Genomic DNA, 72,089 nt, shown 5'->3' on the forward strand with positions numbered 1-72,089 from the left:
TGTCCCATGAGCTATATATTGCAAAGGTAGAGGATAGAAATTTTAAAGGTAGCACTCAAGCAATTTACTTTGGAATGGCGGAGAAATACCATGTAGTAGGTTGGTATGGTCGACACAAATGGCATAGTGGTTGGCTCAAGGATTTTGGATGCATGAGAAGTATTCCCTCTCGATACAAGGCTTAGGCTAGCAAGGTTATTTGAAACAAACACAAGGATGAACCGGTGCAGCAAAACTCACATAAAAGACATATTGTAAACATTATAAGACTCTACACCGTCTTCCTTGTCGTTCAACCCCTTACTAGAAATTATCTAGACCTTAGAGAGACCAATTATGCAAACCAAATTTTAGCAAGCTCTATGTATTTCTTCATTAATTAGTGCAAAGTGTATGATGAAAGAGCTTAAACATGAGCACAACAATTGCCAAGAATCACATTGTCCAAGACATATTACCAATTACTACATGTATCATTTTCCGTTTCCAACCAGATCAATTTAACGAAGCAGTTTCAACCTTCGCCATGAACATTAAAAGTAAAGCTAAGAACACATGTGTTCATATGAACCAGCGGAGCGTGTCTCTCTCCCACACAAGCATTTATTCAAACAAAAAAAAAACAAAAGCAAACCGACGCTCCAAGTAAAGTACATAAGATGTGACCGAATAAAAATATAGTTTCAAGAGAAGGAACCTGATAATTTGTCGATGAAGAAGGGGATGCCTTGGGCATCCCCAAGCTTAGATGCTTGAGTCTTCTTGAAATATGCAGGGATGAACCACCGGGGCATCCCCAAGCTTAGACTTTTCACTCTTCTTGATCGTAGTATATCATCCTCCTCTCTTGACCCTTGAAAACTTCCTTCACACCAAACTCGAAACAAACTCATTAGAGGGTTAGTGCATAATTAAAATTTACATGTTCAGAGGTGACACAATCATTCTTAACACTTCTGGACATTGCCCAAAGCTACTGGAGGTTAATGGAACAAAGAAATCCACCCCACATAGCAAAAGAAGCAATGCGAAATAAAAGGCAGAATCTGTCAAAACAGAACAGTCCGTAAAGACGAATTTTATTGAGGCACCAGACTTGCTCAAATGAAAATTCTCAAATTGAATTAAAGTTGCGTACATATCTGAGAATCACTCACGTAAATTGGCATAATTTTCTGAGTTACCTACAGAGAATTTGGCCCAGATTCGTGACAGAAAATAAATCTGTTTCTGCGCAGTAATCCAAATCTAGTATGAACCTTACTATCAACGACTTTACTTGGCACAACAATGCAATAAAATAAGATAAGGAGAGGTTGCTACAGTAGTAACAACTTCCAAGACTCAAATATAAAATAAAAGTGCTGTAGTAAAATAAACACATGGGTTATCTCCCAAGAAGTTCTTTCTTTATAGCCATTAAGATGGGCTCAGCAGTTTTAATGATGCACTCGCAAGAAATAGTATTTGAAGCAAAAAGAGAGCATCAAGAGCAAATTAAAAACAAATTTAAGCCTAACATGCTTCCTATGCATAGGAATCTTGTAAATAAACAAGTTCATGAAGAGCAAAGTGACAAGCATAGGAAGATAAAACAAGTGTAGCTTCAAAAATTTCAGCACATAGAGAGGCATTTTAGTAACATGAAAATTTCTACAACCATATTTTCCTCTCTCATAATAACTTTCAGTAGAAACATGAGCAAACTCAACAATATAACTATCACATAAAATATTCTTATCATGAGTCTCATGCATAAAATTATTACTCTCCACATAAGCATAATCAATTTTATTAGTTGTAGTGGGAGCAAATTCAACAAAGTGGCTATCATCAAATATAGGAGGCATATTGTAATCATAATCAAATTCACTCTCCATAGTAGGCGGCACCAAAAGACCACTATCATTATAATCATCATAAATAGGAGGCAAAGTATCATCAAAGTAAATTTTCTCCTCCATGCTTGGTGGACTAAAAAGATCATGCTCATCAAAACCAGCTTCCCCAAGCTTAGAATTTTCCATAGCATTAGCAACAATAGTGTTCAAAGCATTCATATTAATAACATTCCCATTAGCATGCATATAAAGTTCCATGGGTTTTTTAATTCTCTCTTCAAACACATCATGTCCTAATTCAAGATAAAGTTTATAAAGATCTCTCATGTTTTTGTTGTTTTCCATTATGCCTAACTAGTGTAAACAAGAAACAAAAAGATGCAATTGCAGGATCTAAAGGAAATAGCTTCGAGCACAAACACAATGGCGCCAGAAAAGTACTGTTACCTGGAACCGGAGTATGAGTGCCTTTTACCTTTCCTCCCCGGCAACGGCGCCAGAAAATTACTTGATGTCTACGGGTGCTTCTATTCTTGTAGACAGTGTTGGGCCTCCAAGAGCAGAGGTTTGTAGAACGGCAGCAAGTTTCCCTTAAGTGGATCACCCAAGGTTTATCGATCTCAGGGAGGAAGAGGTCAAAGATATCCCTCTCAAGCAACCCTGCAACCACAAAGCAAGAAGTCTCTTGTGTCCCCAACACACCTAATAGGTGCACTAGTTCGGCGAAGAGATAGTGAAATACAGGTGGTATGAATATATATGAGCAGTAGTAACGGTGCCAGAAAAGTGCTTGCTGGCGTGTGGATGATGGTGGTAATATTGCGGACAGTACAGATGCAGTAGAACAGTAAACAAGAAGCGATAGCAGTATTTAGGAAACAAGGCCTAGGGATCATACTTTCACTAGTGGACACTCTCAACATTGATCACATAACAGAATAAATAGATAGATGCTAGACTCTACACCCTCTTGTTGGATGATGAACACCACTAAATGTGTAGGATTACACGAACCCTCAATGCCGGAGTTAACAAGCTCCACAATATTTGATGGCCATATTTAAATAACCTTAGAGTGCACGATAGATCAACACAACCAAACCAAGTACTAACATAGCATGCACACTGTCACCTTCACGCTACGAAAGGAGGCATAGATCACATCAATACTATCATAGCAATAGTTAACTTCATAATCTACAAGAGATCACAATCATAGCCTACGCCAAGTACTACACGATGCACACACTGTCACCATTACACCGTGCAGGAGGAATAGACTACTTTAATAACATCACTAGAGTAGCACATAGATGACATTCAACTAGATCACAAAGAGATAGAGATGAACCACATAGCTACAGTGGAGCCCTCAGCCCCGGGGGTGAATTACTCCCTCCTCATCATGGAGACAGCGATGGCGGTGAAGATGGCGGTGGAGACGGCGGTGGAGATGACTCCGGGGGCAATTCCCCGTCCCGGCAGGGTGCCGGAACAAAGACTTCTGTCCCCCGAATTGGAGTTTCGCGATGTGGCGGCGCCCCTGGAGTCTTTCTAGAGTTTCGTCAATCGGTGTCGAAGTTTTAGGTCACGACGGCTTAAATAGGCGAAGAGTCGGAATCGGAAGTGTCCCGAGGGGCCCACCCCATAGGGTGGGGTGACCACCCTCCAGGCCGCGCCGGCCTATTGGGAGGAGGCCCTGGGCCTCCCACTGGCTTGCCCTTCTGGCTCCGTGAGTCTTCCGGCGAAATAGAATTTCTGTAATTTTTCTGGATTTTTCCGAGCACTTTGGTTTTTGGGCCTTTTCTGCAATAAACAGACATAATAAACAGAAACTGGCACTGTGGCATCTTGTTAATAGGTTAGTCCAATAAATGCCATAATATGATATAAAGTGCAAGCAAAACATGTAGGTATTGTCATAAAACAAGCATGGAACATCAGAAATTATAGATACGTTGGAGACGTATCAGCCGACAGTTGCATTCAAGATTTATGGTAATCCTATTACTATGGAATTGGAAGAATTTTGTGTTGCATTGGATATTGCCCCTGTAGGTACATCAAGAAGGATTGATGACAACCCCCGGGACCTGTTGGAGCTCTATCGAGGGATCACCGATGATGATTGTCGCACCATTCAGCGTGGCAAGATAAGAAACATCCAACTCCCCGCCATTAAGTATTTTGCCTATTACATTGCTACTAGCATTCTTGGTAGGGAGAACACTAGCAATATTTCTAGCTACCATCTTGCTTTCTTGAATGCTGCACTTACTGGACAGACACCTTATCATCTTGGTTCTCTTATTGCTCGCCGCCTGTCTAACAGGGGGCCTATTTTTGGAGGAACTATTGCATTGCGCATTTTAACACATTTAAGACTTCCTCTTGATTCTAATGATGTGCCATTAACCCCTAGGAGGCTTGATATTGCTGCTATGAAAAGCCATCATTTTGTTACCGCTGATTCCACTTTAGATAACATGGTCTATAGAATGTTGTTTGCTGACGGGGATGAGAAGGAAATCCCTCTTCCCCAGCCAGATTTGTTCAGCATTGACAGGGAACCATGGTCGCGCACTAAGGAGGAGGTGGAGGAAAAGATGAAGATACAAGACTTCCACCAGCAGCATGACTCCGAGGACGCCGAGCCCTCCTACGACTACACCATCACGTATCCGGGTGCTTCTTCTAGCACATACCCGGAATATGATCCATCTTCGTCGTACTACGGAGATGCAACTTCATGGCCTCGCTGGGATTGAACTCCACTTAGGCCAAAAGCCTAAGCTTGGGGGGAGGTATACCGGCATCACTCATTCTTTTCATATTATGGTTGCTGGATACTTGTATATACTTGTTTAGTTTCTTTTAGTGGTTTTCTAATGAGAGGAAGATGATATTTAGGGAAGTGCTGCCTGAAAACAGATTCTGGACTGTTACCGAAAAAATTCCCAAAAATAGCCAAAACAGTATTTTGCGAAGCCAATTTTTGTGCATGTTCCCCAGGTTGTTACCTAACTTTCATTAGTTGAACACTTTTCGATTTGAGCAGTGGAAGAATTTCTTAAAAATCGAGTACTGTACTGCTGTCAAGTTTGACGAATTTCTGCTGCTTTGTGTTTATGTGACTTTTCTAGTTTGCCATTTCTTGTTTTTGCTTTGTTTCTTTCCCAAAACACAAAAAGACCAAAAATATTTCTGTTGTTTCTCTTCATCATTTGTTTTTTTTGGTTTCTAGCATTTATTTTGTTTTATTTGCTATCGTTGGTTTGCTATAAGAAAATCCAAAAAGATTTTGCTTGGTTTGCTTGTTTCCTTTTGTTCTTGTTCTCAAATTCGAAAACACCAAAAATATTTGCTGTTCTTCTTTGGTTTGTAAAGTTCATCTTGAGTTCAATGGTCTTCGGTGGCTGGAGCGTGGTTTTCATTTCATATTATCCAAGCTACACAAGTGAAAGGCAATAATGACGATCTACGACAATTGGATTGTGGTGAGAGGCTGGTATGAACTCTATTTGTTTTCATTTTTGTACATATACTCATCCATGTGAGCATGCTTAGTTGGTTCATGTGAGGTATATGTCATTTGAGAAAGTCTAGTAGTTCATGATCTCTCATGTTTAGCTCCAATTTATTAATATGAGTAGCATGTCATGGATGTTTGCTTGCATTGTTTTATTCATAAGTAGGTATGGTATTGTGGTATCCTCCTCTGAATAATTCATTTATATCGACTTGGCACATGCTCACGCATGCATATGACTGAACAAAAGTCAATTAAGCCTCGATGATTTACATTGCTTCAGAGTTCTTGTATCACTTTTATGCCTCCGTTAATTTATTTTGCCGCAAGCATGATTATGACAGTGACTGCTCTCTTGATTTGTCGCTCCCCAGTCTATTGCTAGCCTTCACTTGTACTGAGCGGGAACGCTGCTCGTGCTTCCAAACACCTGAAAACCAAGTTGTTCCAAAGTGTCCACCATAAATACCTATGCATGGCATTTCAAACCATTCCAAGTAAATTCTCATGCCCTACCTTTAAAACCTTCAAATGCTTCTCAATTTGTGTTAATGTTTCATAGCTCATGAGGAAGTATGTGGTGCTTAACTTTCAACCTTGTCATTTACTCTTGACGGACTTTCATTATGGACTAGTGGCACATCCGCTTATCTAATAATTTTGCAAAAAGAGCTGGCAATGGGATTCCCAGTCTCAAATTAATTAACCTAAATAGACACTCCTCCATGGTATGTGATTGTTGGACGGCACCCGAAGGATTCGGTTAGCCATGGCTTGTGTAAGCAAAGGTTGGGGGGAGTGTCATCATGATAAAACTAAAATAAAAAGGCACTCCTTCATGGTATGAGATTGTTGGCAGGCACCCGAGGATTCGGTTAGCCATGGTTTGTGAAAGAAAGGTTGGAAGGAGTGCTGCATAAACATAAAAATAATTCATGGGAGCCGCTCTTGGAAGTCCGGTTGGCGAGGTAGTTGGTGTACCCATTACCATTCGTTGACAACAACAAACACCTCTCAAAATAATTTTACCCCTGTTTTAGAAATGAAAAGCTCTAGCGCATGTTAATCCCTGCTTCCCTCTGCGAAGGGTCAATCTTTTACTTTTATGTTGTGTCTCCATTCTTTCTTTGAGCACTATCTTGAGAGCACAACTGTCATTCTTAGTATAATATGCTTGTCTCAAAATATGATTGATTGTGGTATAACTTTGATGCTTTTATCTTTGACAATCACTACTTCTAGTCTTTCTATGAACTTCAGAGGTGCCTTGGCATTTATGTTTTGCCGATCAAATATGGGCAAGCGAGATACCACTTTATCATACTCTCTTATGAACATTGCAATCCTGCTTATATACATGATTCTTGATGCTTATTATTAATTGTTGGTACCTCTCCATGATTGACATAGCTGTTAGATGATCTTATTTGTATGCATCTCATTATGAACTGCCTAAGTGTTAGCCATATTATGAGAATATATACATCATATGAACAAATGTGTTCGTGAAAGTTCTTTTATCGCTCAGTTGTTAACTGAATTGCTTGAGGACAAGCAATAAGCTAAGCTTGGGGGGAGTTGATACGTCCAAAACGTATCTACTTTCTCGAACACTTTTGCTATTGTTTTGCCTCTAATTTGTGTATTTTGGATGCAACTAACACGGACTAACGCTGTTTTCAGCAGAACTGCTCTGGTGTCTCGTTTTTGTGCAGAAATCCAACTTTCAGGAAAATCCTCGGAATTTATGCAGAAGGTCCTATTTTCCCAGAATATTGGCGGAGCCAGAAGGGCAAGCCAGGTGGGGGCCCGAGGGCCCCACACACTAAGCCGGCGCGGCCCAGGAGGGGCCCGCGCGGCCCTAGTGTGTGGCGGCCTCGGTCAGCCCCCGACGCCCTCCTTCGGACTACTTATTGCCTTCGACCTAAAAACGCACGGGGAGAAGTCGAAGTCGCCAGAAAGCCTCCAGAACGCCGCCACATCGCGAAACTCCGTCTCGGGAGCCAGAAGTCTCCGTTCTGGCACTCCGCCGGGACGGGGAATTGGAGGAGATCATCGCCATCATCACCACCGACGCCTCTCCATCAACCAGCAATGTTTCCCCCATCCATGTGTGAGTAATTCCCCCGCTGTAGGCCGAAGGGGATGGTAGAGATTGGATGAGATTGGTCATGTAATAGCATAAGATTGTTAGGGCATAGTGCCTAGTGTCCGTAATTAATACTTTGATGATATTGTTGCAACTTGCTATGCTTAATGCTTGTCACTAGGGCCCGAGTGCCATGATCTCAGATCTGAACATGTTATTGTTTCATCATGATATTCATTGTTTTATGATCTTACCTGCAAGTTGTATACACATGTCGCTGTCCGGAACCAATGGCCCCGAAGTGACAAGAATCGGGACAACCTGAGGGGATGGTAGTGATGTGAGGATCACATGTGTTCACGGAGTGTTAATGCTTTGCTCCGGTACTCTATTAAAAGGAGTACCTTAATATCCAGTAGATTCCTTTGAGGCCCGGCTGCCACTGGCTGGTAGGACAAAAGATGTTGTGCAAGTTTCTCATTGCGAGCACGTACGACTATAATTGGAACACATGCCTATTGATTGCTTTGTACTTGGACACCGTTTTATTATTATCTGCAAATGCCCTGCTATGATTGTTACATGAGTTTCTCTCATCCATGCAACGCCCGTCATCCGTCCCCGTGCCTACAGTATTTTAATCCTGTTGTTTACTATAATTACTATTGCTGTCCGTGTTACTCTGCTGCTGTTATTTCACTACTGCTACTGCTATAAAACTGTTACTACTGATAAACTCTTGCGAGCAAGTCTGTTTCCAGGTGCAGCTGAATTGACAACTCCGTTGTTAAGGCTTTCAAGTATTCTTTGTCTCCCCTTGTGTCGAATCAATAAATTGGGATTTACTTCCCGCGAAGACTGCTGCGATCCCCTATACTTGTGGGTTATTAGCCTCCATCCACGAAAATTTCCATCGTGGCCGCCAGCGCAGAACCCATCTCGGGGGGTTTTGAAGCTCTTCTCGGCACCCTGTCGGAGGGGGAAATCATCACCGGAGGCATCTACATCGCCATGCCCGCATCCCAAGTGATGTGTGAGTCGTTCATCCCTAGACTATGGGTCTATAGCAGTAGCTAGATGGTTGTCTTCTCCACTTTGTGCTTCATGTATCGATCTTGTGAGCTGCCCTACATGATCAAGATCATCTTTATGTAATCATATATGTTTGGTTTGCTGGGATCCGATGAATATTGTATACTATGTTGAGATTGATTATATATGCATGTCATATGTTATTTGTGATCTTTCATGCTCTCCGTTGGTAGTAGAAACTCTGGCCAAGTGGACACTTGTGACTCCAAGAGGGGCCCGTATTTATGCTCGATAGTAGGTTCATGCCTCTAGTTTTCTTGGAGAGTGACGTTTAGCTTCTAAGATTGTAGATATGACGTTTCTACTAGGGAGAAAACAACAATGTTTTATCCGAGGTTAATTCTATTGTTTACTTTACACACATTGGTTAATGCGATAATTTGTTGCTTGCAACTTAATACTGAAAGGGGTGCGGATGCTAACCTGAAGGTGGATTATTAGTCATATACGCAGTTGGATTACTGTATATGTATTATGTTGTAATGCCCATATCAAATCTCATAGTGATCATCTTGTCATGTACTGATCGATATTCTATCAATTGCCCAACTGTAATTTGTTCAGCCAACATGCTATTTATCTTTATGGAGAGACACCTCTAGTGAACTGTGGATCCCGGTCCTATTTCCTTTACTAATAAATTCAATTGCAATCATGTTATGTTTACTTTCTGTAAACATCTCCTTTCACTTGATACGTCTATTCCTTTGTGTTCAGCAAACCGGTGAGATTGACAACCTCACTGAAAGTTGGGGCAAAGTACTTTGGTTGTGTTGTGTGCAGGTTCCACGTTGTTGTTGACGCCGGTATTGCGCCCTGCCACTAGTCAGCCAACAACACCTTCAGAAGTCACGTCTTTCTCCTACTGGTCGATTAAACCTTGGTTTCATACCGAGAGAAAACTTGTTGCTATGCTCATCACGCCTTCCTCTTTGGGTTTCCCAACCGCTTCCACAACAACTGCCAACAAGGTTGTCTAGCGCCATCACTGGAGCACCATAATTGCGTAGCATATAATCGTTTATATATCAATAATTCACAGATGCATAACATAATAACATATCCAAATAAGAGATACACCTAATCAAGACATAGTTCACCTATAGTTAAATACATAGTTTTGTCAAAATATTATAACATCATGAAACAATTCAGGACATAGATCTATCCATAAATTATATACCAACAACAAATTCTTCACAGATACAAACTCACACCAAGCAACAGCAATTTCAGATAACTAGCAAGACACCTCGCCACCTCCGCATTCAGTAGCGCGTTGAAGAGCTTAAGCACCTCGGTAGCGAGGGCGTGTGTGATAATGGTCAGGTTCCACAGCAAGGCCGCACCGCCATGGGTGCCTCTCCTATCCTGCCTAGTTTGGGAGATAAGGGACATGGGATATTTTGTGGCTAGGGTTAGCCTCATGGGATATTTCCAAAGAAATGGACCGCAATGCTGAAAAATTTTGTCCAGAAATTTTGGGCCTGTTGAGCGGGAAGTTAGCCGCTATAGGGCTTAATCAAGGCTAAATCGCCTTAGTTGGGCTATTAGCGGCTATTTCTGTACAGCCTTTGAAGTCTCTAGCTACAGCCTTTGAAGGCTCTAGCTATTTTAAGCAGAGGTAAAAGTTGAAAATTTATGGCCAATGGCGGCCACTCCGAGCTATGGTAGTGGCGACTGCCAGATGGCATCTATCCTACAACCTCCCGATGACTATCGAGCCATATAGGAGGCCTTCATTAGCTTCCATGTGGATCCCCGCCTACACCACCTCAAGTTGCGTAGTCCCTGACAGTGGCGTCGAAGCCTATGCTCCGTGGCGTCATATCCATCCCGGTGGAGAAGGACCTTATATAGATTTTACTTTCAATTTTAGGGAACAGTGTCTAAAATTGAATGACTATGATGTAATTGTTGTTTTGTTTAAAGTCCTGTTCGTAATTTGTACACCCACAACCAAAGATTAAGGAAAATGTTTCCCATCCGGCGATAGATCGAGGGAAAAAGATCGGTGGCTCGGTTCCCCGTTCGCTGTTGGGCCCGTGACTCGCTGGCTTGGCTGGAATCTAGCCCATCACCTGTTCGCCCTCATGACCCATCACATGTTCGCCCACACGTTCTGGCCAAGCACTCAAGACACATAGAAACCAATTGGTGGTGTGCTGCTTCGCTTCTTTATGCACCAGATTTTTGTTGTATTGGTGTGTGACTTTTTGTAAAGATAGTTGGTGTTTTTTTTTGTTGTAATTCAGTATGTACCAAATTAAATTTTGCTTGACCACTTTGCATTGTTTGCGAACATATATATTTTTGTTTTAATCATTTCTGACTTTTGTACAAATAGTTGGTGAATTTTGTTGTAATTCAATATGTAGCAAATTAATTGTTGCTTCACCACTTTGCAGTATGTGCAATTATAAAGATTTTTGTTGTAATCGTTTGATACCTTTGTAAAAATAGTTTGCAACTTTTGTTGTAATTCAATCCGTAGCAAATTAAATGCCGCTTGACCAATTTGCATCATTTTGCAAACATATTGATTTTTTTTATTGTAATCATTTGTGACTTTTTGTAAAAAAAAGTTGGTGACTTTTGTTGTAATTCAATATGTAGCAAATTATTTTTTTTCTTTTCTATTTTTTGCTAACATATGGATTTTTGTTGTAATTTTCTCTGATTTTTGTTAATAATATTGGCTACTTTTGTTGCAAATCAATCTCCAGCAAAACAATTTGTTGGTTTAACCACTTTGTTGTGACATTATTTTTTGTAAATGTTGTGACTTTTTGTTGTAAAAGTATTTTTTATATATGGGGTGACTTTTTTTGTTGCAACACCCTCTACCCTAGGGATAAATCAGCACAGTGGCATATTTATCGTCAATACAGGGAAGCATAGAGCCAAAGAGATAGACCTTTTCATTCCTAAGTGAAGAAGTTAGGATCACGGGTTGATTTCTCAAAAACTAGGAGCCAAAATGCTAAATTGCGCTGCGGCTTGTTCTGGTCGTTTGATCACGATCGGACGGCGCTGACTGCAACACCGATATTCTAGCCCAGATCGGCCGACCGACGCTGAGCACGCCCCAAAGATTAATCGAATTTCATGCTAAAAAAAAGATCAATCCAATTTCTGGTCATTCCTCTTCAGATCAATCCCGTTGGGGAAGGGCCCAATCGCGAAGGCTTTTTTTTTTCCCTCGGCTGTAATCCAGGTCGGAAATAAGGGCGCGTGCTTCCGTGATTCAAGCGTATTTTAATCCGAACCTTAATTAGCATTCACCACTATGCTTAATTACATTCCCGTGCGTAATCTACGGGTACGTTCTTATCCGATGGCCAATAGTTACCGGAGGATGCACACGGTCATACCCATCGTTCTTCGGCTAGGTGAAGCGATAGGGGCTGACACACATATATACCGGCCGGATGATGACGAAGCCTTCCTTTTTGGCTTTTTCGCCTCGGCTATCCATTTTCAGCGATAAGGGATTCGGGGATGGCTGGCGAAGGCTGGCGTTTCCGTCTATACGCAAGCATTATGTCCATGAATGGATGAATATCCCCCAATTACCGCCCTCTCTCTGTTCACCTTTCCATTTTCACGAAATCGATCATATCCAAGATCCTTACCGGCTCTTCTGCTTGCACCTATAAAGCGGAACGAACAGCCACAACATATGAACATGCTAGGCGTGATGGGTGAGCAGAGGAAAGCAGATGATGTGCTCCATGAGAAAAGCGGAGAGCTGTTCATCGCCGGCGGCCGCGGGGACGGAGATGGCCCCGACGAGAGCTCTGGCTCCAGGGTGGCTTTGTTCTCGTCCACGTCCAGCCTGATGGTCGAAGACGATCACGACGAGATAGAGTCCTCCTTGGTGGTGGCTGATCCTACGACGAGGTCATCGTCGTTAGCAGAACATCAGCTGGACGGGCTGTCGCCGCTGTTGGCCAACCTTTCTTTAAGGTACACTGATCTTCTTTTTTTTTTGTTACCTAAACTATACTGTTTTTGTTCCAAATCATCATATCGGCAAAACCCTTAAACCCTCAAAATCGGTTCCTAGTGGCAATGAAAGACATAAGATGCCAGCTATAGATGGTGATGTACTAGGTATAGAAATTAAGCTCACTTCATATACATCTTATATATAAGATCTCTAGTTGATCATTCAGCACTAGTAGATTATGCAATTTACTATGTTTTCTATTCTTTTAAGATAATCACTAAAATATATGATTCACCTACAACAGGTCAGGGTTGTCTAAGTACTACCACGGGAAGTCCCGGTCATTCGCCCATCTATCCCCTGAAATATCCTTGAAAGACGTCCCAAAGAAGACCACCACTTACAGCACCAGAATGAAGGTGCGCAGAGAACAGGCTTCTGCAGAACCTCGCGCGAGCCGTTCGTCAACCTTGTGCCACATTCCTGGGCCGCACAGTAATATTATAAGGAAGAAGGCGATGCCAAGGGGCCTTCTGTCAAGAACAAGTAACAGGAACCACCTGCATATAGAGGCAAGAAAGAGTGCATAAGCTAGCTATTTAGCCAATGCATCTGACATCTATCAGAAATAAGTGGGCATTGAGCGGTGGAACTAGACACTTCCAGAGTTCCAGCTCCATATTTCTTCCTTTTTCAGTAGCTTTCTGCGATCGAGGTTATCAATTAGAAGCATGTGTAGATTGTTTTACCTTTAGTCTGGAAATCTTGTTTGTGTAATATATTGTGATAGGTCTATTACTGGAAAAACGAATTCTTTAGGAGGCAAAATCTTGTTTCCCTTTGTTCTTGTTTATTTTGAATTTTGCAAAAGTCGAAGCAACACACTAAAAAATCTCTTGCATGACCCAGCCTTCACCGACACTAATTCCTTAGCGCCTCATTTGTCGATCAAGTTGGTGGCAGAGATTCCTCCAAACCTGGTCCTAAGAATCCTGGCCTTTTATGAAGCTGAGAGCAAGGAACTTCCATATGGTGAGGTGATTGGCTAGATGCTCAGTTGGGGGTGGAGAAGATCTGGTGGTTCGTTCTCGGGAGGGTGGTGTGTGCGGTCTAGCAAAAGGAGGGAGCCATTTCACATAGGTTGTGGTAGAAATCTAATTGTCTCAGTTATTTTTTTGGGCAGTTTTTGCTTTTCATCTGAACTCTAAAATGGCGAGAGAGTATTAAACCACTTTCTTAGCAAAGAATATCCAAACTAAATAATGATTCATTTGAAAATATTCCAGCGGACATTAAATTGCATGGATAGTACCTACGAGTATTACTGCTTGCTACTTTTCTCAATACTGCAAGCTTAGTATTTTTTTTCATAAGTCATACCAGCAAATTCTACCTCAGATTTATTCCAAGTCACCACACAGGCACACACGCATATCATAGACATGATACCAGCATTATACATTTAAAAGAGACCTTTCATCTCATCCCTGAACTCCTTGAGGTGCTTCTCCTCCACACACTGTGTCATGATCCGGGTCCCCTTCGTCGGCGTAGGTGGAGCACCGAGGACCGCGACTGCCATGTAGTCCGCATAAGTGAACGGTATGATATGGCTAGGCGCACCCCACCCATAGTCAACCTCAAAGAATCCAAGCCTCGTCCAATCGGACACGAATAGCACATTGTGATCGAACTTCAGCTGGTATGGATCAACCTTTACATCCCCCGATGCCCACTTCGCGAACTCGAGAGGAAGCCCTGCCTTCCCATCCCTAATCATCCTGATCACGCCAAGCAATCCTGCTGTGGCAACATCCTCAGCTGTGGCCGTCACTGTGACTGGGTAGAAGCAGTTGCCGTAGAAGCCCCCATCCTTGGGGAGAACCTGTGTGAGAAGGTGCCGGGTGTTGGCGAAGAAGCAGAGATGGACCTGTGCTTCTCGGTTGTACTTGATGGCCCGAGTGCGAGCCTGCCAAACCTTTGCAATGGCGACATCAAAAGTTGAGCAGTACTGACCCACCTCTTCGAAGTACTCAGCCTTGACTTGGGTGATGCGGTCCGAGCTGACATCTGTGGCGAAATGCTGAAATCCCAAGGATTGGAATGATGGTGGTGGCCCTGGAGGCAACTTGGGTGGGTTCGGGATTACGGCCCGAGCCCATACGGGGGCCACCTTCGGCTTGTCTAGGCCTCGGGCTAACTCGGCGATTGCGTTGATGAATTGTGCTGCACCAAGCCCGTCTGCAAGGGTGTGAACTGCTACCAAGCCCACGACAAATCCCCCGCAGGTGAATTCAGTCACCTGCACAAAATTATTAGAACCAAAAAGGTGTCATCTTAGAGTTCAGATGTGGCTGCAAAGGGTAGGAATCATGCAATGTAAAGATCTGAAATGAAATGTAGCCCATTTCAGAAAAAAGAAGATGGAAAGGTAGAAAGCTAGAAACACCCAAGTCTGAAAAAGAAGATGAAGTGGTTGCATGGATTTTGAGTCAATGAAGAGACGAATAGTAGGCAGGCAGGCAGTAGTAGACTACCTAAACCATCCTGACGTGCTAGTGCTTCAGTTGTTGGAAATACGTGGTGGCTTGTTGCCGTCTAATTCCTGCTTTCTATCTTCTGCTACCGACAATGCGATGTGGTACAGTTCCACCTGGTTCTTCATACGTGTACAGTTCAACCACTTCAATATGCCTGCCTTTTTCTGCGATTTCGTGGGTATTTGCTTCTTGCAGGGCTACATTCTTAGTTTTATGTCAAACTGTCTTTTGATTGTTATAGAAATTTCTGTTGAAGAGACAACCCGTGCTTTACATGTTGCTTCAAGAATCAACACTATATTGCCAATCAAATTAATCTCAGACCAGTGTATGTTCGACGACACATATCTAAGCCAGTCTCTGTCACAGCTTTATTGCTAATCTGAAGAAGAAGAAAAAGTATAATTCTAAGCACGTGGCAGTGAAACAAAATAGATTTCCAGTTCCTACATGAGTGTCAGCGAATTGATTTAACGTAAACCAACACTAGTCTAAGTGCACATTTATATCAACTGGTTTGGCATAAGGCAGATTAGACACCAATCACTTGGCACCTTTCCATTTTCAGGTCAATGTGAGTCATGAATGAAACAGATTCCGCACATGGGAGTAGATTTTGACACGCAATCATCAGAAAGGTTTTTTACCAAGAGAAAAAAGATCTTTCGACAGATGTCGCCAACATTTGCCCTCTCCTCATGAGGTGGTGTACCTCTATTCTGTCTCCGGTCCATATCATTGACCGCACTAGGCTAACACGATTTCTATCAGCACACCTACGCTACAATTGATCGTGAGAGTGCACGTATACATGTCAGGTGAGTGCCAATACTGAATAGGTAAACTGCTACTTGATTAGCCTCGCCAGATGTTAATTTGCAGGGGAAGCAAAAAAGATATAGCACTGGTTTCACGCTGTCACTCGATATGCCCTACTGAATCGATCCTATATTTTCATAGGAGAGTAAATGTATTTGGTCAAAAAAGGAGGGCAGATATATGCTATGACAATCAAACAGGCCCTGATTCATTTTTTTGAAACAAGAAACAGGCCCTGATTCATGGCGCTGCAGGTTTGTTGATGGAATGGGCTGGGCATTTCCCAGCTTTTGTCTGCCTTTTTTCTATATTATACTACTTGTGCTGTTGTGCATCACGCTTTAGAAAAGTTTGCGAAATTATAATTAAGTTGGTGCATCTGTTCAATATGTTTACAGCTTAAAACGTATATGCACAGATATATTAACCGACTTCCCTCGTCTTAAATTTATATGGACGGACATTTGCTCAATAAAAAAATGATATATGTACGTCTAAGTAAATAACTTAATTTAAGTCGACTGTGATTTTAGCGTTCAACTTATATCGATTTCGGTTTTCCTATATGTCAAGTTGATTCTTAGAACTGAAATCTAGTTTAGCAGAAAAATGGTACTACAACTTGTGCTAGTATTATATATTTCACCAAGATACACTCATCTGAGAACGAGCAAGTACAATTTTAAGTAAAATAAACTTACGCTTTTCAGTCATTTAGACGTAATAAAATCAGACTACTTATTAGGATTGCAAGACAGCATGGGAAAAAAAAAAGGTCAGAGCATGTATTGTCAGCTTAAATTTGTGGCATTAAAAGTCTAATCTCGGTTACTTACACATTAGCAAATGTTAAATGACTCAAAGATGGGGCTACTCGGGTTTGTCGGTGGAGATGAGTGGAGCATAAATGTTAGCTAAATATATATGTTTGTCCAGAAAAAGATACATGTCACGATACCACATAAAAAGTAGTGGTGGTCCTGCATACGCATAGGAGTTTTAAACAAATTTTCTCTGTATCATCATGCTTAAATGGTGGGTGGGTGAGGAGATTTTCCAATATGTCAAGTTGATTGGTGAATTGAAAATCTTGTTTAGTAGAAAAAGGTTCGTGCAACTTGTAGAATTTCACCAAGATGCACTTATCTGAGGTCTGAGGATGAGGAGTAGTAAATAAAAGAGAAGGAATAAGTGCAATTTTCACTCATGGGAAAAACGACTCAAAGATGGATGTGGCATGCCTAAATAAACATCGAATGCGAGAAGCATAGAGAAATCCATGGTGAGACGGTGGAGTACGTACATACCTGCATCATGACCGGAATACTGGTCGGGTCGACACCCTCCTCCGGAGCGGGCAGCAACTCCTCCTCGCAGACCATGAGAGGGTAGTCGAGGCCGTTCACGTCCTCGAGGCTGCAATCGGCGGCGGCCTCGACGAACCAGGCACCGTCGCCGGTGCAGGCGACGCAGGCCTCGCCGGCCGCGGCCGAGCCGCCGACGAAGCGGCCGGCGAACGCGGGGTACTCCACCAGCGCGCGAGACAGCGCGGTGCGGATCACCTTGGCCGGCCTGCTGGCACCGTCCACGACGGGTCGGCTGCCGTGGTTGTGCCGAAACACGTGAAGCGACCGCACGGTGTGGCGCAGTCCTGGCACGCGGTCGATGGCAGAGAGATCCAGCGTTTCGGCCGGCGCCGGCGTGGCCGGCGCGACGAAGGACTGTGACTTCCTCGTCACGGCGATTGAAGCCATGGTGGCTACGGTACTATAGGTGGCTCGAGCGTGTGGGAAGAATAGAGTGTGAGGCTTCGAAACAGCAACAGGTGCGTATTTATAGACGCGGGAGAATACTACCCATGGTGACGTTCAAAAGGGGAAAAAAAACCTCGCCTCAAAACACTAAATAGTAATAACTCATACTACGAATCTCAAATTATACCCCAAATTTGGGTTTAAATTGCGAAGTAGGTGAAATATATAACTCCAAAACTCAGGAGTACGTTCTTATCCAATGGCCACTCGTTACCGGAGCAGGCTTGATATCCATCGTCGGCAGGGTGAAGATGTGAAGCGATAGGTGCAGATACATATCGGATGATGATGACGAAGCCTTCCTTTTTCGCTACGGCTAGCTGTATAGAGCTTTGGCTCTAGGGTGTCTGTGTGCTCTTCCACGTCGAGCCTGATGCTGGAAGACGATCACGACGAGGCGGAGTCCTCCTTGGTGGTGACTGATCCTACCACCAAGTCTTCACCATTCACCATGCAGCTAGCTGAACATGAGCAGGACGAGCTGTCGCCCCTGCTAGCCAACCTTTCCGTCAGGTACACTGATAATTATCTCAACCACAGTTATGCTCATTGTCTACGTTCCAAATCAACATATACGTAGTGTTATGCTCCCTCTGTTTTGGCAAATGACATAAAGGCAATGAAAGATTGGTTAGTAGCACGTCGGCCGGCGGGGTTCACGCCTTTGGAGCCTTCGTCGGGGTCTGCTACCTCCGTGGTGCTTGGGGCGTCTCCGACGCCGAGTCGCGTGGTGGTGGAGGCGACGCCGGCAGCTTCATCTTCGGTGCCGGCCGAGGAACCGGCGGTGCGGCCGTTGATCGCGGCAGGTCTCGAGCCGCGATTCAGTGGGCCGCAAGGTAGATGGGCCTGGTTCGGTCGGGCCGTGATGGCTGTGCAGAAGGAGCCTCGCTGCGTCCCTCACGACAACAGCATACGATCACGGGCGATCGACCAGTTCTCGTATCGTTCCAGAGACATCTTCGCCGCCGCCACTCGACCTCAAGCCGCCACCGTCGAACCATCGTCATCACCCGCATCTACGCCATCCCAAAGTGCAGGGCTGCGGCGATCCTTCGCGCAAGTCGTCGTTGGGGTCTCCTCGTCCGTGGAGATGGCCGGGGCTGCGCGGCCTCCTGCGCCTCCCGGGGAAGCTATGGCGGCGCCTGGGCCCGCTCCGGCTGCACCTGGGTCAGCTGCTTCGGCGGCCGCCACTGCTGCTGCTTCGGGTCCTTTCATGGGACCTCCTGGATTTCAAGGTTGGCTGGAAGGGGTGCCGTTGCAGCAGCCCACACCTGCCCCAAGACCGGTTGCGCCACCGCCGAGACCGACAATGGGGTATCGGCCGCCAATTCGGCCGCCGGCGGTGCGGCCGTTGATCGCGGCGGGTCTCGGGCCGCGATTCAAACCAGCGGACGCGGCACTGGAGGCCTCCTCTGGAGGGCCGCAAGGTAGATGGGCCTGGTTCGGTCGGGCTGTGATGGCTGTGCAGAAGGCGCCTCGCTGCGTCCATCACGTCAACAGCATACGATCACGGGCTGTCGACCGGTTCGTGGTGCTGGAGGAGGTGCTGCCGACTTCGGAGGACGCTTCGCTGCCGCACCATCTGGATGCGGGGAAGCGGACCTTCAGGGTCTCGCCGTGTCCCGCGAACGGACCCGTTGAGCCTGTGATACCGCCTCCACGGGCGGAGGGGCAAGCTGATGGACGGAGGGCGCTTCTCCTTCGACACCTTTTTCCCCCGCGATGGGGGACTCGCCTGGGGCTGCTGTGATACAGGGGGCTACATCACCTTCTACCCCTGTATCGATGACCTCTTCTCCTTCACCGTCTAGGTCTCCACCTCCCTCGACTTCTCCATCGCCGGTCTCCACCCTGCAGCAGCCACCACCCACGGTCCCTCCTCCCGTTGTTCAGCCAACGGTGAGGCGGAGTGGGAGGTACGCTCTTGCGGCGGATGGGGCGGGGGCGACGGATGAGGACGCCATGCAGAGAGCCATGAGGCGTAAGGCTGAGAAGAACCTCGACACGGCAGGTACTAAACAACCGTCCAAGTCATTTGTTTCTTTTTCAAATACTCGTATTTCTTCAAATTTGAGTAGCATAGGGGTTAATATGGGTAGTCGGTCTGATGAGATTTCAGTTTCGGCCAATGTGTTGAGACAGACGGAGTTTGACCGTCTAACGGTTGTTCCGAATGTCTCCAGTGGGCATGAAACAACAGTAGTAGACGATGAGGAAGAGGATGACATCCTAGATGGTCAGCTTCTCTCGGCTATTATTGGTAATATTTCAGAAGTCGATTTAGAACACGTGGAGCTTAGTTCTGCTCTACAATCTTCTAAACGTGGTTCTCAATTATCGGCTAGAAAGAAATCTCGTAGATATAGCAAGAATACTAAATCTAAAATAGTTTCTCGATGAATGGCATGTTTCGGAATAGCAGAGGTCTTGGTGACTTGGCTAAGCATTCCCACATTGCCGATGGTTGTAGAGATTATGATTTAGATTTCATTGCTATATCGAAGATGGGCAGGCGAAATTTCACACAAAGTTTTCTCGACCGACTGTCAGGCGGGATTAACTTTCAGTGGTTTTCTCGCCCGCCTCGTGGTAGGTCCGGTGGCATTTTACTTGGCGTCCGTATAGACACCATGACTGTCTTAGCTAGTTCTGATGGAGAGTATCACATTAAGCTCGACATTCAGAATAAAGCAGACGGTTTCACGTGGAGTCTGGTTGCTGTATATGGTGCCGCCCAGGATGCTTTTAAGGCTAACTTTTTACGTGAGTTGGTAAATCTTACAAAAGATAATCCTTATCCGATTATAATCGGAGGCGATTTTAATTTGTTGAGATTTCCTCATGAGAAAAGTAAATGCCGTTTCGATGGACATTGGCCTTTCTTATTCAACGCTGTCATTGATAGCCTTGATTTAAGAGAAGTGTTTATGTCCGGTCGACAGTTCACTTGGGCCAACAGCTTGCCTGAACCCACATACGAGAAACTAGATCGCGTGTTGATGGATACCGAATGGGAAAATAAATACCCTATGGTGTTAGTCCGTGCACTAGAACGTATTGAAAAACTGTCTGACCATGCTCCCATCCTCCTAACTACTGGGAATCCCCGTCCTGTTTGTAAATGGCCGTTCAAATTTGAACTTGGCTGGCTACATCGAGAGGGATTTCATGATATGGTTAAGAAGGTTTGGGAGAGACCGGTCGGGAGCAGCACTCCAATTTTGAGATGGAATAATAAGATGCGGACAATGCGCAAACATCTCTCTGGTTGGGCTGCCCATACGGCTGGTATCCTTAAAAAAGAGAAGGCTCGCTTATCAAATGTAATTGATGAGCTTGAGGCTGTTGCGGAGGTTAGACCGTTGTCTACGCAAGAGATTGAACTTAAAAATCAATCAAATGCGCAGATGGCGAGTCTTCTTCGCGAGGAGGAACTCAAATGGTATCAACGTTCCAAAGCTCAATTCATATTGGAAGGAGATTCAAATACGCGATATTTCCATGGCTTAGCCAATGGGAGACATCAGAAAAAACGTATTCACTCTCTTATTCAAGATGAAGGGTTGATAGAAGGCCATGAGCAACTGAAATCTTACATTACTAATTATTATAAAGGTCTATTTGGTCCTCCGGAGGAAAGCACCTTCTCTCTTAATGAGGACTTAACGGACGGTATACCGCAAGTTTATATGGAAGAAAATGGTCTACTAACCGCACCTTATACTGAGGAAGAGGTTCAGAAGGCAATTTTCCAAATGGAATGCAACAAAGCACCGGGTCCTGATGGTTTTCCAGCGGAGTTTTATCAAACTTTCTGGGATACGATTAAATCGGACCTTCTAGATTTGTTCAGTGACCTACACATTGGACAACTAGAATTATTTCGTCTAAATTTTGGTGAAGTAATCTTGTTACCGAAAGTTAATGAGGCGGAAAGGATTCAACAATATAGACCTATTTGCCTCTTAAATGTAAGTTTCAAGATTTTCACGAAAGTGGCCACCATTAGACTTCATACGGTTGCGGATCATGTTGTCCAGCCATCACAGACAACCTTTATGCAAGGAAGGAACATCCTTGATGGAGTGGCGGTCTTGCATGAGACGGTACATGAGATGCATTCTAAGAAATTAAATGGGGTTATTTTAAAACTAGATTTTGAAAAGGCGTATGATAAAGTCAAGTGGTCTTTCCTACAGCAGACACTCAGGATGAAAGGTTTTTCTCCAGAGTGGCGCGCTCTAATAAATGATTTTGTGTATGGAGGTAGTGTCGCAATCCGGGTTAATGATGACACCGGCCACTATTTCCAAACACGAAAAGGGTTACGCCAAGGGGATCCGTTATCACCGATGTTGTTTAACATTGTAGCGGATATGCTGGCTATACACATAGAGCGGGCCAAGGCTGATGGCCAGATTGAAGGAGTGATTCCACATCTGGTTGATGGTGGTTTATCTATACTTCAATATGCCGACGATACAATTCTGTTTATGGATCATGATCTTCAAAAAGCTCAAAATCTGAAATTAATTTTGGCGGCTTTTGAGCAGTTGTCAGGATTGAAAATCAATTTCCATAAAAGCGAATTGTTCTGTTTCGGTGATGCCCAAAACGATACGGCTCTGTATACAGAGTTGTTTGGGTGCGGGTAAGGCCAATTTCCTATTCGTTATTTGGGTATTCCGATTCATTATCGGAGACTTACAATCGCGGAATGGAAATTAGTGGAAGAAAGATTACAAAAACACCTTAGTAGTTGGAAAGGTAAATTGTTGTCCCTAGGAGGAAGATTGGTACTCATTAATTCGGCACTCACAAATATGGTACTGTATATGTTATCATTCTTCATCCTACCGAAAGGAATTCTGCATAAACTCGATTACTATCGATCCAGATTCTTTTGGCAAGGGGACAGCGAGAAAAAGAAATATCGACTGGTTAAGTGGAGTATAGTTTGTAGTCCCAAAGATCAAGGAGGGCTTGGAGTTCATGACCTGGAGGTCAAGAATTCAGCTCTACCGGGTAAATGGTTGTTTAAGCTACTTACTGAGGATGGGACTTGGCAAACTATTCTTCGGAGAAAGTATATCGGTTCGAAGACATTATCCCAAGTGGTTTGGAAACCTGGGGATTCTCACTTCTGGGCTGGTCTTATGGCGACAAAAAATGTATTCTTTCGCCATGGTACTTTCTCAATCAGGAATGGAGCACAGATACGGTTCTGGGAAGATGCTTGGCTAGACAATGCACCCTTAAGTGAACAGTATCCTGCTCTGTATAGGATTGCTCGTCGACAAGGTGATACCATTGCTACTGTAATGGCTACCTCACCTCCAAATGTGACGTTCAGACGGGTTTTACTTGGACAAAGACTTGTGGCATGGAATACACTAATTCAACGGCTCGGAGATATTCATTTATCGCCTGAACCAGACGAATTTAGATGGAGCCTTCATGTAGATGGTACTTTTTCCGTAAAATCTTTCTACAATGCGATCCTTCTTTCTGATTTACCAGTTGATAGCAATAAGAAGATTTGGAAGATGAAGATACCATTAAAAATTAAAATATTTAGATGGTATCTTCGTCGTGGGGTTATTCTCACCAAAACAATCTTGTTAAGCGGAATTGACATGGAAGTACACGGTGTGTTTTTTGTCATCAGGACGAAACAATCAAACACTTATTCTTCCAGTGCCAGTTCGCGAGATCTATATGGTCAGTCATCCAAGTAGCGTCTACCCTGTATCCTCCGACTAGTGTCGCCAATGTCTTTGGCAATTGGCTTCATGGTATGGATTCAAGGCTTAAGATGCTTCTTAGGGTGGGGGCGCTAGCAGTTATCTGGGCGCTTTGGCTATGTAGAAATGACAAGATCTTTAATGACAAAAATTGCTCTTTGTTGCAGGTCATCTACAGATGTACATGTATTCTCCGTTCATGGTTACCTCTTCAGAGAGTGGAGAACCGAGACCTATTTACGGAGGTCTGTACACGATTGGAGGCTACGACGAGGGATACTTTTTTCCTACATGGGTGGCAGCATAATCTACGGATAGATGCCCCACCTACACCTTAGGCGTTATATGATTCATCGTTCCGATATGTATCTCGCCTAGTTTTTGTTATTTATCCTTTTGGACTTGAGACAACAAAACAGCTGTGTGCATCCTGGTTATGCAGAGGCTGGATGTAATTGCTTCTTAAAGTAATAAAGCATCCTTTATCGAAAAAAAAGCTGGAGCACGGGGCCGTGGCCATCCTTTTTTATTTGAGAGAGAAGAGGATATTATTGCAAGTGGATCCCACTAAAATTTACACAAAAACCCAGAAGGAGAACCATCTTCTCCCTTGATCATTATTGACTGCCACATCAGCCTGACAGCAGGACCCACATGTCAGTTTGACGATTAAACCAGCATCAGAGTGGAATCTATGCTATTTGTAACGTGTTAACTCTAGAGTGGTGGTTTTTTGAAGAAAAAAAAAATCGTAAAGATGTGGCTTTTTGAAACAACTGCATGATATGTGGTGGTTTTTTGTAATTTTCTCTTGAAACAGTGAACTAGATCATACTTCCAATGTTCCATTTTTTTTATTTCTCAAGAATAGCTTTCTGCGACAGAGCTTTTTGTAAGCAAGTGTTGCTTGCATTTCATATAGTACTCTGAAAATCTCAATTATGCATGATTGTAAATAGTAGTTGATTCTTTGAAAAACGAATTCCTTGGGAGGCAACTCATGTTTCTGTCTGCTTGTCTATTTTTTTGTTTTGCTAAGGTTTAAGCAACAAGATTTGTTCAAGACACAAATTCCTTACCGCCTCTTATGTGGGTGATGTTGGTGGCAGAGATTCCTCAAAATCTGGTTCCTACTGAAGATTGAGAGAAAGGAGTTTCCACAGTGAGGAGATTTGTCATATTCATGGTTGGAGTTGTAGAAGATTTGGTGTTTTTGGCAAGGCGATGATGGCAGGCTAGCGGAAAGGGGACCATTTCATATAGCTTGTACTCGTAGTAGAATTCTAATTATCTCAGTTATCACTTTTGGGTAGTCTTTTGCTTCCCATCTGAACTCTAAAATGGGTCCTTCATGCAGAATGGGGGAGCATTCAACTACTTGCATACCAAGGAATATGCAAACCACATAATCATTCATCTGAAAATATTCCAGACTTGTAGACGCAGCGGTATTATTCATTACTTTTCCGAATACTGCAATCCTAGTAAGTATTTTCCAAATCCTGCCTCAGATTCACTCCAACTCACCACACGCGCATAACATAGACATGACAAGAGCAGTACACATCTAAAATAAACCCTTCATCCCATCCTGAAACTCCTCGAGGTGCTTCTCCTCCACACACTGCGTCATAATCCAGGTTCCCTTTGTCTGTGTAGGTGGAGCACCAAGCAAGGCGACCGCCATGTAGTCTGTATAAGTGAACGGTATGATATGGCTGAGCACACCCCACCCGTAGTCTACCTCGAATAACCCGAGACTTGTCCAATCCGACACGGATAGCACATTGTGCTCGATCGTCAGTTGGTATGGATAGACCTTCACATCTCCTGCCGCCCACTTGGCAAACTACAGACTAGAGAGGGAGCCCTGCATGTGTGAGAAGGTGCCAGGTATTGGCGAAGAAGGAGAGAAGATCTTGTGCTTCCGGACTGCACTTGATGGCCCGAGTTCAAGCCTGCCAAACCTTTGCAATGGCGACATCCAAAGTTGAGCAGTGCTGGCCCATCGCTGTGAACTACTCCCTCCGTCCGTGAATAAGTATACATCTAAAAAATAGTAGACAATTTAGTTTTGTTTTATCTTTTATGAGTCTTCATTTTATTAATGGAATGAGATGAATGGTGATTGGTGGTTGAGGTGGAGAACAGAAATGAGGATTGGATGATGGAGTTGGAGAGTGATTACGAGGAGCTAATTCCATTAATTAACTGCATTGATACTGTAAATATACATCTTTTGGTTCAAACTATACACTTATTTGAGAACGGGGGAAGTACTCAGCCTTGACGTGAGCGATATTGTCCGAGCTCACATCTGTGGTGAAATGTTAAAAGCAGAAGGATTGGAATGATGGTGGCCCAGGAGGTAACTTGGGTGGGCTCGGTATTATGGCTGGAGCCCATATACAGAAGCCACCATAGGTATGTCCAAGCGTCGGGCTAAGTCGGATATTGCGTTGATGAATTGTGTTGCACCCAGCCTATGTGCAAGAGTGTGGACCGATACCAAGGCCGCAACAAATGGCGAATCCTATATGCCGCCTAGGTCGGAAACCTACCGCACGCCGCACACCCTGCGCGATATGGGCTGGCCCGGTTAGGCGATTTTTTCCTACTTCTTTCCTTTTTCGTTTTCTTTTCTATTTTTTCTGTTTTCTTTTTATGTGCTTCTGTTTCTTTTTTCTATTTTCTCGTTTTATTTTTTCTGTTCAAAAATAATTTTAGAAAATGTTCAAATTTGATTTTTTTGAAAACCTGTCAAATTAGAAAATGTTCAAATAGAAAAAATATTCAAGAAAAACGTTTAAATTTGAAAAAAATTCAAATTTCAAAAATATAAATCTAAAAGTTGTTCAAATATAAAATCGTTCAAATTCAAAATGTTCAGTTTTGAAAATATTCAGATTCAAAAATTGTTGAAATTCGAAAAATGTTCAGATTTGAAAATTGTTCAAATTTTGAAAAAGCTAAGATTTCAAAATTTGTTGAAATTTGAAAATTGTTCAAAACATTTAGATTCAAGAATTTCTTGAAATTTAAAAATTGTATGATTTCAAGTTTTGAGAAAGTTCATAAAAAAGGCGAATGTAAGAGCATCTCCACTCGTTGGCGCTCCCCATGCCCAAATCCGGCGAAATTTTCGTTCGGATTGGACGAAAATTTGGCCTGGGGAGCGCCGAAGTTCCAGTTGTCCCCCTGGCAGGAAACCCCCAACCTCGCCCATTTGACATATTTCAAACAAATTTGACATAAAATGTAACAAGTTCGGCGAACAAGAGTCAGAAAATTGCTGAAACAAAATCGGCGAAAATCAGTACAATATTTAACAAGTGCTGAAACAAATGAAGCACACAATTTCACAAGTTTTGAAATAAATTAAGACAGACTAGTTGGCGTCGGCGTCGGCGTTGGCGTGCCTCGGAGCGTCCATATGTGCTCCACCAGATCATCTTGGAGTTGTTGATGCATTGTCGAGTCTCGAATCTCCTGGCGCATAGCAATGAAGGTGGCCCAAGATGTCGGCACCTGGTGACTAGGCTGTACATGAGGACCCTCTCTCTCATATGGTGCTTCTTACTCAGCCAAAGGAACCAGATGTTTTCGCTCATTTTCAATAATCATGTTGTGTAAGCACACACAACATTTCATCACCTCCCACATCTGATCTTTGGACCAAGTCATAGCGGGGAACCGGACGACAGCAAATCTCTGCTGGAGGACACCAAATGCACGCTCGACGTCTTTTCGGCAAGCTTCTTGTTTCTTGACAAACTCGCAAAGTTTGGGGGTTCTAGGTTTCGAGATTGTCTTCACAAATGTTGCTCACTTTGGATAGATACCGTATGCAAGGTAGTATCCTTTGTTGTAGTGCCGACCATTGATCACATAGTTCACCGGGGGAGCATGACCCTCAACAAGCTTGGAAAAGATCAGGGAGCAGTTTAGGACGTTGATGTCATTGTTGGATCCAGACATACCAAAGAAAGAGTGCCAAATCCAGAGATCATGGGTAGCCACTGCTTCAAGTATCACAGTGCAGCCTTTTTTGTGACCCTTGTACATTCCCTGCCACGCAAACGGACAGTTCTTCCATTGCCAATGCATGCAGTCAATGCTTCCAAGCATCCCTGGAAAACCCCTAGCTTCATTTGTTGCAAGGATCCTCTGAGTGTCTTCGACAGTGGGTGATCTCAAGTAAAAGTCCCCGAACACTGCTATGACGGTCCTGCAGAACCGGTAGAAACAATCAAGGGTGGTGGACTCCGCCATCCAAAGATAGTCATCTGCACCATCACCGGGAGCTCCATATGCCAGCATCCTCATAGCCACTGTGCACTTCTGCAGTGACGAAAATCCAATCAAGCCAGTGCAATCCATCTTGCATCTGAAGTAGGGGTCAAAGTCTCGGATGGCATACACAATTTGCAGAAATAGCTTTCTGCTCATCCTGAAACGACGCCTGAAAACAGTCTCACCGTGCAATGGATTGTCGGCGAAGTAGTCGGCGTACGACATGCAGTAGCCCTCCATTCGCTGTCTCGGCTTGCACTTCCGGTGACCTGGTGCCGACCCACCACGTCGACCAGTTGCCACCCCGGCGTACATGCTTGATAAGCAACCGAGGATCATCATGTGCTCCTCGTCTTGGAAGGCGGCTGCCATCTCTTCTCGCATAAGCTCGACGAACATCTGCTCCTCCTCTTCGTCCGAGTCCATGACCGGCAAGGCAAATGGACGAACACCTGACGGGCGTGGTCGACGCAAGCCGAGCCGCGAACGACGAGGAGTAGGCTGTCGTCGGAAAACAGGCCGGCGGAGGAGCAGCCAGATAGGCCGTCGTCGAAAGACGGCGAAATATAGGCAGGTGGGGAAGGAGGGCCGGCGGAATCTGGGCAACAAGTCGGCGGGGTGGTGCCGGCGGCGAGAGAGATACGAGGGGTGGGGGAGATTTTGAGCAAGGTGGCGATGGGGTTCGTGTGTCAAGTCGCTGACAGATCGGGCCATTCCCCGCTTTTCACTCGTCTGGACTCCCCGATAGAACCCCGGGGGACTAGGGTTGGCGTGGGTTCGCCGGATGGATTTAGGCCCGAATCCGGACGAAATCGAGAAACCGGAGGGCGACTGGGCCGAATTACGCCGTCCGGATGGGAAAATCGTCGCTCGGGGGCCTCGTCGGGGAGACGGGACGAGTGGGGATGCTCTAACACTCTACTGGAAGGGGTTCGTCCATTATCCCTAAATGGGCCAAGCCCATTTCGTTGTGGGGTGTGCGGTAGCTGTCTGGTTGTAGGGTGTGCGGTGTATATCAACGCCCGCAACAAATCCTCTCTCCACGTGAATTCGGTCACAGCTCAAAAAGAAATACATGTACTCCTACAAGTTTAGAACAAAAAGATAGTATAAAACTACTGCATTGTTAGAACCGTGCAGCATGCATATATTAACAAATGTGGCTGCAAAGGATAGGAATCATGCAGTGTAAAAAACTTATGGTAATCCGTTTCAAAGAGGATAAAGTGGTATAGATTTGTGGTTAGAAACACCAAGCCTGGAAACAAGACCTCCATCATTGTAGATTTGTGGTAGATGAAGTGGTTGCATGGATTTTGAGTCAATGAAGAGACAAGTAGTAGGAAGGCAGTAGTAGCCTACCTAAACCATCGTGACGTGCTAGTGCTTCACTGCTTCAGTTGTTGGACATACGTGGTGGCTTGGTGCCGTCTAGATCCTGCTTTCTATCTTCTACTGCTACCGACGATGCGATGTGGTACAGTTCCACCTGGTTCTTCATATGTGTTACACTTCAACCACTTCGATATGTCTGCCTTTTGTTGCGATTCCGTGGGTATTCGCTTGTTGCAGGGCTTCATTCTTAGTTTCGTGTCAAAATCAAATTTCAGAGCTTTGTTATATAAGTTAGAGACAAACCATGCTTTACATGATGCTTCAGGAATCAACACTGTATTGCTAATCAATTAATCTCAGACCAGTATATTCGTCAGACACATTTCTACGCCAGTCTGTGTTACAGCTTTGCTAATCTGAAATAATTATAAATTTGAGCACGAGTTCATGAAATTAAAACGAATTACCAGCACTAGTCTAAGTGCACATTTATATCAACTGGTTTGGCATAAGGCAGATTAGACAACAATCACTTGGCATCTTTTCATGTTCAGGTCAATGTGAGACATGAACGAAACAGATCAGTGACGTGGGAGTAGAATTTGACACACAATTGCTCAGACCGGTGTTCTACCAAGAGGAAAAATATCCTCGAGCAGATGTCACCAACTTTTTTTCTGAACTCCGAGGTGGTGTATCTCTATTCTGTCTCTGGTCCATATCATTGGTCGCACTAGCCTAACAGACCTTCCAACAACGCACATACGCTACAATCGATCGCAGGCTGCACGTATACATGTCAGCTGAGTGCCAATAGTGAATAGGTAAACAGCTACTTGATTACCCTTGCGATGTTCGCACGGGATGTAGATAGCTAGCACTAGTTTGACACTGTCACTGGACATGCCCTACTAAATCCTATATTTTCATATAGGAGAGCAGATACAAGATCCATTTCCACCGACGCCTCCAAAACTGTGTTCAGCAACCAACAAAGGGTGGCTGCTTTGGGGAGGCAGCTCAGGGCCTCTTTCGTGTTCAAACTTCCATTGAATCAATGGAGGGAGGCGGGCTATGGGTGTGTTGGTAGTGGCGGGAGCAGGAAACGATTAGAGTGTGAGCATACCTCTAAAAAAATTAGTGCTCCTCAATTGTGATAAGAAAATAGTCAAATGAGTAATATATCTAGCCAATAAAATTCAAGTTAGGGGTAGAAAAAATCCCAAATTTTGGGTTGGGCCATGGCGCACCAAGGCCCTGCGTGTCAGTGAAAATGATTTCAGCAGATGTTTTAACCATATATTTGTTTGTTCAGAAAATATATATGCCACAACGACACCGCGTGCCTCTCGATTGGACGGGACGGCCGCTCACTTGAAGTCTATCCCACAAAGGAATAGCTCTCTCACTTGTGGTAGGCCTTTAAGGTGACCTCCAAACCCTCGTAAACTTTTCCCAAAGTAAATCCATAACCCGGAAGCTTCTGGGCAACCTTAGCACGTCTATGGTTTCCAAAGAACCCAAGAGTAACAAGCAACTTGGTGAACTCGAGGGGGAATCTCGATTTGGCTTGGTGAAAGTGTAGATCTGGATGTCCCCTTTTGTTTCCTCAAAGAGGTCTGAATTTGGGTGGAGGAATCAAGAGACCTCTAAGCTTTGGTGGTGCTCAACAATTGAGGAGAGAAGCTGAAGATGTTTTTTCGTGTGAGAAGGTAGTAAGTGATTGGGGAAGAAAGGGGTATATATGAAGGGAATATGTCTGAGAGACAATAATAAAGTGGTCATTATCTTATTCCATGTTTATAATAGATGTTTATTTATTATCCTAGAATTGTATTAACCGAAAATATTAATACATGTGTGTTTAATAAACAAGCAAGGGTTCCTAGTAAAGCGTCTCTTTTAACTAGCTCGTTGATTAAACCGATGATCAAGGTTTTCTGATCATGAACATTGGATGTTATTAATAACAGTGTCACGTCATTAGAAGAATGATGTGATGAACACACACCCAAGTAGGTATAGCATACGGTCAATTCATTAAGTTTTCATTGCTATATCAAACACATACGAAATATCTTTATTCCTTAGATCATGAGATCATGTCAATTACTAACACAGGAGGAGTACTTTGGTGAGATCAAACGTCGCCCGTAACAGGGTGGCTATAAAGGTTGATTTGGGTACTATGAAAGTGTTAGCTGAGGCTCATGGATCAAGAGTGAGATTTATCCATCCTGATGATGGAGAGATATACTTTGGGTCTTGTCGGTGATATCACATTAACACCGCTTGCAAGCATGTGACTAGGTCACATGAATGTCATATCATGGAACGAGTAAAGAGTACTTGTCGGTAACGGGATTGAACTAGGTATAGTTGATACCGATGATCAGATCCCGAACAATTAGACTATCGCAAGATAAAAGGAATTAGTTACAACGTTTATGGTTCATACAATCACAAGTTTCATCGCTGAATGAGTGGGAGTCATTACGGATCTCCAGACCCCGCTGATGATCATTGATCGGAGACGTGCCTCGATCATGTCCACATTATTCACGAATCGTAGGGTAGTACACTTAAGTCTCGTCGATGTTTTAAGTGGATACGGAACACCGGAGAAGAGGGTGGACAACGCACGAATCATTTTGAGGTGCCGGAATAGTTTCGGTATATCATAATTACTTGCAAGAGGAGAAATTGTTAATGTGTATTCGTCATTAATGAAGTGGTCATTGAATGGAGTACTCATTACTATGTAGTTGAAGTGCATTAAACCAAATGGATTAAAAGTGTTTTAATTGAAATTCTTTTGGAATTTTGAGTGGAGATTAAATGGGAGAAAGTGGATCTTCATTACATGTGAGTGGAGAGGCCACTACCATCAAGAGGGAAGAGGTGGGGGCACCTCCAAGGGGCGTCGGCCACCCCTTGAGTGTTGCCCCCCTCCCCACCCCCGCTCTCTATATAAGGAGGTGGTGGAGACCCCTTCAAGGTTGCTCATTCCCTTGCTCCTTTGGCAGATCACTCCCCCTCTTCCTACTAATCCACCCCACAAGCAATGGCTTAGGCGAAGCCTTGCTGAAATTGTTTCTCCACCAACACCACCACGTCGGAGTGATGTTGGAGTTTCCCGGTGGATCCTCTTCTTCCGCTGCCCCGCTCGAACGAGGGACGGAGGTCATCATCAAGACGTACGTGTGACCAAGTACGGAAGCGCTGGCCATCGTAGCGCTCGTCTTCCTCGCGATCTTGAGATCGGTAAGTGATCAACTACATCAATCATGAAAATCGTTCTCGTTAACGCTTTGTGTCTTCGAGGGTGAGTTCATCTCAACCACGGTTTTATCCGTTACTAGCACCTACTAGATTTGGTCTTGGTGTTTTGTTGTTGCAACGGTAGGAAATTTTTGTTTTCTATGGATTTCGGTATATCCAAATACTACTGTCATGCCATTTGCAAATACAGCTAATAATGTGCCTTGTGTAGTAAATATTGATACTTTTATTTCCAAGGCCTCAATTTAAAGATTTGAGAATTTCTTGGTGGAGTAGCCAGGGTTTATGACTGTATAAAGCAAGCTTGGACAGTTAATTCTTCCAAAACATATAGTTCTGCTATAATTGCTGGCAAATTTAAAGCTCTCAGATATGCACTCAAGCATTGGCACATGAATTTTCTCAGTTAAAGCTATGCATCCAAAATTGTAACAAAGCCATTTTGATTCTGGACAATTTGGAGGAGCAGAGTCCTCTTTTTGTTACATAATTTAATTTTAGAAAGATTGTTAAATTGCACTTGGAAAAGCAGCTGCAAATTGAATGTAATTATTGGAGGAAAAGATGCACTGCTAGGTGGATAAAAGTGGGTGAAGATAATACCAAAAATTTCATGCAATGGCTACTCAGATAAATAGAAGAAATACAATTTCTATGATCAAGGCAGAAGATGGTAGGCTAGTAAATGATCATGCTGAAATGGTAGGTTTGCTTTGGTCCAGCTATAGAGAAAGGATGGGGCATTCTGAGGGAATTAATATGCAGTTTAATCTGTCTTATCTGGTGACTAGGGTGCAGGGTTTGGAGGAAATCTCTCAACCTTTTCTGCAAGAGGAAATTGAATTAGTGCTTAAGCAAATGCCACCTGATAAATCTCCAGGCCCAGATGGCTTCACTGGTCTTTTTCTTAAGAAATGTTGGCCCATAATAAAGCAATATTTTCTCAAGCTCATAAATGATTTTCATGAGGGTACCTTACAATTGCAGAATATTAATGAGTCATACATTACTCTGGTTCCTAAAGTGCAGAGCCCTGAAAGTGTGAATTATTACAGGCCAATCTCCTTAACTAATGTTTGTCTAAAGTTTTTGACAAAGCTAGTGGAAAATAGATTTTAGCAGAGGATTCTTTCTTGTGTGCGTAAGAACCAATATGGGTTTATAAAAAGCAGAACCATATAGGATTGTGTGGCATGGACATTTGAATATCTTTTTCGGTGTCATGCCTCCAAGAAGCCTCTTGTGATTTTGAAGCCTGATTTTGCTAAAGCATTTGATACTATTGAGCATGAAGCTATTGTCCAATTCATGGACATATGGGTTTTGATGACAGAATTGTGAAATGGGTCAAGGATATCATTTCTTTTGGAACTTCCAAAAATTTGTTGAATGGAGTTCCAAGAAAGCAGTTTAGTTGCAAGAGAGGTGTTAGGCAGGGGGGACCCTTTATCACCAATCTTGCAATTGGTGGTAAGTGATGCACTCAGAGAAGGAAAGATTACTCTACCCATTGATGTAGGAGATCCTGATTTTCCTGTGGTACAGTATGCAGATGATACTCTCCTCATTCTTCCAGCTAAAATAGATCAAGTGATAGCTTTGAAGGAGATTTTGCATAAATTGTCTATTTATACTGGCCTAAAAGTTAATTACCACAAGTCCAGTATGGTTCCAATAAATGTGCAGGGAGATTTAGAACAATAACTTGTAGGATAACGTTGCATGTAAAACAAAAAATTTCCTACCGCGAACACGCAATCCAAGCCAAGATGCAATCTAGAAGACGGTAGCAACGAGGGGTTTATCGAGTCTCACCCTTGAAGAGATTCCAAAGCCTACAAGAGGAGGCTCTTGTTGCTGCGGTAGACGTTCACTTGCCGCTTGCAAAAGCGCGTAGAAGATCTTGATCACGATCGGTTCCGGCGCCACGAACGGGTAGCACCTCCGTACTCGGTCACACGTTCGGTTGTTGATGAAGACGACGTCCACCTCCCGTTCCAGCGGGCAGCGGAAGTAGTAGCTCCTCTTGAATCCGATAGCACGACGGCGTAGTGTCGGTGGCGGTGGAGAACTCCGGCGGAGCTTCGCTAAAGCACGCGGGAGCTATGGAGGAGAGGGGGGCGGCTAGGGTTTGGGAGGGGGTGGCCGGCCACTTCAAGGGGGGCGGCCAGCTTGTGGTCTTGGGGTGGTCGGCCCCCTCCCTTGGCCCCTCATTATATAGGTGGATCCCCAAGAGTTGGTCTCCAAGTCTTCGAATAAGACCCGAACCAAAAACCTTCCATATGGAGGGGAAACCTAGCCAAGCTAGGACTCCCACTAGAGGTGGGAGTTCCACCTCCCATATGGGGGGGTGGCCGGCCCCCTAAGGGGGAGTCCACTTGGGACTCCTCCCCCACTAGGGTTGGCCGGCCATGGAGGTGGAGTCCCATGTGGACTCCACCTTCCTTGGTGGTTTCTTCCGGACTTTTCTAGAACCTTCTAGAACCTTCCATAGAACCTTCCGCGACATTTTAATTCACATAAAATGACATCCTATATATGAATCTTATTCTCCGGACCATTTTGAAACTCCTCGTGATGTCCGGGATCTCATCCGGGACTCCGAACAAATATTCGAACTCCATTCCATATTCAAGTACTACCATTTCAACATCCAACTTTAAGTGTGTCACCCTACGGTTCGTGAACTATGCGGACATGGTTGAGTACTCACTCCGACCAATAACCAATAGCGGGATCTGGAGATCCATAATGGCTCCCACATATTCAACGATGACTTTAGTGATCGAATGAACCATTCACATACAATACCAATTCCCTTTGTCACGCGATATTTTACTTGTCCGAGGTTTGATCTTCGGTATCACTCTATACCTTGTTCAACCTCGTCTCCTGACAAGTACTCTTTACTCGTACCGTGGTATGTGGTCTCTTATGAACTCATTCATATGCTTGCAAGACATTAGACGACATTCCACCGAGAGGGCCCAGAGTATATCTATCCGTCATCGGGATGGACAAATCCCACTGTTGATCCATATGCCTCAACTCATACTTTCCGGATACTTAATCCCACCTTTATAGCCACCCATTTACGCAGTGGTGTTTGGTGTAATCAAAGTACCTTTCCGGTATAAGTGATTTACATGATCTCATGGTCATAAGGACTAGGTAACTATGTATCGAAAGCTTATAGCAAATAACTTAATGACGAGATCTTATGCTACGCTTAATTGGGTGTGTCCATTACATCATTCATATAATAACATAACCTTGTTATTAATAACATCCAATGTTCATGATTATGAAACTAATCATCCATTAATCAACAAGCTAGTTTAAGAGGCATACTAGGGACTTCTTGTTGTCTACATATCACACATGTACTAATGTTTCGGTTAATACAATTATAGCATGATATATAAACATTTATCATAAACATAAAGATATAAATAATAACCACTTTATTATTGCCTCTAGGGCATATCTCCTTCAGTCTCCCACTTGCACTAGAGTCAATAATCTAGATTACATTGTAATATACCTAACACCCATGGCATTCTGGTGTTGGTCATGCTTTGCCCTAGGGAGAGCTTTAGTCAACGGATCTGCTACATTCAGATCAGTGTGTACTTTGCAAATATTTACTTCTCCATCTTCGATGTACTCGCGAATCGAGTGGTAACGCAGCTTGATATGCTTCAGCCTCTTGTGTGACCTTGGCTCTTGTGCATTGGCGATGGCACCCATGTTATCACAGTAAATGATTAATGGGTCCAATGCACTAGGAACCACACCGAGCTCTACAATGAACCTCTTCATCCATACCGCTTCTGATGAAGCCTCTGAAGCCGCTATGTACTCTGATTCTGTTGAAGACTTCGCCACCGTGCAATCGCTTCGAGCTTGCCCAGCTTACTGCAGCACCATTCAATATAAACACGTACCAGACTGTGACTTAGAGTCATCAGGATCAGTGTTCAACCTTGCATCGGTGTAACCACTTACAACGAGCTCTTGGTCACCTCCATAACAAAGAAACATATCCTTAGTTCTTTTCAAGTACTTCAGGATATTCTTGACCGCTGTCCAGTGTTCCATTCCTGGATCACTTTGATATCTGCTAGTCAAACTAACAGCATGTGCTATATCTGGTCTAGTACATAGCATGGCATACATGATAGATCCTACTGCCGAGGCATAGGGGATTTTATTCATCCTTTCTCTTTCTTCTGCCGTAGCCGGTCCTTGAGTCTTACTCAAGACTTTGCCTGGTAACATAGGTAAGAACCCTTTCTTACTTTCGTCCATTCTAAACTTCTTTAGAATCTTGTCCAGATATGTACTCTGTGATAGCCCTATTAGGCGTCTTGATCTATCTCTATAAATCTTGATGCCTAATATATACGATGCTTCACCAAGGTCTTTCATTGAAAAACTATTATTCAAATAACCTTTAACAACTTTGCTTAATAGTTCTATATCATTCCCGATCAATAATATGTCATCTACATATAATATCAGGAATGCTACAGAGCTCCCACTCACTTTCTTGTAAATACAGGCCTCTCCATGACACTGTATAAACCCGAAGTCTTTGATCACCTTATCAAAGCGTCGGTTCCAACTTCTTGATGCTTGCTTCAGTCTATAGATTGAACGCTGAAGTTTGCATACTTTATCAGCATTTTTAGGATCGACAAAACCTTTGGGTTGTACCATATACAACTCTTCCTCAATGTCTCCATTAAGGAACGCCGTTTTGACATCCATCTGCCAAATCTCATAATCGAAAAATGCAGCTATTGCTAACAAAATCCTCACAGATTTTAGCTTCGCTACAGGTGAGAAAGTCTCATCGTAGTCAACTCCTTGAATTTGTCGGAAACCCTTTGCGACAAGTCGAGCTTTATAGACCGTAATATTACCATCTGCATCTGTTTTTCTCTTGAAGATCCATTTATTCTCGACAGCCTTTCGGCTATCAGGTAAGTCTACCAAAGTCCATACTTTGTTATCATACATGGATCCCATTTCGGATTTCATGGCTTCTTGCCATTTGTTGGAATCTAGGCTCATCATCGCTTCTTCATACGTCGAGGTCCTCATCATTGTTATCCACAATCATGACATTTAGACAAGGATCATACCAATCAGGAGTGGTACGTTCCCTTGTCGATCTGCGAGGTTCAGTAGTTTCCTCGTTCGAAGTTTCATGATCATTATCATTAGCTTCCTCTGTTGCCGGTGTAGGCGGTACTGGTACAACTTCCGGTACTGCGCTACTCTGATCAACGAGTATAGATTCATCAATCTCATCGAGTTCTACTTTTCTTCCAGTCACTTCTTTAGTGAGAAATTCTTTCTCAAGAAAAGTTCCGTTCTTAGCAACAAAGATTTTGCCTTCGGATTTGTGATAGAAAGTATACCCTATAGTTTCCTTAGGGTATCCTATGAAGACGCATTTCTCCGCTTTGGGTTCTAGCTTGTCCGGTTGTAACTTCTTTACATAGGCTTCGCAACCCCAAACTTTCAGGAACGATAGCTTAGGTTTCTTATTAAACCATAATTCATACGGTGTCGTTTCTACGGATTTTGATGGTGCTCTATTTAAAGTGAATGCGGCTGTCTCTAATGCATAACTCCAAAATGATAACGGCAAATCAGTAAGAGACATCATAGAACGAACCATATCTAAGAGAGTTCGATTACGACGTTCGGACACACCGTTTCGTTGAGGTGTTCCCGGCGGTGTCAATTGTGAAAGTATTCCGCATTTCTTTAAATGCATGCCAAACTCATAACTCAGATATTCACCTCCACGATCAGATCGTAGAAATTTGATCTTCTTGTTACGTTGATTTTCTACTTCACTTTGGAATTCCTTAAACTTCTCGAAAGTTTCGGATTTATGTTTCATGAAATAGATATACCCATATCTACTCAGATCATCTGTGAAGGTTAGAACATAACGATAACCACCACGCGATGCTACGCTCATTGGTCCACATACATCGGTATGTATGATTTCCAATAAGTCAGTAGCTCGCTCCATCATACCAGAAAATGGAGTCTTTGTCATTTTTCCCATTAGACATGCTTCGCATCTATCAAGTGACTCAAAGTCAAGTGATTCAAGTAATCCATCAGTATGGAGTTTCTTCATGCGTTTCACTCCAATATGACCAAGACGACAGTGCCACATATAAGTAGAATTATCATTTAATTTAATTCGCTTAGCATCAATGTTATGTATATGCGTATCACTACTATCGAGATCTAACAGAAATAAGCTATTCTTTTGTGGTGCTCGACCATAAAAGATATTATTCATAAAAATAGAACAACCATCATTCTCAGACTTGAATGAATAACCGTCTTGCATTAAACAAGATCCAGATATAATGTTCATGCTCAACGCGGGTACAAAATAACAATTATTTAGGCTTAAAACTAATCCCGAAGGTAGATGTAGAGGAAGTGTGCCGACAGCGATCACATCGACTTTGGATCCATTTCCAACGCGCATCGTCACTTCATCTTTCAGTAGTCTTCGTTTATTCTTTAGTTCCTGTTTCGAGTTACAGATATGAGCAACCGAACCAGTATCAAATACCCAGGTACTAGAACGAGAACCAGTGAGATAAACATCTATAACATGTATATCAGATATACCTTCTTTCTTCTTCTTGACAAGGCCGCTCTTCAGATCAGCCAGATACTTGGAGCAATTACGCTTCCAGTCTCCCTTCTCCTTGCAGTAATAGCACTCAGCATCAGGCTTAGGGACGTTCTTAGGTTTCATAGGAGAGGTGGCAGCTTTCTTGCCACCCTTCTTGAATTTTCCCTTAGACTTGCCCTGTTTCTTGAAACTGGTGGTCTTGTTGACCATCAACACTTGGTGCTCTTTCTTGATCTCAATCTCAGCAGCTTTTAGCATGCCAAAGAGTTCAGGTAACTCCTTGTTCATGTTCTGCATATTGTAGTTCATCACAAAGTTCTTGTAACTTGGTGGCAGTGATTGAAGGACACGATTAATCCCCAGTCTGGTAGGAATCACTATTCCCAAGTCACTGAGTTTCTTCGCATGTCCGGTCATGGCGAGCATGTGCTCACTAACGGAGCTGCCTTCTTCCATCATGCAGCTGAAGAATTGTTTCGATGCTTCATAGCATTCCACGGCCGAATGAGTCTCAAAAATAGCTTTCAGCTCTTTCATCAACTCATGAGGATCGTGGTGCTCAAAACGTTTTTGAAGATCGGATTCCAGACTGCACAGGATGGCACACCGAACTTGAGAGTACCGAATTTTCCGAGTCTCGTAAACAGCTTTTACTTCATCGGTTTCAGTTTCTGCAGGAGGGTCACCTAGCGGTGCATCAAGCACATATTGCAGATTTCCGCCAGAGAGGAAGATCCTCACATGACGGAACCAGTCGGTGAAGTTGCTACCGTTTCTCTTAAGTTTCTCTTTCTCTAGGAACTGATTAAAATTGATTGGGGACGCCATCTCTACAACATATATTTGCAAAAGTTTAGACTAAGTTTATGACAAATTGAGTTCAAATTTTAATTCAACATAATTAAAAAATCTAGGTGAACTCCCACTCAAAACAATATCCCTCGCATTGTCTTAGTGATCACACGAACCAAATCCACCGCACCTATGTCCGATCATCACGAGACAAGGTGTGATTTCAATGGCGAACATTCAAAGTGTTCATCATATCAACCATATGATTCATGCTCTACCTTTCGGTATCACGTGTTCCGAGACCATGTCTGCACATGCTAGGCTCGTCAAGGCCACCTTAGTATCCGCATGTGCAAAACTGTCTTGCACCCGTTGTATGCACTTGTTGATTCTATCACACCCGATCATCACGAGATGCTTCGAAACGACAAGTCTTGGCAACGGTGCTACTAAGGATGAACACTTTATTATCTTGAGATTTTAGTGAGGGATCATCTTATAATGCTACCGTCGCGATCTAAGCAAAATAAGATGCATAAAAGGATTAACATCACATGCAGTTCATATGTGATATGATATGGCCCTTTTGTCTTTGCGCCTTTGATCTTCATCTCCAAAGCACGGACATGATCTCCATCATCTTCGGGCATGATCTCCATCATCGTCGGCGTAGCGTCAAGGTCAATGGCGCCGTCTTCATGATTGTCCTCCATGTAGCAACTATTACAACTACTTTGAAATACTACTCAACATGAAATTTAAAGACAACCATAAGGCTCCTGCCGGTTGCCACAATACAATAATGATCATCTCATACATATTCATCATCACATTATGGCCATATCACATCACCAAACCCTGCAAAAACAAGTTAGACGTCTCTAATTTGGTTTGCATATTTTACGTGGTTTAGGATTTTCGAGAGAGATCTAATCTACCTACGAACATGAACCACAACGTTGATACTAATGTTTTCAATAGAAGAGTAAATTGAATCTTCACTATAGTAGGAGAGACAGACACCCGCAAAGCCTCTTATGCAATACAAGTTGCATGTCGAACGAGGAACAAGTCTCATGAACGCGGTCATGTAAAGTTAGTCCGAGCCGCTTCATCCCACTATGCCACAAAGATGCAAAGTACTCAAACTAAAGATAACAAGAGCATCAACGCCGACAAAACCATTGTGTTCTACTTGTGCAACCATCTATGCATAGACATGGCTCTGATACCACTGTAGGATAACGTTGCATGTAAAACAAAAATTTTCCTACCGCGAACACGCAATCCAAGCCAAGATGCAATCTAGAAGACGGTAGCAACGAGGGGTTTATCGAGTCTCACCCTTGAAGAGATTCCAAAGCCTACAAGAGGAGGCTCTTGTTGCTGCGGTAGACGTTCACTTGCCGCTTGCAAAAGCGCGTAGAAGATCTTGATCACGATCGGTTCCGGCGCCACGAACGGGCAGCACCTCCGTACTCGGTCACACGTTCGGTTGTTGATGAAGACGACGTCCACCTCCCGTTCCAGCGGGCAGCGGAAGTAGTAGCTCCTCTTGAATCCGACAGCACGACGGCGTGGTGTCGGTGGTGGTGGAGAACTCCGGCGGAGCTTCGCTAAAGCACGCGGGAGCTATGGAGGAGAGGGGGGCGGCTAGGGTTTGGGAGGGGGTGGCCGGCCACTTCAAGGGGGGCGGCCAGCTTGTGGTCTTGGGGTGGTCGGCCCCCTCCCTTGGCCCCTCATTATATAGGTGGATCCCCAAGAGTTGGTCTCCAAGTCTTCGAATAAGACCCGAACCAAAAACCTTCCATATGGAGGGGAAACCTAGCCAAGCTAGGACTCCCACTAGAGGTGGGAGTTCCACCTCCCATATGGGGGGGTGGCCGGCCCCCTAAGGGGGAGTCCACTTGGGACTCCTCCCCCACTAGGGTTGGCCGGCCATGGAGGTGGAGTCCCATGTGGACTCCACCTTCCTTGGTGGTTTCTTCCGGACTTTTCTAGAACCTTCTAGAACCTTCCATAGAACCTTCCGCGACATTTTAATTCACATAAAATGACATCCTATATATGAATCTTATTCTCCGGACCATTCCGAAACTCCTCGTGATGTCCGGGATCTCATCCGGGACTCCGAACAAATATTCGAACTCCATTCCATATTCAAGTACTACCATTTCAACATCCAACTTTAAGTGTGTCACCCTACGGTTCGTGAACTATGCGGACATGGTTGAGTACTCACTCCGACCAATAACCAATAGCGGGATCACGGAGATCCATAATGGCTCCCACATATTCAACGATGACTTTAGTGATCGAATGAACCATTCACATACAATACCAATTCCCTTTGTCACGCGATATTTTACTTGTCCGAGGTTTGATCTTCGGTATCACTCTATACCTTGTTCAACCTCGTCTCCTGACAAGTACTCTTTACTCGTACCGTGGTATGTGGTCTCTTATGAACTCATTCATATGCTTGCAAGACATTAGACGACATTCCACTGAGAGGGCCCAGAGTATATCTATCCGTCATCGGGATGGACAAATCCCACTGTTGATCCATATGCCTCAACTCATACTTTCCGGATACTTAATCCCACCTTTATAGCCACTCATTTACGCAGTGGTGTTTGGTGTAATCAAAGTACCTTTCCGGTATAAGTGATTTACATGATCTCATGGTCATAAGGACTAGGTAACTATGTATCGAAAGCTTATAGCAAATAACTTAATGACGAGATCTTATGCTACGCTTAATTGGGTGTGTCCATTACATCATTCATATAATGACATAACCTTGTTATTAATAACATCCAATGTTCATGATTATGAAACTAATCATCCATTAATCAACAAGCTAGTTTAAGAGGCATACTAGGGACTTCTTGTTGTCTACATATCACACATGTACTAATGTTTCGGTTAATACAATTATAGCATGATATATAAACATTTATCATAAACATAAAGATATAAATAATAACCACTTTATTATTGCCTCTAGGGCATATCTCCTTCATAACTTGCTACTGAATTTGGTTGCCAGATGGCAGCCCTTCCTTTCACTTATCTAGGATTGTCATTAGAAACTGCTAGACCAAAGATTCAACACTTGACTCCCATTGTCACCGGATTGGAAAGAAAACTTACAAGCATCTCTAGTTTCTTGTCTCAGGGGGTAATGTTGCAACTGGAGGATTCTGCTTTGTCCTCCATGTCTAGTTTTTTCTTATGCTCAATTCAAATTCCTCTAGGCATTTTGAATCATTTGAATTGAATTCTTAGACAATGTCTATGGAAAGACAATATTGATACCCCTAAGCACTCCGTTGATGCATGGGATATGTTGTGCAAACCCAGGCATAAGGGTGGAGTTGGTATTGTTCACTTTCAGAAGCATAAGGAGGCACTTTTGCTGAAATATTTGGAGAAAATTATATAATAAGACTCATACTCCATGGGTCAAGCTTATTTGGAGAACTTACTATCATCATCCGGTTCCACAGGCTGAGAATTTATGTGGTTCATTTTGGTGGCATCTTGATAAATATAGACAGGTAGGCACTGTTTTGCTAGGAAAGGGAAATACTTTCATGTTTTGGTTGGACTGCTGGAAGTTTGAGAATCCTACTACTCCTTTGCATGAGAGGTACACATTTTTTTCATATGTTATTGATGACAAGCTCACTACTTGTAGGTTTATGGTGCTAATGATATTACTCAGCTTTTTCATCTTCCTTTATCTGCTCAAGCCTATGAGAAATTACAGGATCTTACAACCAACATGACGCGTAATCCCTTATCTGTTGGAAATGATTCATGGGTTTATTCTTAGGGAAGCTCCTATGCTGCCTCAAAGTATTATCAGCATATCCATGCACATATTCAGGTAACTGGGGTGTATAGATGGATTTGGAAATCAAGCTGCATAATGACACACAAGTTATTTGCATGGCCTTTGCTTAGTGATCGGCTGAATACAAGAGACATGTTGAAGCGTAGACACTGGAATGTCATAGAGGAAACTCATTGTGTGTTGTGCTTTACTAGAGATTATGAAGATAGAATGCATCTTTTTTTAGTGTAATTTCATCCAGAGAGTTTGGACATATTTGCATATTGATTGGATGCAGGGGAAAGATATTCAGTCAGCACCTTTGAGGGCTCGTGTGGGTTCTGCTAAACCTTTTTTCATGGAGGTGGTCATTCTAGCCTGCTCGAACATATGGAAACAGAGAAATGAGAAGATTTTCCAATATCAAAGACCTTCTTTTCATGGATGGAAAAGGGATTTTATTCATGATATATCCATGCTTGTGCATAGGATTAAGAGGAAGCATCTGGATGAGCTTGTTGCCTGGATAAGCAGTCTACATTGACCTAGTTTTTTTATCTAGTTTTGTACAGTTAGTTTGCTTTCTTTTTGTTTTGCTTTTTGTAAATATCTTTAAAAAGTTATTAATAAATCATTGTGGGGTTTTTTCCCCACAGTTTCATGGTCAAAAAAAATAAAGGTCCATGAAAGAATAGCCTTTTGGGCGAAATTTGTGAAACCCGTAATGGGTTCAGAATTCCGATCGGTCTAGAATGCTCCGAGTCAATTCCGAAATTTTGAGCCCTAATTAAGACCCACGACCGACCGGATTGAAGGCGAGCGGCAGGGTGATGCGAAGCGCTGGGAAGAGAGAGAGAGAGAGAGAGAGAGAGAGAGAGAGAGAGAGAGAGAGAGAGAGAGAGAGAGAGAGAGAGAGAGAGAGAGAGAGAGAGGAAATGCGGCGAGAGAGGCTTGGCTACCGACTTATGGACAAGGGGGGTGGGGTGTCGGTGGAGTTTCTAGAGAACGGTGATTATCTCATGGGTAGAGATGCAAGTGGCCAAGATAAGCGTACACTCTAACCTCTTTGGTTAAAAAATTTAACTAACATTTGACGTCATTATTTCAGTTCACTTTTTTGCACCAAAGAGTGTAAAGGGTACTCTAATATTGCCTCATTTGCATCTATACTCATGGGGCACGAGACATCATGTGTAGTGTGGACATGTTTGGTAGTTTAGCATGTTCCTCACATGCCCGTTGGGAACAAAAAAATGGTTATTTGGATTTCCGGAAGTCTCATTCCGGGACAGGCCCGGGAGGAACGCCTGAATCGGCAGTTTCTCTAGGGCCAGGCATGAGTGCGACAAAAATCGACAAAGTCGTGCGTGTGGGAGCTCTGCGCGAGATGGCCAGAGAAGGCGAATTTACGGCGGTGTTGTGTGGCCAAGCAGGGGGGTCACTTCCCCGCTTTCGGTTACCACCTCCATTAGCTCCCACCTGAAATCCCCATTTCCCCCTTTCGACACCGGCAGCGGTGACGTAGATCTATCACTCCCGTATATTCCTTGCAGTCTCGCACCATACCCTCGTTGTCCCCTGGAAAAGGAGCGTCCTCTTCATCACCTTGTCCAGTGAAGACAGAGGTTGATCTCCTTATTCTTCGACTCTAGCTCCTCTCCATCGGATAGAGAGGCGGAGGTAAATGACACTTTTGGTCTACTGCTGGCCTAGTGGTACATACATTTACCTAGAAGTTTGTACGGTTACTTTGGATGTTCCTAATCGTAGATCATTTTGATTATGACGACCACACCCAGCTTCTGCATCACGTCGTAGCACTCATCATTGTTATTTAGGCGTGGATCCTGCTGCTGCACAAGAGAGCAGTCGGGAGTGTTGCGTTTCCTCGTCTCACCTACGGTCCAGTGTTACCACGAGATCATAAAAGGATGGAAAACCTGGACTACATCTACAACTGCAACGATGTAGAGACTAGCCAGATGCATCAGATCAGAAAAGCTCATTTCTATGCACTTGTCAAAACGTCCAAGGAGAGAGTACTGCTTCAACATAGCATCCACACCTCCATGGAAGAGAAAGTAGCCATGTTCCTTCATGTTGTGGGTCGCAACCAGAGGTTAAGAGTGATCCATAGCTCATTCCGGTGATCAATGGAGATTATTTATCGCTACTTCTAGCAGGTGTTGTTTGCAGTTGGAGAGCTAAGATGCGAAATGATCAAGCCTCCATCCAAGAACAAGCCTCGCAAGTTCGAGAACAGCTACAGATGGTGGCCATATTTCAGGTTGAGCACTTATTATGTACATTCATTTCATCATACAAGTGTTATGGTCAGAAACATGGCTAACTCTTCTTCGCTTCTTAATATTGTATTGGGGCTATCAGTGAAACTCGTGTGACACCAAGGGTGCCCAAAGAACGTTCTTCAACATTCAAAGGAAGGAAGCACTAAACCAGCTGGAATGTGCTAGCAGTTGTGGATTTTGACCTGAAGTTCATCTACGTGCTAGCTCGTTGGGAAGGTTCTACTCATGATGCAAGCATCCTAGATGTAAGGGTACATTGCCCCTATGTGTGGTTTTGGTAATTAATGACAACCCCTATGGACTAATGTTTTCATTGAGTTTATATGAAGGAATATTCCATAGGTACTTCTTGTATTCCATGTGTTGGATTCAAGTATGGATGCCATGAAGATAAAGATACACCTTGTGTATTGGCATCAAGATCATCGATTTAAAGATACATATGTGATATGATCAAGAAGAAGAAATGAAGATGGAGTTCTTATATGGAACTCAATATTAGCCATGCTCTATCTTAAGTGAGTATGAGAAGATACAAGGTTGAGTTGGGCAAGTTCAAGATGAGCATCTCAAGTGGATCACATGCTTGAAGCTTGTCGTCCATTTGGTGATAATGGACATGTGAAGATGTGCATCAATGGAGCTCTCCCATCATAGTGTATGGGGGAGCATTTGTGAGTCTTCACGAAGCAACATTGATCAAGTGAGGCATTCCAGCTTGAGTGAAGCTTGAAGAGTTATCATCAAGATCAAGCGGGATGCGCAAGGCAAAGGTATGGCCTTGCTAGGTTTTCCTTTTACCGGTCTCAAGGTGGATGTTGGGAGACCGGATTATAGGATAGATAGCCGCACTATTAAGAGGGGCTTTCGGTTGAGTAACTTGATCATATCGTCTTAGGGAGCTCAATCCTTTGCATACTTTGCATATCCTTATTGCTTCTTGGTGTTTCTCTGTGTGAGGTTCTTGATCTTGTTGCTAGCTTTACAACAAGCCCAAGTTCATCGAAAACGGAATCCGCATGCATCTTCTATTGCGTTTTCGAGTTTGGACGTCTTCACCGTTTCTTGACGGTGGGAGAATCCCTCTCTAAAATCATCTAAAAATGTTCTGTGAGGAGTCTCCATATTTCCGGTTTTTGTTGGGGTTCTATTCGTCGTTATCTTTCAAACAAAATTGGTTTCACTCGAATCGGAGTTCGGGAGCATTCGTTATTAAAGAAAAAGGAAAAGGAGAAAAATATAAAAGGAAAAAGAAAAAGAAAGGGCCAGCCGACCGACCGGCCTGACCGGACCGGCCACCGGCCCACCCGGTCTGCGCCGGACCTGGCGCTGGTGCCTTCCGGGCCGGATCCAGTGGCCTTGGGCCCGTGACCGGCCGCAGGCCCGGTCCGTCGACCGGCCCACCCGGCGCTCCTCCCGGCCCCGTCGGCTGCCACGCTGGGCCGCCTTCGCCCCGCGCAGCCCACACGCCCGCGGGCCCCTCGCCTAACTGCCGCTCAGCGGCTCGCCCCGCCTGGGCTTGTTTCCTCCGCGCGGCCCAGCTGCCCCGCCCGGCTGGCAGGCCGGCCCGACCGGACAGGTCACTGGCCGTTCTTCCCATTCTCTCTCCTCCATTGTTGCATTTTGAAGAACTTGCTCTCCCCTTGGATTCCTTCAACCTTTCTTGCTCATTCTTGAGGATTCGAGAGAGGAGATCTAGATCTACACTTCCACCGATCCATTTCTTCTCTAAGTGAGGGAAACTCTTGGGATCTAGATCTTGAAGTCTTTGGTTGACTTTCCCCCTTGTTCTTCCTCTCCAATATCATCCTAGCATTTGTTGCTTTGGTGGGATTAGAGTGTGAAGGAATTGAACACCTCCGGTGTTCTTGCTTTGCATCATTGCATAGTGTTGAGCTCTCCACCACGATTTGTTCGAGAGAGAGACCGTGAGCTTGTTACTCTTGGAGGGTGACCTCCTAGTTGGCTTGGTTGGTGTCCCGGTGATCTCTTCGTGGAAGATTGTGAAGGGGCCTGGGCTTCTCCTTCGTGGAGCTTGTGAAGTGGTTGTGGAGCTTGCCATCTCCGGAGCGGAGGAAAAGCTAACCATAAGGAAAGGGCCATTATCCTTCGTGGGTGTGGTTCGGAGAATAGGGTGAGCCTTCGTGGCGCGGGGAATCCTTCGTGGGACCTCCACTCCTCCAAACGTGACGTACCTTCTTGCAAAGGAAGGGAACACGGGAATACATCCTCGTCTCCGCGTGCCTCGGTTATTTCTATACCCGAGCTCTCTTTCCTTGTGATAGCCATCGTGCTTGAAGTACATATATCTTGCTATCACTTGTGCCACATATATCTTGTGCCTATCTTGCTTAGCTCTAGTTGTTATTGCTACACTTAGTTGAGCTTAGCATATTTAGGGTTTGTGCTTGTAAACTAAACGATAGTTTAATTCCGCATTATTACAAGACAAATCCGTAAGAGTTTTTAATTGCCTATTCACCCCCCCTCTAGGCGACATCTCGATCTTTCACTAGATGACAGCCTGCCTGGGCCTGATGGGTTGAAGATCCATGTCGGTAAGTTCTACCTAGGGGTGCTAGATATGCATGACAGCTTGAAATAATAGCCCTCTTCGGGAAACAGGGCACCATCTCAACAAGTTTAGTGCAAGGAACAGGCTCCATAATGCCAAAGAGTTGTTTAATCTGAGACACTCAAGCCTTAGATTCACCATTGAGGAGACTTTACTCCTTTGAAGGAAAGGTTTAAGGTCCTTCATCATAAACCCTTCCACACTTACGAGGTTCAAGTCAAGCTGGTAATTGCTTGCTGCATTATTCACAACTAGCTCTTAGCTTGGCTCAAAGATGAATACTTCCCGAAAATTGTTGTGCCTGATAAAGTTGAGATCGGCCATGGTGTCGAGCAAGGCGACAATGAAGAACATGTTTGGCCCTTGGCCAGAAACCATTCCACATTTACGAGGCTCATATGACTACTTTGCAGAAATTGTTGCGTCTGATGAAGTTGAGACCAGCCATGGCGTCGAGCAAGGCGACAATGAAGCCTGGAAGAATGAGAGGCTCGAGTGAGCAAATGCGATGAGGCACCCCTATGATGCCCCCCCCCCCCCCTCCTTTGTTGAACTCCCTTATGATTACCGTCATACTCCGCCATTCGTATTAGCTACGGACTATGATTATAAACTGACATTTGTAGTAGCTAGGGATCATGCTTATAAAACTATGATTGTAATGGCTAGAGACTCCGCTTATGAACTGATGAATTGTGTGTATGATGGTGGTGGGTCACCAGTATAGAGAAGACGTGACCGCAATCGTTACCTAGATGATACCAAACATCCAACATTGCATCGACAAGGTCATTTGGGCTAGGTTGTAGGCAACCAATCACCAGGTTTTTTTTTTTTTTTGGGACCATTTGATGCAACCCAACCCACCAAACTAACTGCCAAAAGTTACCTGTGAGGCTGTGACACGTTCCAAACAGGCTAAATCTCACGAAGCATGCCAAAGCATGCCCCCAGAATCGATCCGGGCTACCAAACACGCCCTATAAAATTGGGTATCATTTGTACTAACTAAAACACAATGAATCTTAATGAAACTTGACGAAACATGGCATGAATCTGAAAGCAGGAAACCCATGGCACAAACATGCTCGGGAGAACGGGGCCTTGCATGCACGGGATAAAAGCATTTCGTGGAGCATCTAAAAGTACATGTCAACAAAAAGAAAATGTTAGTGAATACCTTGCCTAGAAAATTCAAAAATAGGGAATAGCTATTTTCCATGCATTGGCAAAAAAATGCATGTTTACACTTGCCAACCATCTGAGTCCTACCAAATTATGAAGTCTCAGTGAAAAAAAAAAAAACCGTAACTGTCAGAAATCATACGTACTACGGCTGATACGGCAGAAATTCTAGTGGAATAAAGTGTGAAAATGGCACAACCCCTACTAATAGCTCTTCAAGAAAGAATCAATAGAACAAAAGTTTGCATCTACTAATCTGATGATTCCTACCAAAGCTAATCGGAGGGGACCCTTCAGGAGGCTTCAAAATTTCTTTGTCATAGTTGACTGACATGAGATACAATCCATGAGGTGGTGCTAAAAAGGCCACCTTCGCTAGTTCTTTGCGGTCCTTTGCAGCAATTATTTTTGGGACGATTCCAGGAGGCAGTCCCTCCTTCCCAACTTGAATTAGCAAAGCTGCCTGCATTACCAATAGCATGCTATTATTATGATACACAAAATTCAGGAATGCATGCATAATTCTACACTAGTGTCATTCTCTAGCTATTGTTACAAACTTACAACTGAAATTCCATGGATAAACTTACTAGTGCCTGAGGTAAAAATCCCTAAATACCTTTTCTGTTGAACTAGTGTGATAAAGATAATCTTCTCCCTAAAACAAAGCTACAAATATGAGTGCCCAAGTTGGGCATATAATGCAATCATTAGATATGTGATGCACATTTGATATATAAATATATAATCATTAGCTATTGTTGCCCAAGTGAACTGCTATTGTGCATCATATTATTTCTAGGTCATGGTAAAGAGAAAAATATATAGTTGCTCCATAGAACTCGCTCCAAGGTTATTAAGGATCATGCACAAGTTCAATATTCTTGTATGGTAAGATTATATGAAAATTGATTTGTTATAGAGGCTACCCTGCCAGGTCTGTATAAGGGATAGGCGGGTAAGACATGAATCAATGAAGGAAAACAAGGAAGTACCAATCTGTCCTTGCATGCACCACGTCCCAGGGTCAAAAAACACTACTATTCGATTGCATTCAGATGATGTAACACGTTATAAAACTAATTTCAGACACACTTTTAAACAAGAGATTAAAAAATACCATGTTCCTCACTTGTCTGTACAAAAACCCAGTGCCTTCAACCTCGAGCTGTATGATAGCATCCTGTTCAGCAACCAGAAAATGTCAGGAAACACAACACAACATCCCAAACGCAACACTGAACTTGTAAGGGCCACAGAAAGTTAAACTAAGTGATAGGGTCATCAGTCACCATTTCAGTAACATCAAAGCGTGATATCTGCTTTATGGGACTGCGGACACGATCGTTGTGTACTGCATTGGCAAAAGATGTGAAGTCATGTACTCCAACAAAATGCTTTGCAGCCTCCCGCATAGCATCTGGATTAAGTTTATGTGCACTATGGTAGGCGTAATTATTATGGAAGGGGTCCATAACTGCTCCATTATAGATCTTGTAGTGATATATTTTGCTCTTTGAGGATGTGCGAGCATGGAATTCCGGACTTGCTTCACTAATTTCCCTAACTCGAATATCAGGAGGTAGAAGCCCATTGATTGCAGAATGAAAGCTATCGAGACAATGGTAGGCAAAAGGCGTGGTGAAATGTGCCACCTGAAAAACAGCACGCAACATGTTAGCGTGGAATTTAAACTTATCAACATTGCAGGATATACAAGTAGGATGATATATATCAACTTGAGGCTTGTTTACAGTTGTATAATAAGATAATTAAACCTGACCCCGTGCATGAACACCTGCATCTGTCCTTCCTGCACCAACCAAACAAAGCTCCTTCCGGTCCAGCTTTGTTATGTGTATTAGTGCTTTCTCTAAAAAGAATTGTATGGTTGGAGGTGATGGTTGATACTGCCAACCTAAGAGATGATAGTAATCAGAAAATCATTTATTATTACAAATCCTGAAGTTATGTTCACATCTTAGGGATGTTCGTGTCACATGTCAAGGAACTAGAATTACAATATAGGTGATCAATGTTGTATTTAGCAAATTAATTCAATAGATGTAATACAGTGCAGCTTTTTCCTCCATCTAGTACTAATCCAAAATAAAATGGCTCACAAGTAGTGATACATCAATTAGCTCTGCAGAGGAGTGGCAAAAAAACTGAGCTGGAAACTGTAGGGGAGGCCCAGACAGTACAAAATTTATAATAAATCAAAAAACTTACACTTGGGGAATTTCTAACAGGCAGTGAGGCTAGCCTAAGGTTCTCCTTCGTTCTCTAAGAAAGAAGGAAAATCTCTCGTTTAAAGGGAAAAAAACCAGGAACTAAAGCTAGGGTTTACATTGTTAAAAATGCATTCCTCTGCTTCCAAATGGTCTAAGTAGAAGTAGCAATGACCTCAAAGAAAAAGGGTTTGCCAAAAGACGATTTAGCAATGGCGAGCATGCTGGCAAGATCTTAACTAGCATCTAGTCTAACATTGATCGAAAGCCAGCAGCGCTTGCTAAAAGATCTTGCATCTAGTCTAACATTGATCGACTACACATGAAGGATCATCTCCAAAGGAAAAGATTCAGGACCAATAATGATGGATTCTGCAGACTATGTGAAGATGGCTATCTTCAAACCAAAGACCGGAATGGTTTCATTGTCCAGGAGTGTCACCCGAAGGCTTTAGTTGTTGCTGCAAATCGTAGTAAATCAATCTGTATCCTTTTAATTTAAGAGGATCATATCTCTAGAGTTAGTTTCCAAGTTATTTAGTCCTTCCCAAGTTTGTTTGGATTCTGGCCTTAGGCCTTAAGTAATGTACGTGGGCTATTTATGCCTACCTCTAGACCCCTACGAGAAATCAATAAAGAATCAGATCTATTATCTCCCCGACCCACGTTACCTCTTCCTCTGCCTCTGTTGTGCGACAACCCCTCCGCGGCTTGAGTCGCGCTACGGAGGTCCAGGGGTTCGGCATATTGCCCTCTACGTGACAAGGAGCCAGAAGAAGGCCTTAATATTGGCAGTGTATTGGGATTTCCAAATCCACCTAGAGAAGGTAGGGGCTTCAAAGCGCTTAAATTGTAGGTTTAAACTTTATAAGCAGAAAATAAAGGCCCCCAGCTATATGTCCAAACATCATGCTCATTCAAATTGAGGACAGCTTGAGATTGAAGAACTAGTGCCTGAACTCATGAAATTCATCAAAAGCTTGGGTTGATAAAGGAAAGCGAAACACATCAATGGAATCCGCTAGCAGAAGAATGTCTTTGACTGAGTCAAGTTTATCAATTGCAAAGGAGTGGAGCCTGGGAAATTTGTTAAAGAGAATCTCCGGTGTCCAATTATCACTCCGGAAAAGGATAGAATTGCCAGACGAAAATTGAAGAACCCACGACTGTGTATGATCAAGAAATGACAGTGTTAACACTTTGTACTTTATTCTACAACAGAATATGGCAGACGAGGTTCAAGAAAATGCAAAAGAAATATGTTCGATCTGACAATAAGGTATTCTCGGTAGCAATCTCCAATCCATCACACAATGCTGGAAGGAAAGAGCTTACTCATGCTAATAAATACCGGTGGTCACAGCATTCTAAAAGGGTAACAACTATGCAGTGTATAGTGCCTTGAACCACACAGTTCACTTGTAAGCCCGAATACCAACAAAATTATAAAATTTTCCCGATAAGAAGAAATGCCGCATAGTGGCTCCATCATTTCGTTCACATTTGTTCACCCCGATAATAGCAAAAGTACAAAACTCCCTTCTACAAGACCTTTTGCTGAAATTCAGCACTGACATCAACAGTGACCCTAATGATTTATCTTCTCTATTCAACGCAACCAACGTCCTTACCTGAGCGCCCGAACCATTCATCACACCTAAGGATCTTATAACGCTCAAATGCACAAATTCCACCAATCTAAAGAATCCAAGTGCAGAGGGGGGGGGGGGGGGGGGGGGGCGAGAAAAACCTTTGTACTTGGTACCGTCGTACGAGATCACCATCCGCCACCTGTGCGCACTCTCCGCCGCGACCGTATCGGCCTCGTCCACCTCCGGGCGCAGCACAGCACGAAGGCTGCCATCCACGAGCTGTCACCTCACGAGAGAGACCAAGAAGCCAATCCATGTGAGATGCGGATGGAGCCATGAGGGAAGAGCGCGCGTAAGAGATGAGGAACAGGGCTTACAGAGATGTTTCCGGCGGCGGCGGCGGCGGCGGCGGTACAGAAGGAGGCGGAGGCGGAGGCGGAGGCGCGAGGAGGGGGGAGCGCGAACCGGAGGACGGCTAAACCCAGCATATCCAATCTGACGCGTTTTCTGGTGACAAGGAATTTTTGGCCCACGTTTATAACAAACTAATTTGGCAAGAATTTGTAAATAAATATATGTATTGGCAGCCCAAATTTTGGCTGCAAACTAAACAATGACCAAAACTTGATAGCCAACCAATAGTTTGATGGAAAACGCTGAGGTTCCCCTGGGGAACAGCGCTTTGAGAGCATCCCCACTCGTTGGCGCTCCCCACGCCCAAATCCGGCGAAATTTTCGTCCGGATTGGAGGAAGATTTGGCGTGGGGAGGAGTAGTTTCCCAGTCGTGTGCTTCCCAAGCGCCGTTTCTCGGGGAAAAAGAGGATGGCTCGGGGAATCCGGACGAAAGAGGAGACACGTGGGCGTGGGCGGTTGGTTTAGCTTCATGCCGGAGTCCCCGGGAGACCCCCGGGAAACCGAGGATGGCATGGGGAGTCCGGACGAAAATAGGCTCAAATCCGGACCAAAACGAGGAACCGGGGGCCTGACTGGGCCGTTTTTCGCCGTCCGGATAAAAAAAAGTGGCCGTGGGGGGCACTGTGGGGAGACGAGTGGAGATGCTCTGATCGTCCGCCTGGCTGGCACGCGGAGCAACCGAGTGAGATAGCGCAAAGCGGTGATTGGGCCCACCACGAGCATCGTTATCCTTCCCCGAGCGATCTCTTCCACATGTTCGTTCTCTTTTTCTCCCCGAACAGTACACCGGCAGCCTGGCGCTCCGCTCCGCCCCCCTCGCCGCCGGCAGGCCCACCTCTCTTCCTCGTCGCCGGCAGGCCACGCCGCCGCCTTCCCCACCGCTGCCACTCGGCTGCCCCGCCGCGCCCTCCCTTTTCCCTCCTTGCTGCCTGCCCGGTCGAGGGCTAAAGCTCATCCTCGAGCTCCGCCGTATGTCGGCGACGACCTTCGAGAAACCACGCCGCCGGCCGCTCCACTCCACCATCTCGCAGCCCCGGTGACGTCCCGCCTCGCGCGAAGGGGGGCCGTCGGGGTGCGCCTCCACGACCCGCCGCCTTTGACGGCCGGGCGAGGTCGCCACCGCCGGCATCAGCGACGACAGCGACCGGGAGAATCATCAATACTACAGTTTGCTACAATAGCAAAAAAAATATTGCTATAATATTTGTGTTTTGTTGCTACTTTAGCATATTCTTCTTGCTACCAACTCTCCGGCGACTTCTCCGGCGAGGTTTCTGACAAGGTTACCGGCAGTTTGCTACTTTTAACGAAAAAGATTGCTACAATATTTATGGTTTCTTGCTACTATAGCATATAATTTTTGCTACCAATTCTCCGGCGACGTCTCCGGCGATGTCTCCGGCGAGGTTTCCAGCGACATCTCCGGTGATGTCTTCGGTTTTGCTACAATATCAGTCTTTTTTTGCTACAATAGCATAACTTCTTTGCTACGATATCTCCGGCGAGGTCTCCGGCGAGGTCTTCAATGAGTCTCCGGCAAGGTCGGTGAAAATAGATTTTGCTACAATTAAACTGTTTTTTGCTACTTTGGTACATCATGGTAGCAAAAGTGGGAGAGAGAGCTGGGTGATTTGATCGGACGGCCAAAAATATCCCAGATTTCTAATCCCCCGGGGGACGCCCAGCACTACCCTATTTTGATAGGGCTACCCGGAAACCAAACCAAACCCACCTAAAAAAAATTCTTTTCTCCTCTTGACGTCTACTCCTATATATGTTTAAAAAGTGTTATTAGATGAACACTCTTTTCTGGAGAGTACGTCGAAACATATTTTTATGGAGGGCCTAATTTTAAATATAAGACCACTACAGCAAGTTGCGAACAACAAGCGTAGTACTAATTTTACACCAAGTTAGTCTGAAGAAAGCCGCCACCAACACTAGTGGAGTAAAGATGAAGTGAAAAAATGTCCTCCTCTTAATTTAGAGGTGGTCTCTCAACAACAATCTCTCTCACCCATATGTAGAGATGTTACTAGAGATAATACAAAATTAATTTATTGTAAATTATATACAATTGGAATATCTAGATCATTAAGATAATACGCAACATTTTACCATTACAATTGTACATGCATAATACTAGCAAGCAGTGGCGCGGCGGCACGCCGCCCCTGTTGCACCAGCAAGTATACAAATCATTGAACTTGAAAATTAGCAGCAATCATTTTCAAGGTTGGAAAGTAGTATCACTTGAAAGTTCTTGCATACATGAGAAAGAGGCAATTAATTAACAATCAAATATATCTTCAAATCTCATCAAGTTCGCAAGCAATGTTGTCTCAGAGAAAGAAAGCATAGCAGATCCCAGATTTACTAAATGGGACATACATCTGGTGATGAAAACTTAAAGGAGGTACTAAATATTACACCACGATAACTATCTATGATAATTTGTGGCTTCAGAGATACCAAATGCTTGCCGTCACCTTCATTGTCCATGAATGATCGATATTTTTTTATAAAGGCCCAGCTTCACCGTCGTCATTGCCAAAAGCCTGATGCAATATTTCACAAAATTGGAAAATTTGTCAGATCATTTGCTGGTCAGATTCCTTGTTTTCGTCATGCATCTTCAATACCATCCCCACCATCTTGTCGTGACGTAAATACAATGCAAAGAAATAATAGTGAAAAATCTCTTCCTGCAACTCTTTCAAGGATGAAATACCACAAACAACAAAGAGATGCTAAAGCCAGTTAAACTGGACATATGCATGGTGCTAAATAAATGCAACTATATTATAATAAAATAAGTAAATCTATAGTCTGCACAGTGGAGATCTATCTAACCATTATTATCAGTTTATAAGTGTGGAGGTGACTTCAAGATCAGTGAACGAATGTAGCAGGTTCCATCTTTTTATTATCGTGATATTTCTACAAAATGGTAAATTAAATATTTGGGAAATTGTTCAGGCTTCACAAATAGCACATTCACGCGATCCACGGAGACTATCAGTCGGTACTTCCAGTAGATGTTGTACGCAGGTGGGGAGCTCAGAGGTGAAATGATCAAGCTAGCATCAATGAATACACCACCCAAGATCATGACCAGCTACAGGTGGTTTCCATATTTCAGGGTGAGTATAAAATCATCTCCGTTCTACTTATCAGATGCGTGGTACTGTCACAAACATGATTGTGTGCTAATTATTTGACATGATTGCATTGGGGCTATTGATGGTACTCATGTGACTGCAAAGGTACCGAGATCAATGTCTGCAGCATTCCGCGGGAGGAAGCACTGCACCAGCCAGAACATGCTAGCAGATGTGGATTTCGATATGAGGTTCACATACGTGCTTGCTGGCTGGGAGGGTTCAGCTCATGATGCAAGCATCTTGTCCGACAGATTGTCAAGACCTGATGGGTTGCAAATCCCTGAGAGTAAGTTCTACCTTGGAGATGTTGGATATGCATGTCGACCTGGTATCCTACCTTCCTTCAGGAAAACAAGGTACCATCTCAATGAGTTTACTACAAGGAACCAACCTCAGAATGCGATAGAGTTGTTCAATTTGAGACACTCAAGCCTTAGAGTCACCATTGAGAGGTCCTCTGTTGTATTGAAGAACACGTTGATACGTCTCAAACGTATCTATAATTTCTTATGTTCCATGCTAGTTTTATGACAATACTCACATGTTTTATATACACTTTACATCATTTATATGCATTTTCCGGCACTAACCTATTAACAAGATGCCGAAGCCAGTTCCTGTTTTCAGCTGTTTTTGGTTTCAGAAATCCTACACAGGAAATATTCTCGGAATTGGACGAAACAAAAGCCCAGGGTCTTATTTTTCCACGGAGCTTCCAAAAGACCGAAGGAGATACGAAGTGGGGCCACGAGGCGCCGACACCATAGGGCGGCGCGGCCAGCAAGGGGCCCGCGCCGACACCATAGGGCGGCGCGGCCAGCAAGGGGCCCGCGCCGGCCTATGGGGTGGGGCCCTCGTGCCTCCCCCGACTCTGCCCTTCCGCCTACTTATACTCTCCGTCGCGAAAATCCTATTACCGAGAGCCACGATACGAGAAAAGTTCCAGAGACGCCGCCGCCGCCAATCCCATCTCGGGGGATTCAGGAGATCGCCTCCAGCACCCTGCCGGAGAGGGGAATCATCACCCGGAGGACTCTACATCACCATGATCGCCTCCGGACTGATGTGTGAGTAGTTCATCCTTGGACTATGGGTCCATAGCAGTAGCTAGATGGTTGTCTTCTCCTCATGTGCTATCATGTTAGATCTTGTGAGCTGCCTATCATGATCAAGATCATCTATTTGTAATGCTACATGTTGTGTTTGTTGGGATCCGATGAATATGGAATACTTGAAGGATAACGTTGCATAGAAAACAAAAAATTTCCTACCGCGAACACGCAATCCAAGCCAAGATGCAATCTAGAAGACGGTGGCAACGAGGGGTTTTTCGAGTCTCACCCTTGAAGAGATTCCAAAGCCTACAAGAGTAGGCTCTTGTTGCTGCGGTAGATGTTCACTTGCCGCTTGCAAAAGCGCGTAGAAGATCTTGATCACGATCGCTTCCGGCGCCACGAACGGGCAGCACCTCCGTACTCGGTCACACGTTCGGTTGTTGATGAAGACGACGTCCATCTCCCCGTTCCAGCGGGCAGCGGAAGTAGTAGCTCCTCTTGAATCCGACAGCACGACGGCGTGGTGTCGGTGGTGGTGGAGAAATCTGGCGGAGCTTCGCTAAGCGTGCGGGATGTGGTGGAGGAGAGAGGCCGCTAGGGTTTGGGGAGAGAGGGGGGTTGGGCGCCGGCCCTCTAAGGGGTGCGGCCAAGGCTGAGGCTTGTAGTGGTCAGCCCCCTCTCCTATGCCCCTCATTATATAGGTGGAAGCCCCAAGAGTTCTAGTCCAAGTCTTCGAATAAGACCCCAACACTAAAACCTCCCATATGTGGGAAACCTACTCAAGGAGGGAGTCCTACCCAAGGTGGGACTCCCACCTTTCCTTGAGGTGGGTTGGCCGGCTGATGTCTACGCCCCCTCCTTTTCCTGTAGACAGTGTTGGGCCTCCAAGAGCAGAGGTTTGTAGAACAGCAGCAAGTTTTCCCTTAAGTGGATCACCCAAGGTTTATCGAACTCAGGGAGGAAGAGGTCAAAGATATCCCTCTCATGCAACCCTGCAACCACAAAGCAAGAAGTCTCTTGTGTCCCCAACACACCTAATAGGTGCACTAGTTCGGCGAAGAGATAGTGAAATACAGGTGGTATGAATAAGTAGTAGCAACGGCACCAGAAAAGTGCTTTGCCCAGGACAGTAAACAAGCAGTACTAACGCAGATAGTAACGCAAGAAAACAAGAAACAAGCAGCGATAGCAGTATTTAGGAACAAGGCCTAGGGATTAGACTTTCACTAGTGGACACTCTCAACTTTGATCACATAACAGAATAGATAAATGCATACTCTACACTCTTTTGTTGGATGATGAACACCATTGCGTAGGATTACACGAACCCTCAATGCCGGAGTTAACAAGCTCCACAATTCAATGTTCATATTTAAATAACCTTAGAGTGCATGAAAGATCAACACGACTAAACCAAGTACTAACATAGCATGCACACTGTCACATTCACACTATGTAGGAGGAATAGATCACATCAATACCATCATAGCAATAGTTAACTTCATAATCTACAAGAGATCATAATCATAGCCTACGCCAAGTACTAACACGGATGCACACACTGTCACCATTACACCGTGCAGGAGGAATAAAACTACTTTAATAACATCACTAGAGTAGCACATGGATAAATTGTGATACAAAACACATTGCAATCATAAAGAGATATAAATAAGCACTTCACTATGCCATTCATAACAGTGAATAAGTATTCTGTGAAATATAGCCTAAGAGACCCACACGGTGCACACACTGTCACCTTTACACACGTGGGACAAGGAGTCTCCGGAGATCACATAAGTAAAATTCACTTGACTAGCATAACGACATCTAGATTACAAGCATCATCATATGAATCTCAATCATGTAAGGCAGCTCATGAGATTATTGTATTGAAGTACATAGGAGAGAGATGAACCACATAGCTACCGGTACAGCCCCGAGCCTCGATGGAGAACTACTCCCTCCTCATGGGAGACAATGAGCGTTGATGGAGATGGCGGTGGTGTCGATGGAGGAGCCTTCCGGGGCACTTCCCCGTCCCGGCGGCATGCCGAACAGAGACTCTGTCCCCCAGATCTTGGCTTCGCGATGGCGGCGGCTCTGGATGGTTTCTCGTACCGTGGCTTTTCCGTATCGAGGTTTTAGGTCCAGGGGCTTTATATAGGCGAAGAGGCGGCGTCAGGAGGTCGAAGGGGCGACCACACTATAGGGGGGTGCGGGCCCCCCCTTGGCCGCGCCGGCCTAGGGTTTGGTGGGCCTGTGCCCCCTCTCTGGCGGTTCTCGGGTGTTCTGGATGCTTCCTGGCAAAATAGGAACCTGGGCGTTGATTTCGTCCGATTCCGAGAATATTTCGTTACTAGGATTTCTGAAACCAAAAACAATGAAAACAAAGAATCGGCACTTCGGCATCTTGTTAATAGGTTAGTTCCAGAAAATGCACGAATATGACATAAAGTGTGCATAAAACATGTAGATATCATCAATAATGTGGCATGGAACATAAGAAATTATTGATACATCGGAGACGTATCAGCATCCCCAAGCTTAGTTTCTGCTCGTCCCGAGCAGGTAAACGATAAACAAAGATAATTTCTGGAGTGACATGCCATCATAATCTTGATCATACTATTTGTAAAGCATATGTAGTGAATGCAGCGATCAAAACAATGTATATGACATGAGTAAACAAGTGAATCATATAGCAAAGACTTTTCATGAATAGTACTTCAAGACAAGCATCAATAAGTCTTGCATAAGAGTTAACTCATAAAGCAATAATTCATAGTAAAAGGTATTGAAGCAACACAATGGAAGATTAAGTTTCAGCTGTTGCTTTCAACTTGTAACATGTATACCTCATGGATAATTGTCAACATAGAGTAATATAACAAGTACAATATGCAAGTATGTATGAATCAATGCACAGTTCACACAAGTGTTTGCTTCTTGAGATGGAGAGAAATAGGTGAACTGACTCAACATAAAAGTAAAAGAATGGTCCTTCAAAGAGGAAAGCATCGATTGCTATATTTGTGCTAGAGCTTTTATTTTGAAAACATGAAACAATTTTGTCAACGGTAGTAATAAAGCATATGAGTTATGTAAATTATATCTTACAAGTTGCAAGCCTCATGCATAGTATACTAATAGTGCCCGCACCTTGTCCTAATTAGCTTGGACTACCGGATCATCGCAATACACATGTTTTAACCAAGTGTCACAATGGGGTACCTCCATGCCGCCTGTACAAAGGTCTAAGGAGAAAGCTCGCATTTTGGATTTCTCGCTGTTGATTATTCTCAACTTAGACATCCATACCGGGACAACATGGACAACAGATAATGGACTCCTCTTTAATGCATAAGCATGTAACAACAATTAATTTTCTCATATGAGATTGAGGATATTGTCCAAAACTGAAACTTCCACCATGGATCATGGCTTTAGTTAGCGGCCCAATGTTCTTCTCTAACAATATGCATGCTTAACCATAAGGTGGTAGATCTCCCTTACTTCAGACAAGACGAACATGCATAGCAACTCACATGATATTCAACAAAGAGTAGTTGATGGCGTCCCCAGTGAACATGGTTATCGCACAACAAGAAACTTAATAAGAGATAAAGTGCATAAGTACATATTCAATACCACAATAGTTTTTAAGCTATTTGTCCTATGAGCTATATATTGTAAAGGTGAAGAATGGAAATTTAAAGGTAGCACTCAAGCAATTTACTTTGGAATGGCGGGAAATACCATGTAGTAGGTAGGTATGGTGGACACAAATGGCATAGTGTTGTTTGGCTCAAGGATTTGGATGCATGAGAAGTATTCCCTCTCGATACAAGGTTTTAGGCTAGCAAGGTTGTTTGAAGCAAACACAAGCACGAACTAGTACATCAAAACTTACATAAAAGACATATTACAAGCATTATAAGACTATACATCGTCTTCCTTGTTGTTCAAACACCTCACTAGAAAATATCTAGACTCTAGAGAAACCACTCATGCAAACCAAATTTTAACAAGCTCTATGTATTTCTTCACTAATAGGTGCAAAGTATATGATGCAAGAGCTTAAACAAGAGCACAACAATTGCCAAGTATCAAGTTATTCAAGACATCATACCAATTACTACATGTAGCATTTTCCGTTTCCAACCATATAACAATTAACGAAGCAGTTTCAACCTTCGCCATGAACATTAAAAGCTAAGAACACATGTGTTCATACGAACCAGCGGAGCGTGTCTCTCTCCCATACAAGCATTTATTCAAACAAAAACAAAAACAAACAGACGCTCCAAGTAAAGTACATAAGATGTGACCGAATAAAAATATAGTTTCAAGAGAAGGAACCTGATAATTTGTCGATGAAGAAGGGGATGCCTTGGGCATCCCCAAGCTTAGATGCTTGAGTCTTCTTGAAATATGCAGGGATGAACCACCGGGGCATCCCCAAGCTTAGACTTTTCACTCTCCTTGATCATAGTATATCATCCTCCTCTCTTGACCCTTGAAAACTTCCTCCACACCAAACTCGAAACAAACTCATTAGAGGGTTAGTGCATAATCAAAATCTCACATGTTCAGAGGTGACACAATCATTCTTAACACTTCTGGACATTGCTCAAAGCTACTGGAAGTTAATGGAACAAAGAAATCCATCCCACATAGCAAAAGAGGCAATGCGAAATAAAAGGCAGAATCTGTCAAAACAGAACAGTCCGTAAAAACGAATTTTAAAGGGGCACCAGACTTGCTCAAATGAAAATGCTCAAATTGAATGAAAGTTGCGTACATATCTGTGGATCACTCATGTAAATTGGCATAATTTTCTGAGTTACCTACAGAGAATTTTGCCCAGATTCGTGACAGCAAAGAAATCTGTTTCTGCGCAGTAATCCAAATCTAGTATGAACCTTACTATCAACGACTTTACTTGGCACAACAAAACACAAAACTAAGATAAGGAGAGGTTGCTACAATAGTAAACAACTTCCAAGACACAATTATAAAATAAAGTACTGTAGCAAAATAACACATGGATTATCTCCCAAGAAGTTCTTTCTTTATAGCCATTAAGATGGGCTCAGCAGTTTTAATGATGCACTCGCAAGAAATAGTATTTGAAGCAAAAGAGAGCATCAAGAGGCAAATTCAAAACACATTTAAGTCTAACATGCTTCCTATGAAAAGGAATCTTGTAAATAAACAAGTTCAAGAAGCATAATGCAACAAGCATAGAAAGATAAAACAAGTGTAGCTTCAAAAATTTCAGCACATAGAGAGGTGTTTTAGTAACATGAAAATTTCTACAACCATATTTTCCTCTCTCATAATAACTTTCAGTAGCATCATGAGCAAACTCAACAATATAACTATCACATAAAGCATTCTTATCATGAGTCTCATGCATAAAATAATTACTCTCCACATAAGCATAATCAATTTTACTAGTAATAGTGGGAGCAAATTCAACAAAGTAGCTATCATTATTATTCTCATCATCGAATATAGGAGGCATATTGTAATCATAATCAAATTTATCCTCCATAACAGGCGGTACCAAAAGACTACTATCATTATAATCATCATAAATAGGAGGCAAAGTATCATCAAAGTAAATTTCCTCCTCAATGCTTGGGGGACTAAAAAGATCATGCTCATCAAAACCAGCTTCCCCAAGCTTAGAATTTTCCATAGCATTAGCAACAATAGTGTTCAAAGCATTCATATTAATAACATTCCCATTAGCATGCATATAAAGTTCCATGGGTTTTTTAATTCTCTCTTCAAACACATCATGTCCTAATTCAAGATAAAGTTCATAAAGATCTCTCATATTTTTGTTGTTTTCCATTATGCCTTACTAGTGTAAACAAGAAACAAAAAGTTGCAATTGCAGGATCTAAAGGAAATAGCTTCGAGCAGAAACACAATGGCGCCAGAAAAGCATCTTGTTACCTGAACCGGAGTATGAGTGCCTTTTACCTTTCCTCCCGGCAACGGCGCCGTAAAATAGCTTGATGTCTACGCCCCCCTCCTTTTCCTGTAGACAGTGTTGGGCCTCCAAGAGCAGAGGTTTGTAGAACAGCAGCAAGTTTTCCCTTAAGTGGATCACCCAAGGTTTATCGAACTCAGGGAGGAAGAGGTCAAAGATATCCCTCTCATGCAACCCTGCAACCACAAAGCAAGAAGTCTCTTGTGTCCCCAACACACCTAATAGGTGCACTAGTTCGGCGAAGAGATAGTGAAATACAGGTGGTATGAATAAGTAGTAGCAACGGCACCAGAAAAGTGCTTTGCCCAGGACAGTAAACAAGCAGTAGTAACGCAGCAGCAGTAACGCAGTAAAACAGTAAACAAGCAGCGATAGCAGTATTTAGGAACAAGGCCTAGGGATTAGACTTTCACTAGTGGACACTCTCAACTTTGATCACATAACAGAATAGATACATGCATACTCTACACTCTTTTGTTGGATGATGAACACCATTGCGTAGGATTACACGAACCCTCAATGTCGGAGTTAACAAGCTCCACAATTCAATGTTCATATTTAAATAACCTTAGAGTGCATGAAAGATCAACACGACTAAACCAAGTACTAACATAGCATGCACACTGTCACCTTCACACTATGTAGGAGGAATAGATCACATCAATACCATCATAGCAATAGTTAACTTCATAATCTACAAGAGATCATAATCATAGCCTACGCCAAGTACTAACACGGATGCACACACTGTCACCATTACACCGTGCAGGAGGAATAAAACTACTTTAATAACATCGATGAGAGTAGCACATGGATAAATTGTGATACAAACCACATTGCAATCATATAGAGATATAAATAAGCACTTCCCGATGCCTTTCATAACAGTGAATAAGCATCCTGTGAAATAGAGCCTAAGAGACCCACCCGGTGCACACACTGTCACCTTTACACACCTGGGACAAGGAGTCTCCGGAGATCACATAAGTAAAATTCACTTGACTAGCATAACGACATCTAGATTACAAGCATCATCATATGAATCTCAATCATGTAAGGCAGCTCATGAGATTATTGTATTGAAGTACATAGGAGAGAGATGAACCACATAGCTACCGGTACAGCCCCGAGCCTCGATGGAGAACTACTCCCTCCTCATGGGAGACAGCAGCGTTGATGGAGATGGCGGTGGTGTCGATGGAGGAGCCTTCCGGGGGCACTTCCCCGTCCCGGCGGCGTGCCGGAACAGAGACTCATGTCCCCCAGATCTTGGCTTCGCGATGGCGGCGGCTCTGGATGGTTTCTCGTACCGTGGCTTTTCCGTATCGAGGTTTTAGGTCCAGGGGCTTTATATAGGCGAAGAGGCGGCGTCAGGAGGTCGAAGGGGCGACCACACTATAGGGGGGCGCGGGCCCCCCCTTGGCCGCGCCGGCCTAGGGTTTGGTGGGCATGTGCCCCCTCTCTGGCGGTTCTCGGGTGTTCTGGATGCTTCCTGGCAAAATAGGAACCTGGGCGTTGATTTCGTCCGATTCCGAGAATATTTCGTTACTAGGATTTCTGAAACCAAAAACAGCAGAAAACAGCAACTGGCACTTCGGCATCTTGTTAATAGGTTAGTTCCAGAAAATGCACGAATATGACATAAAGTGTGCATAAAACATGTAGATATCATCAATAATGTGGCATGGAACATAAGAAATTATCGATACGTCGGAGACGTATCACCGGCCACCCTAGGGGAGTCCACCTTGGACTCCTCCCCTTTAGGGTTGGCTGGTCATGCATGGTGGAGTCCCTCCGGGACTCTACTTTCCATGGTGATTTCTTCCGGACTTTTCTAGAACCTTCTAGAACCTGCCATAAATGCACCGGATCATTTCCAAACTTGGAATATGACTTCCTATATATGAATCTTATTCTCCGGACCATTCCGGAACTCCTCGTGATGTCCGGGATCTCATCCGGGACTCCGAACAAATATTCGAACTCCATTCCATATTCAAGTTCTACCATTTCAACATCAAACCTTAAGTGTGTCACCCTACGGTTCGCGAACTATGCGGACATGGTTGAGTACTCACTCCGACCAATAACCAATAGCGGGATCTGGAGATCCATAATGGCTCCCACATATTCAACGATGACTTTAGTGATCGAATGAACCATTCACATACGATACCAATTCCCTTTGTCACGCGATATTTTACTTGTCTGAGGTTTGATCATCGGTATCACTCTATACCTTGTTCAACCTCGTATCCTGACAAGTACTCTTTACTCGTACCGTGGTATGTGGTCTCTTATGAACTTATTCATATGCTTGCAAGACATTAGACGACATTCCACCGAGAGGGCCCAGAGTATATCTATCCGTCATCGGGATGGACAAATCCCACTGTTGATCCATATGCCTCAACTCATACTTTCCGGATACTTAATCCCACCTTTATAACCACCCATTTACGCAGTGGCGTTTGGTGTAATCAAAGTACCTTTCCGGTATAAGTGATTTACACGATCTCATGGTCATAAGGACTAGGTAACTATGTATCGAAAATCTTATAGCAAATAACTTAATGACGAGATCTTATGCTACGCTTAATTGGGTGTGTCCATTATATCATTCATACAATGACATAACCTTGTTATTAATAACATCCAATGTTCATGATTATGAAACTAATCATCCATTAATCAACAAGCTAGTTAAGAGGCATACTAGGGACTTCTTTGTTTGTCTACATATCACACATGTACTAATGTTTCAGTTAATACAATTATAGCATGATATATAAACATTTATCATAAACATAAAGATATAAATAATAACCACTTTATTATTGCCTCTAGGGCATATCTCCTTCAGTCTCCCACTTGCACTAGAGTCAATAATCTAGTTTACATTTGTAAAGATATAACATCTTGGCCTTATGGTGCTTTATCATGTATTGCTCACGGGAGAGGTTTTTAGTCAACGGATCTGACACGCTCAGAAACGTATGTATTTTGTAATTCATTTGCGTCTCAACGCATCACTCATTTCCAAATGAGTCGGCATTAAATATGTTTGGTCTTCTGGTGGAACCTTAATTCCGCGGTTTGAAATATGTCACTAATATTGTCACACACAATATAGCTTCAAAGTTCTGACTCTGTCGGAACTACACCAAGTTCTCAAAGAACCTCCTGACTTAACATCCTTTGTCATTGTCAAAACAATAACATACTCTGCCTTCTTTTGTAGAATCCGTCACAATATTTAGAACTCTTCTAAATCTAGCATAGACAACTTCTAGCTCATTGTGCTACCTTTTAAACAACACTTAGTCTAATTTGAGATTGAAATTATATTTTATATGTGACAAAACCAATATTGGTGTAACACCTTACAGCGATTTGTTTGTCATTTCTTCATACAAATATATATATATATACTTGGTTCTTCTTAAGTACTCAAGAATATGAATATTCTTACTGTTTTTCAGTGATCATCACATGAATCATTCTGGTACATGCTCATAACACTTTTAGAGCATAGGACATCTGATTGTGTACATATTATTCGTGATCTATAATCACTCATGTGTTTTTACTCATTGAGTGTCAGATACACTCAAGTCTTATTAAAACTTCACATGACAAGAACATTTTCTTAATATTTCTATATTGAACTATTTCAATATCCATTCTATGTACTTTGACTTAAACTTATTTTGTGTTTCAATCTATCTTTATAAATCTTGACACTAAATTTGTTTCAGTCCATATCTTTTCATTGAAGTTAATTTCTCAATGAAACCTTTTTAATCAAGTATATAATTACATCATTTATAACCAACTATATGTCACATACATAAAGTATTATAAATATGTCTTAGCGCTCCCACTTAATTTCTTGCAAATGCAAGCCTCTTCTGATGAAATCAAAAACTCTTTGACTTTTTCATCTGGTGAAGATTCCAACTCCGCGATACTTACTTCATCCAATTGAAGTTCGTATACCTATCTAGTATTCCACGGACCAGCAAAACTTTTGGTTGTATCTTGTATACACCTTTAATACACACTTCTGATAAGTAATGTATTTTGCCATCCTACTAGCATATCTCATAAAAGAAATATGTAGTGATTACTAGAATAATCCACATAGACTATAAGCATTGCTACGGAAGATCTAATCTTATCGTAGTCAACTCTTTGAATTTTGTCGTAAACAACTTTTCGACAAGTCGAGCTTCTTCAAGGATATTTCATCCAAGTCTATAGATCCATTTACTTTCAAAAAGTATTCATCTATCATGGATTTCATGGCGTATAGCCATTTTAACGGAGTTAGGGCCCATCATAACTTCTTTGTTTGTAGTTGGTTTATCATTGTTCAAAATCAATCCTTTGTCCACAAATCATTTATTTGATCACAAAGTAAACCATACCTACAAGGTTCAATATGTACTTTGATCTCCATGGCTAAAACACTTTGTAGTCATGGGAGCCATGATCGTCGTGGCCGCTTCCGGAACCAATTCCGATGTTGCGCTACTTTGATCATTATGCTCAGGTTCATAAACCTTATCAAGTTCTATTGTCCTCCCACTCAAAATACTTCGCTAGAAAACAATTTCTTGGAAATAAGCAAGTAACATTAACAAACACTTTTGTCGTTTACTTCATGGTGGAAAGAATTCCCAATCAATTCTTTGGGATAACCAACAAAGACATTCATCCGATTTTGGTTGTAAACTCTTAGACCAAAATTTTAAAGAAAGGACTATTAGGGTTTATACCCATGCCATAACTCGTATGGTGTCATTTCTACGGATCATGATGATGCTCTATTTAGTGTAAAAGCAGTAGTCACTAAAACATAATCCACAAAAATATAATGGCGTCATAATATCTTATCTCATCATTGATCCAACAAGGTTTGGATACATCTCTTGGATACTTTATCATCACTATGATACTCCAAGAAACGTGAGTTGTAGAACAATTTCATAACTCTCTTAGATGTTCGCTAAAACTCGTAATTCAAATATTTCCACCATGATCCAATCATAGATATTTGACTTTTCTATTACGATGATTTCCACTTCATGCTGAATTTTATTTGAATCCATTCAAATGTTTCAAACTTCTTCCTTATTGAATATATCCACATATATATACTCAATTCATTGTTGAAAGTTTTCATGAAGTAGAAGAATCTCCCGCACACAACTATGCCCAGTGAACCACATACATCATCATGTATTTTTCCACTAAGTTAGTTGCCCGTTCAACTTTTGGCCTATGAACGGTATTTTAATCATTCTCTTTAGAAAAGATTTGCAAGCGCCAAATGATTCAAAAAATCAAATGACTCCAAAAATCCATTTGCATGGAGTTCCTTCATGCGTTCCTTTCTAACATGACCTAAATGGCGGTTCCACAAATAAGTGGAATTCAAATCATTTGCCTTATGGCATTTTAGCGTCAGTGTTATGTATGTGTGTTTCACCATTAAGATTTATAATAACTTATCCATCATATATGGAGTAATGTCATAATTTGAACAACTCATTGTTTTCATTTGACCAGAGCAAAATAACAATTATTAAGTTCTTTATTATAAATTCTAAGGGCTAGATAGAATGCCAACGTCGAACATAATAACACTTTATTTTGTTCCAGACGTGCATTTCTATCGTATTCCTTGTCAGTCACTTAGGCCATTGTATTCTTGTATTGCGTTGTTATGTATGACACTTCATACCAACCAATATAGTACTAATACCCAAGAATTTCATAGTGTGACCTAACTAGGAATACAACCATAACATGTATATCATTTATATACACCTGAGCTAGACTTTCTAGTCTTTTCTTTCTTTCTGCCAAAATATCTTTTGCAGTTTCTCTTTTAGCTTTCCTCATTATTCAGAAAAACACTTCAACATCATTAACTTCTAGGTCTGTTGGTCAAATACCAATAACCTTGAGGTTCTTACTTTGAAGTTGATCATCATATGACAAGTGTTCCAGATTTCACTATTAGTAACTTTGTAATATGATGAACAATTTCACTCATAATTTTATCCATCATATCATGACGACTTTCCGAGACCATGTCTGTACATGCTAGGCTCGTAAAGTTTTAACCTTGGTATTTGCATGTGCAAATCTAGCTTGCACCCGTTGTATGCACACGTAGAATCTATCACACCCGATCATCACGTGATGCTTCGAAACGACGAGTCTTAGCAACGGTGCATATTAAGGATGGTCACTTCATGGATATGCGAATATCGTTAGTGCCCCAATAGTTGGAGGATTGTGACGCCTTGCGTCTTCAACCTTCGTACATTCCCATAAAACTTATGAGTTCATGTAGTCTCACCAAATTATATTCTATCATCTTGCAATAAGGTCTTAGATATCACATATATCTCATACCTTGATTATTTCGGAAAACTAAATTTTCAGCTCCTGACTTTTCAAACAGATTTGAACTTCAAGTTTCACGGAGACAAGATAACTTTAGGTACTAATTGAAACCATAGCTCTTTAAATCAACAATGTGAGGTTTACTAAAAGTTTGCAATAGGACTTAATAAATTCTTGATTCTTTAACAATACGGTACCAATCCGTAAAGTTTCTTGTCAGATTTTAACAGTATTTCTATCTCAATAACAAGACTAGCGCATGGTAGAAAACGGATGCCAATACTACAAAATTAATTCAAAATACTACTCAGACTATGTTTATGATAATTAGTTCATGTTTTAATCTAATTACTAATGAACTCCCACTTAATACAACATCCCTTATAGTTGTTAAGTGGTACACGATCCAAATCCACTACACCAAAACCGATCATCACGTGAGATGATGTAGCTTCAATGGTGAACATCAACATGTTGATCATATCATCCATATGACTCGTGTTCAACCTTTCGGTTTCCGTTGTCCCGAGGCCATGTCTGTACATGCTAGGCTCGTCAAGCAAACCCAAGTATTCCGCGTGTGCAACATGGCTTACACCCGTTGTATGTGAACGTTGAGTCTATCACATCCGATCATCACGAGATGCTTCGAAACGACGAACTGTTACAACGGTGCATACGAGGGGAGAACACTTTATTATCTTGATATTAATGTGAGGGATCATCTTATAATGCTACCGTCACGATCTAAGCAAAATAAGATGCATAAAGGATTAACATCACATGCAATTCATATGTGATATGATATGGCCCTTTTGTCTTTGCGCCTTTGATCTTCATCTCCAAAGCACGGACATGATCTCCATCATCAACGGACATGATCTCCATCATCGTCGGCGTAGCGTCAAGGTTCATGGCGCCGTCTTCATGGTTGTTCACCTCATGTAGCAACTTATTACAACTACTTTGAAATACTACTCAACATGAAATTTAAAGACAACCATAAGGCTCCTGCCGGTTGCCACAATACAATAATGATCATCTCATACATATTCATTATCACATTATGGCCATATCACATCACCAAACCCTGCAAAAACAAGTTAGACGTCTCTAATTTGGTTTGCATATTTTACGTAGTTTAGGGTTTTCGAGAGAGATCTAATCTACCTACGAACATGAACCACAACGTTGATACTAATGTTTTCAATAGAAGAGTAAATTGAATCTTCACTATAGTAGGAGAGACAGACACCCGCAAAGCCTCTTATGCAATACAAGTTGCATGTCGAACGAGGAACAAGTCTCATGAACGCGGTCATGTAAAGTTAGTCCGAGCCGCTTCATCCCACTATGCCACAAAGATGCAAAGTACTCAAACTAAAGATAACAAGAGCATCAACGCTCACAAAACCATTGTGTTCTACTCGTGCAACCATCTATGCATAGACACGGCTCTGATACCACTGAAGGATAACGTTGCATAGA

At 43.1% G+C, this 72,089-nt stretch overlaps 3 protein-coding genes and 1 pseudogene across 6 annotated transcripts; 1 reads left to right on the forward strand and 3 right to left on the reverse strand.

Annotated features, from left to right (window-relative positions):
- The first annotated feature begins 12,093 nt into the window (after positions 1–12,093).
- LOC127293472 (uncharacterized) lies at positions 12,094–13,344 on the forward strand. Its single transcript, XM_051323107.2, has 2 exons — positions 12,094–12,520; positions 12,808–13,344. The coding sequence occupies exons 1-2, from the start codon at positions 12,105–12,107 to the stop codon at positions 13,091–13,093; spliced, it is 702 nt and encodes a 233-aa protein (XP_051179067.1). The 5' UTR covers positions 12,094–12,104; the 3' UTR covers positions 13,094–13,344.
- Positions 13,345–13,726: 382 nt separating this feature from the next.
- On the reverse strand, positions 13,727–17,682 carry LOC127293463 (acyl transferase 5). Its single transcript, XM_051323099.2, has 2 exons — positions 17,170–17,682; positions 13,727–14,805 (listed from the first exon to the last, which is right to left on the reverse strand). The coding sequence occupies exons 1-2, from the start codon at positions 17,614–17,616 to the stop codon at positions 13,966–13,968; spliced, it is 1,287 nt and encodes a 428-aa protein (XP_051179059.1). The 5' UTR covers positions 17,617–17,682; the 3' UTR covers positions 13,727–13,965.
- Positions 17,683–24,987: 7,305 nt separating this feature from the next.
- LOC127331409 (acyl transferase 5-like) lies at positions 24,988–49,113 on the reverse strand (annotated as a pseudogene).
- A 525-nt stretch (positions 49,114–49,638) lies between these two features.
- LOC127293482 (uncharacterized) lies at positions 49,639–54,036 on the reverse strand. Of its 4 annotated transcripts, none has more exons than XM_051323125.1 (6): positions 53,915–54,036; positions 53,696–53,816; positions 51,493–51,632; positions 51,007–51,369; positions 50,847–50,897; positions 49,639–50,177 (listed from the first exon to the last, which is right to left on the reverse strand). In XM_051323125.1, exons 1-6 carry the CDS (start codon positions 54,023–54,025, stop codon positions 49,941–49,943), a joined length of 1,023 nt encoding a protein of 340 aa, XP_051179085.1. In that variant the 5' UTR covers positions 54,026–54,036; the 3' UTR covers positions 49,639–49,940. The 4 variants fall into 4 exon arrangements, with proteins under 4 accessions (XP_051179085.1, XP_051179076.1, XP_051179093.1 ...); XM_051323116.1 differs by having other exon boundaries at positions 50,835–50,897; XM_051323133.2 differs by lacking the exon at positions 53,915–54,036 and having other exon boundaries at positions 50,835–50,897; positions 51,498–51,632; positions 53,696–53,725.
- Positions 54,037–72,089: the final 18,053 nt, after the last annotated feature.

The sequence above is a fragment of the Lolium perenne genome, chromosome 1, assembly GCF_019359855.2.
Source record: "Lolium perenne isolate Kyuss_39 chromosome 1, Kyuss_2.0, whole genome shotgun sequence".
NCBI lineage: Eukaryota > Viridiplantae > Streptophyta > Magnoliopsida > Poales > Poaceae > Lolium > Lolium perenne.

Coding starts and splice junctions, on each gene's coding strand:
- LOC127293472 (XM_051323107.2), top strand. CDS start 12,105: ATGGATGAATATCCCCCAATTACCGCCCTCTCTCTGTTCACCTTTCCA. Junction 12,521..12,807: donor TTGGCCAACCTTTCTTTAAG/GTACACTGATCT, acceptor CACCTACAACAG/GTCAGGGTTGTCTAAGTACT.
- LOC127293463 (XM_051323099.2), bottom strand. CDS start 17,616: ATGGCTTCAATCGCCGTGACGAGGAAGTCACAGTCCTTCGTCGCGCCG. Junction 14,806..17,169: donor GTATTCCGGTCATGATGCAG/GTATGTACGTAC, acceptor AATTTTGTGCAG/GTGACTGAATTCACCTGCGG.
- LOC127293482 (XM_051323116.1), bottom strand. CDS start 54,025: ATGCTGGGTTTAGCCGTCCTCCGGTTCGCGCTCCCCCCTCCTCGCGCC. Junction 53,817..53,914: donor CCGCCGCCGGAAACATCTCT/GTAAGCCCTGTT, acceptor GTGAGGTGACAG/CTCGTGGATGGCAGCCTTCG. Junction 50,898..51,006: donor GCTTTGATGTTACTGAAATG/GTGACTGATGAC, acceptor GTTGCTGAACAG/GATGCTATCATACAGCTCGA.